Source organism: Trichosurus vulpecula, chromosome 3 (assembly GCF_011100635.1).
Source record: "Trichosurus vulpecula isolate mTriVul1 chromosome 3, mTriVul1.pri, whole genome shotgun sequence".
Classification (NCBI taxonomy): domain Eukaryota; kingdom Metazoa; phylum Chordata; class Mammalia; order Diprotodontia; family Phalangeridae; genus Trichosurus; species Trichosurus vulpecula.
In genome coordinates, this window is record NC_050575.1 from 93,065,449 (window position 1) to 93,137,537 (window position 72,089).

The window sequence follows — 72,089 nt, forward strand, 5'->3', positions numbered from 1 at the left end:
AAAAATAGGATTCAGAGGAATATAGTTAGTAATCATAATTTTGAAAAAAATTATAGCAAATTTCTTGATAAAAGCCTCATTTGTCAAATATATTAAGATATAATTGGATAATTTGATTATGTTAAATTAAAAAGGGTTTGCATAAAACAAAACCATTGCAGCCAAGATTAGAAGGAGAACAGCAAGTTGAGTAAAAATTTTTACATGAACTTTCTCTGATAAAGGCCTCATTTCTCAAATACGCAGTGAACAGAGTCAAATTTATAAGAATATAAATCAGAATATAAATCAGAAAGTGTCTATTGTTGCTCTTACAGGACCCGAAATGGCTGAGTAAGCAGTAAGTCACTATTGCTCTGCCGTTTTGATGTCTTAATAACTCAGAAATTAATTTCCCAGGAAAAACCCTGGAAAAGTGGAACCATCAGAAAGATGGGGTGGGGCAGTCTCTTATCCTGGGAAACTTAGAGGATCAGCAAGAAAGGTCTGTTTTACTAAGGTAAAAGGGGAGGGCATTCCAGGACAGGAAGTGTCCTACAAGCAGGCAGCAAGCCCCACCACAATAAACCAGCAAGAGATCCTGGGCCCCAGAGTAGTGAAGCAAGCAAACACCAACACCAGGTCTCTCCACATAACGTACCATAGCCAGGGGAACCAGCAGACACCAGCTCGAACCATGATGTGTGCCACTGCAGCCTCATTCAGCACACCTTCACATGATTCAGTGCAGCCCAGAGCAAGAAGGCATCTTCCAGAAACAGATGTCCTCCTGCTTCAGCACAACCCCAAGCAGGCAGGCATTCTCCAGCAGCAGATGTTCACACAATTCAGAACAGCCCAGAGCAGACAGGCATCCTCCAGGAACAGACCTCCCCCAGCTTCAGTGCAGCCCTGGTGTAGTGGTGTTTCAACAATCTGTCTAGCAGCTGCTGTGGGGGTGAAAGACCAACACAAGCCCAACAACAAGCACGCTACCAGCACACTGCAAAAGCCCAGGTTCTTTTGATCTGCTTTACTAAGGAAAGCAACATTAAGGGGTTAACAAGCTTACTTTAATTCAGCATACAAATACCATTCACTTAGTTCAGGGGAAAAAGTCAGCACCCTGAACTTCAGAGCAAAATATAAACAAATTATAAACATCGACAGACAGAGCAAATACAATTCATAGTTACCCACATCTAGGTTCAGCCCAGGAGCTCATAAGTGAATGATATATGTATGTTGAATTAAACTGAGATTGTTAACACCTTAAAATTGCTTTCCTTAGAAAAGCAGATCAAAGGACCTGTGTTAGCAGCCTTTCTGTGTGCTGGTTGTTGTTGGTCTTACACAGCCACAGTAGCTGCTAGACACATTGTTGTTACACCTGAGTAGGCAGGCATCCTCCAGAAGCTGGATGTCCCCATGCTTCAGTGAAGCCCAAGGGAAACAGAGAAAAACCCCACCTGGCCTCAGCACATGGTAGACACCACCAGTAAAACTCCAACACCAGATAAGCTCCCTGACCCCTACATGCCCCAGCACACAAAGTCAGTGACCAGGCCCCTGGCCTCCAGAACAAAAAGATTGGAACAGTTTACCTTGTGCTCCAGCAAGGCAACTCAACTTTAAAAGCCAGGATATAAGCAAACATCATGAGCAAGAAGGAGAAAAGAACACTGACCTTAGAGAATTATTATAGGAAGATCTAAACACAAACTCAGAAGAGGACAACATCATCAATATACCTGTATCTGAAACCTCAAAGGGAAATATGAATTGGTCCCAAATACCAAAAGCCTTCTTTGAAGAGCTGAAGAAGGATTTTAAAAGTCAAATAAGAGAGGTAGAAGAAAAATTGGAAAAAGAAATAAGAGGTATGCAAGAGAGAGCAACATCTTGGAAAAGGAAGGACAAAAATTGACTGAAGTAAAGAGCTCCTTAAAAAATAATATCGACCAAATGGAAAAGGAGGTACAAAAATGCACTGAAGAGAAAAACTCTTTAAAAAGTAGAATTAGCCAAATGGAAATGGAGATACAAAAGCTAACTGAAGGTAATAATTTGTTACAAATTAGAATTGGACAGGCTAATGACTCTATGAGACATCAAGAATCAGTCAAACAAAAACCAAATAATGAAAAAAATAGAAGAAAATTTTTAAAAACAACATACCAGGAAAATAGATCTAGGAGAAATAATTTAAGAATTATTGGATTACCCGAAAGCCATGATTTAAAAAAAGGAGCCTGGACAGCATCTTTCAAGAAATTATCAAAGAAAAGTGCCATGAGGTCCTAGAACCTAAGAGTAAAATAGCCACTGAAAGAATCTATGTATCACCTTCAGAAACATATTCTAAAATAAAAACACCAAGCAACATTACATTCAAATTCTAGAATTATCAGGTCAAGGAGAAAATACAGCAAGCAGTCAGAAAGAAATGCTTTAACTGTCATTAAACCACAGTCAGGCTTACACAGGCCCTAGCAGCTTCTATGTTAAAAGATCAGGGGACTTGGAATATGATATTCTGGAAGGCAAAGGAGCTTGGATTACAACCAAAGATCAGCTACCCAGCAAAACTGAGCATAACCTTTCAGGGTGGGAGAGGGGCATCCATTGAAGTAGGGGACTTTCAAATGTTCCTGATGAAAAGACCAGAACCCAGCAGAAAATTCAATCTTCCAGTACAAGATTCAAGAGAGGCATAAAAAGTGAAACAGGAAACATATTTTTAAAAAATATGTTATTCAGTAAGGGCAAACTTTTTACACCAATACATGGCAAGATGATACTTATAACTCTTGAGAACTGTATTTGTGTTACAACATTTAGAAGTGTTACACATAGAAAGAGGGGATGGCTATAATTTGACTTTGATGTGATGATAACAAAAATTTATTAAGGGGTGAAAAATGATTGTCTTGGGAAGAGAGTAAAGGAGCAGAGAGGGAAGAAAAAATTATAGCACATGAAGAGGCACAAATAATCATTACAATGGAGGGAAAGAAGAGAGGGAGGTGAGTATTGTTTTAACCTTGTTCTTACAGAATTTGGTTTAAAGAGGGAATAACACACACACTCACCAGGGATTACAAATCTATCTTTCCCTATAGGAAGTAGGAATGGAAAGGGGAAAGAAAAGGGAGAGGGGCTGATAAAGAACGGAGGGCATATTTAGGGAGGCAGTGATCAGAAGCAAAACACTAATGAGGAAGGAAAAAGAAAAAGCAGTAATGGAGGGGGGATAGGATGAAGAGAAAGACAAAGTTAGTAATCATGACTGTGAATGTGAATGGGATGAATTTTCCCATAAAACAGAAGCAGAGAGCAGAATGTATTAAAAACCATAATTCTACAATATGATTTTTACGAGAAACACATTTAAAGCAAAGAGATGCACACAGAGTAAAGGTAAAAGGCAAGAACAAAATATATTATGCTTCAACTGAAGTAAAAAAAAAAAGCAGGAGTAGCAATGCTGATCTCAGACAAAGACAAAACAATAATAGACCTAATTAAAAGAGATAAGGACGGAAATTATATCCTGTTAAAAGGTACCATAGACAATGAGGTAATATTAATACTAAACACATACGCACCAATTGGTACAGCACCCATATTCTTAAGGGAGTATTTAAAGGAGTTACAGGAAGAAATAGAAAGCAAAACTATATTAGTGAGAGACCTCAACCTCCCCTCTCTAAACTAGATAAATCTAACCACAAAATAAACAAGAAAGAAGTTAAAGAGGTGAATGGATATTTACAAAAGTTAGATATAGTAGACATTTGGAGAAAATTGAATGGGTATAGAAAGGAATATACATTTTTCCATCAGTATATGGCACCTACACAAAACTTGAGCATGTACTAGGGCGTAAAAACCTCATAATCCAATGCAGCAAGGAAGAAATATTAAGTGTATCCTGTTCAGATCATGGTGCAATAAAAATTATATGTAATAAAGGTCCATGGAAAGACAGACTAAAAATTAATTGGAAACTAAATAATCTAACCCTAAAGAATGAGTAGGTCAAACAACAAATCATCATATATGATAAATCATGATATATGAACAGGCAGTTTTTTTGATGATGAAATTAAAGCTATCAATAATCATATGAAGAAATGCTCTAAATCACCATTGATTAGAGAAATGCAAATTAAAACAACTCTGAGGTACCTCTGAGGCATTAGACTGAATATCTATGGTAACTGTTTCTCTTTGGAACAGCAACCCTTAGGTCTTCCCCACATGGCTTGATTTTTTCTTTTTTTCTAATTAAAGGCACCATCCCTTTACTCACTTCTTAAAGAGGCCTATTCACTGAATGGGCATTACCTCACTCTAAGTGAGTACGTGAAAAAGTCTTAGCCTAAAAGGCCAGGGTCTCCCATTGCATTCTGGATCATCTTCAGTCATCCTAATGAATATCTAGTCACTGGATCCAGATGCCTGTGGAGTAGAATGTGAGGCTGGTGACCTTGCACAACCCTCTCTCACTCAAATCAAAGTCAACTGTGAGTCATGCTATTATTTCCCTGATACCATGGTCCTCTTTGAAAATGAAAAACAAACACAACAACAATCAGATTGACTAATATGACAGAAAAGGAAAATCACAAATGTTGTAGGGGATGGGTAAATTGGAACACTAAAACATTGTTGGTGAATGTATGAACTGATCCAGTCATTCTGGAGAGCAATTTTGAATTATACTCAATGGGAAGTAAAAGTATATATACCCTTTGACCCAGCACCACCACTACTAGGTCTGTATGCCAAGGAGGTTGTAATGAAAATGGAAAAAAAAACATAGGTAGATAGAAAGATAGATAGATAGATAGATCTATATGTATATGTATATTTATATCTACACACATATATACATATACATATATACACATACATACATACATACGTGCACAAATATTTATAGTAGCTCTTTTTATTGTGGTAAAGAATTGGAAATTGGGGGGATTCCTAGTAATCAGGGAATGGCTCAACAAGCTGTGGTATATAATTATGATCGAATACTGTTGTGATATAAAAATGATGAAATGATGAAAATGTTTTTTCTTTCAGAAAAAAACAGAAGAGACCCATATGAACTGATGCTGAGTAAAATGAGCAGAACTAGGAGAATATTGTACACAGTAACAGCAATATTATACAAGGATCAGCTGTGAATGACTCAGCTTTTCTAAGCAATACAGTGATCTGAGGGAATTCAGAGGGACCTATGATGAAAAATGTTATCCACTTTCAGGGAAAGAACTGATGAAGTCTGAATGTAGTTAAAAGTATACCTTTAAAAAAATTCTTTACTCTTCTTGTTTTTTTTTTTGCTTTTTTTTTTTTTAAAAAAAACCAACCTTACTAGAATGGAAATATGTTTTACATTACTGAACATGTATAACCTATATCAAACTGCTTGCCATTTCAAGGAGAGCTCGGGGAGGGAAGGAGGAAGAAAATTTGGAACTTAAAAAAATTAATTAATGATAAAAATTGTTTTTACATGTACCTGGACTTTTTTGAAATGAAAAAGAGCTATTTATGTATATTCTAATAATACCATAGCCAGCATAAGTCATCTTCAGAATTTCCAAAGTGCTTTTCCATTGTTGTCTTATTTAATTCTCATAAAAGCCCTCTCAGGAAAGGGTTCTGAATATACTCACCTCACAGATGAAGAAATTGAAGCAGAGAAAATGTAAATTATTTCCTAGGGTCACATAGTAACTGCCTGAGGCATAACTAGAACTACATGCTCCTTGATTCCTCACACAGCATTCTTTTCCCTCTGGCTCTAGGGAAGGGTGTTATCAGAATCCCAGCTGGTCAGCCATGCAATAGGTTTCCTCATGAGGTAGTGTCATCTTTCAACAATAGTAGCCTAGTGTCAAAAGGAAAGTGCAACATTAAATATCTCCACCATTGTCTTAACCAATAAAATTTTACCTTCTCTAAGATAAAATAATAAGAAATCTAAGAGCATTCAATGCAATGAGAAAAAGGAAAAACTTTAGCTGGGTTAAATAGATCAATAATGGTTTAATTTTAGGGTGTTGAGAATCTGAGTTGTAAATAAGTGTATATTTCACTGGTTGGCAGCTTCTGGAATTCCAGATATTGACACTTGTTCTAGGTCCACTTAGGTCTTTCACTATGACCTTTTTCCCTTAGGACTTTCTCCTTCACTTTTACCTATTGTTTTTGTTTATTTGAAGCTAAATTCATCTATACTTCCTTTTTCGAAAAGGGAAAATATAGCCGACTCTCCATAAAAAGCAATATGGTGATGAGAATGATGCTTGGCCTTAGAGTCAGGAGAGACACAACTAAAGCCTTTATTAAACCTAAGTCTATATCAAGCACTGTGCTTAGTACTGGGGATTTAAATATGAACAATGTGGTATCTTTTCTGAAGGAATTCATGTTTTAATGGTAGAAAGCAATAGAAGGCAAGGAAAAGAAGGAGAAGAATGTTTGGAGATTGAGTCTAGGCAGAACTGAGATTAAGCATGCCTGGTCTCCTTCCTAAAATGTCAGTGCCTGGGACAGAGTCACTAATTAGGAGATTAGGGCTTCAGGGTAGAGTTTTCTGTCAGCTGGAAAGGTGTTAGGTGAGGAGAAAGAGAAGTCTTCAGAGCATAGTCTCTAACAGGATCTCTGAAATGATGCTTACTTTCCCGTATATGTCTAGGGGTATACTATTAAATGTAACCTGGGAATAGTATCACTTATATTGTTTACCTAATGGGGTTTTAAGTAAAGTGTTATATGTACAGTAGAATAATATAAAAATGAACCATGGCCTAACATCAGAGGCCATATCATAAATAAGTTAGAGGAGGAAAGAAGGAGAAAGGAAATATCTTTCACAACTATTTATTGGCAAAAAGTTCTTGGTATATAAATATCAAGTACATGGTATAAAAAACAGCACAAAAAGTACTATGTGCAATTCTGATGATAAAAAATATTTTTAAAAAAATCTTTCATAAACAAAATCAAGGCACTTAAATTAAGAAAACTGGGGGAAGGGGAAATCCTTGAAGCAAGTTCCTCTGAAAATCATCAGATGTTTTAACATATGGAGGAAACCAATTCAAATATGAAAGGATAGACACCACTTGTCAGTAGAGACATGATCAGTATGCATGAAAATTCATTTCTCATAAGTATAAAGGTAACCTCTAAACCACCAAGTAATCAATAGACATTATTAAACACCTAATATGTGCTAGACACTAGAGTAATTACTGATTATCCAAGTTTAAAGATATAGAAAAATCCTAATAATATATTAGTTATTTATATAAATTAATTCTAAGGAGCCTACATTCTAATGCTACAGAAAAATATCCATCAATACATAGAATAAATATTAAGTGAATACAAAATGTTTCAGTACAAAGTATTTTCCAGGGAAAGCACTAGCAGTTGTGTAAACATAGAACATTGTATTTTATGAACAGGGCAATCCAGTTTGGCTAGAGAGTGGTATATATATGGGTTGATGTCAAAGGAAGTTGAGAAGAAAGGTGAGTGGCTAGTTTTAAAAGTAATTATTAGAGGATTCTGGGAAGATGGCAGAGTAGGGCAGAAAATTACAAGCTTTTGAGAATTTCCCCCACAAAACAGATAAAATAACATCTCAGGGTGAAAAAAGTGAGTATAAAAATAAATAATAATAGGTGCATAACAGGGGTCTTCCTGGGAGAATTTGAGAAGATCAGAAGAAAAATCCTGGTTTGGTCCCTGTGAAAAGTAAACACCTCCAGGCAAGGGTCTGCTTTGATAAAAAGTTTAAAGTCACTTAAACAACAAGCAGTAATCCCTGGGGTTAGTTGGTTTGAGAGGCTGCCTCAGCCTCAGCCATAGGAACTTTTACCCCTGGGATAGTGAGAAGAGTTGGGTATCTGAGCCCAGGAAGCTCGCGGGAACCTTTGCTGACAAGGACACCAGGCCTAGCTGTGCTGTGGGGCAAGAAATAACCAACACACGCTGCAGAAGCAGTGGGGCAGAAAGCCCCTCATTGTGGACACTGATAGGAGGTTTAAGGTTTGGCTTTGCTTCCAGGGTAAAGGGGAGAACTGAAGATCTAGGGCAAGAGGCACCATCCCCCATACCCCAGAGCTAGAGGTGATTACAAAAAAATAAGCTATTACCACAAAAAAAATGTTCAGGGAAAGGAGAAAGAATCCAACCATAAGAAGGTATTATGGGAATAGAGAAGACTGGGGTTCATCTTCCAAGAGGATATTGAGGTAAAGAAACCCCCAAAAGTAATGTCAAATGGACACTTCCCGAAAAAAATTCATAGATCTTAAATATATTTTTAAAATCAAATGACAAAGGTAGAGGAAAAACTAAAAACTAACTAAATAATAATCCAAGAAAAACAAGAGGATTATGAAAGGAAAGTCACCAATTTAAAAAACAATCTGAAATCTTAGGGAATTTAGTGACACCTTGAAAATTAGATTTTGGCAAGGGGAAGTCAGTGAGATTATAAGAGATCAAGAAATAATTAAACAAAATATGAACAATGAAAAATAGAAGAGAAAGTGAAATATCTTATAAGAAAAAGAATAGATTTGGAGAACAGATCAAGAAGAGAAAGAATAAAACTAATTGGACTAACTGAAACTTATGATCAAGAAAGAATCTTGATACAATAACACAAGAAATGATTAAGGAAAATTGTCCTGAAGCATTAGAACAAGAGGGGAAAGTAGAAATGTAAAAAATCCATCAATCACCACTTAAAAGAGATTCTATGAAGAAAACTCATAGGAATATCATGGTCAAATTTCTGAATCCCTCAGCTCAAGGATAAAATATTAAAAGCAAAAAGAATAAAACAATTTAAATACTATAATACCATAATTAGAATCATACAAGACCTAGCAGCACAGAAATTAAAGGACTGCAGGTCTCAGAATACTATATATTAAAGAGCAAAAGAACTGGGGTTCTGGCTAAAAGTATCATACCCAGTAAAGTTAAGCATAATCCTGAATGAAAAAAGAAAGAAAAGGACATTTGATTAACTGTCAGACTTTCAAGACCTTGTTAAAAAAAACCTGAACTTAATAAAAGATATGACATACAAGAGCCAAGAGAAATATAAGGTACATATCAAACATTAATTATAAAGGAATTCAATGACAGACCATTTACCTCATATATAATATATATACATATATATATATATATATATATTATATATGTATTTATATATATATTACATATATATAAATGTAAACATGTATGTCTGAGATTCTTATTAATAATTCTTAATAAATTAATAATACCCTTAACTCTAACTCATAAGAAAGATTGGGGTAAACCTGAATATGATATGAATTTGAAAAGTAAAATAATTTAGAAACAGCTAAAAAGTATAATCATTTTATACAAATGAGGTGCAAGAGGTAGAATTGATACAGAGGAATTAAATGGGGAAGAAAATTGGTAGTTCTGGTAACCTACTTTCACTGGGAATGGGTTTAAGAGGGAATAATACACATACTGGGGGTCCATAAGTCTGTGTGCAATTTAAAATAGTTGTAACTTTGTAACTGTATGTGACAGAAAGAATCTGTAACAAAGATTAGAAAGCATGATGTATCTGGTTTATTTTTGTCTTTAGAAATTTTATGTTAATTTTATTTTAATTTTAGAAATTCAACTTAAAAATTACTTATTTTTTCAGGATTATTGTTGACCCATGGCTTCACTAGAAGAGAAAGTAAACTGTGCTCTTTGGTTGGCTGAAATAAAATGTACCACTGTGTTTTAGCAATCCAGCTAGCAGTTGCTATGGGGGTGTAAAAATAATAACAACCAGCTCACAGAATGCACAGGTTCTTTTGATCTGCTTTACTAAGGAAAGTAATGTTAAGGGTAAACAATCTTACTTTAATCCAGCATACAAATATCATTCACTTAGTTCAGGAGGAAAAGCCAGCACCCTGAACTTCAGAGAAAATACAAACAAATTACAAACATCAACAGAGAGACCTTGTCTGATTCAAATCCCAATACCTAGTTACCAGAGTTTAACAAAGTCCCAACATCTAGTTTACCAGCTGGAGGGCTCTTAGCTACAGCTGCCCGCAGTCTCCATATGAGTGTGCCACCAAGAGTGAGAGCCTTAAGCAAATCGCTCTGTCTTCTCTTTTTATACAGTTTCAGACATCATCAAACATCATCTGAGCAAGCAAAACATTTTGCTCTGGTGTTAGCATCTCCCTTCATCGGCCCTACCTGGAGCCCCACCTTAGTTACCAATTCACACCCACATAGGCTTAGCATCTAATAGATAGGGATTTGGGCCTGGGTCTTAGCACCTAGTAAGACTTAATCAGGGGGCAGAGCCAAGATGGCCGCATGAAGGCAGCATCTTACCGGAGCTCTCTCACAAGGTCTGTCAGATTCCCATAAAAAAGTGAATTTGAGCAGATTTGAGAGAGTCAGAAACCGGGAGCAGTGTGCGTGAGGCAAATTTCCGAGCCGGGAGAGTTTGAAAGGCCAGAGGAACGAACCTGCAGGCTCGGAGAGTGCTCGGTGGGAGCTGCTCCAGACCAAGGCGGAAGCGGCCGGTCGGGAAATCCACGTGGGAGATGGGCTGGGAGAAAGCTGGGCGCCCGACGGCAGAGATCCCCAGGCCTCCCAACACAGAACGGCAGTCTGTGGGAGCGACGAGAGGCAGCGCAACGCCACTGGCCTTGAAAACACCCAGTCCTGACCCTTGCAAAACCCAGGAACTCGGCTTCTTGAACTTCCAGAAGACTCAATGGCCAGGTAAAAGGCTCTAATCCCTCCCCCCCTCACCCAGAGAATTCCTCGGGGGAAAAAAAAAAAGAGAACTGAAACAGAGGAGAGAGTAGCGGGGCCTCACAGGACAAATACTAGAAGCTCATTAGTCCCAGAGGGGAAGAGTCGGCAGGGGTCAACGCCAGGAGCCCAGATGTAATCTTGCTCCCCCAGGGGAAGCGCCAGTCATCAGCTCAAACAACAAACAGCTGAGACCATTGCTGAAAAGCAAGTGGTGGAGAGCACCCACAGGGAGTGAGACACCAGGGAGCCAGACCCCTCCCCCACACCTCAGGAAACTGAAGGTTATAATTCTAGACTCACAACCCCCAGAATAAGTAAGCTGGGACAGAAAGCCCTGAGACCCACAGATAGAAATTCGTTCTAACACCAGGAAAAGGGAAAACAACAAACATGAAGAAGAATACCAAAAAACCGAGGACAATAGATTCTTTTTATGGAGACAGGCAGGATGAAAATATCAATATGGTGGAGGACGGCAATGACACGGTAGATACATCAGATACCTCAAAAGCTAATATGAACTGGTCTCCAGCCCAAAAAGCACTGCTGGAAGAGCTAAAGGAGGATTTTAAAAACCAAATTAGGGAGCTAAAAGAAGATATGGAAAAAATGGAGAAAAAATCCACTGATGAAATCAAGTCCCTAAAGAATAAGATTGGCAAAATGGCTACGGAGATTCAGAATCTAGAGAGAGAAAAGGACACCCTGAGAGGTGAAATCAACCAATTGAAAATGGAGGCTCAAAAGCAAAATGTAAACACTAACTCATTTAAAATTAGACTTGAGCAAGTGGAAGCTAATGAATCTATGAGGCATCAAGAAGTAATAAAACAAAACGTAAAGAATGAAAAAACAGAAAAAAATGTGAAATATCTGATTGGCAAAACAACTGACCTGGAAAATAGATCCAGGAGAGACAATTTGAGAGTTATTGGTCTAGCGGAAATCCACGATGAAAAAAGGAGCCTTGACAGTATCTTCGAAGAAATTATCAAAGAAAACTGCCCAGAGGTCCTAGAACCAGAGGGCAAAATAGTCATTGAAAGAATTCACCGATCACCCCCTGAAAGAGATCCCAAACGGAAAACACCAAGAAATATTATAGCCAAATTTCAGAGCTATAAACTCAAGGGGAAAATACTACAAGCAGCCAAAAGGAAGCAATTCAAATATTGTGGAACTACAATCAAGATCACGCAGGATCTCTCAGCTTCCACATTAAAAGACAGGAGAAATTGGAATATGATATTCTGAAGGGCAAAGGAGCTGGGACTACAACCAAGGATCAACTACCCAGCAAAACTAAGCATAATTTTCCAAGCAAGGCGATGGACATTCAATGAAATAAGGGAATTCCAGACCTTCCTGATGAAAAGGCCAGAACTCAATGGAAAATTTGATCTCCAAATACAAAACTCAAGAGAGACATAAAAAGGTAACTGGGGGGAAAAACCCCACAAACCTCATTAACCAATAAGGTTAGGTTGTTTACATCTTTATGTGGGATTATATCATCTTATGTATGTTTTTTATGTATATATATATATATATATATATATATATATATATATATACATATACATACATAAGTCATTCTTGTGAATGGTACAACTATTATGACAAATGAAAGGGATATACATAGGTTGTGAATGCCTGTATAAATTAACTGATGTAAAGATATAAAATATAAATTAGAGATATAAAGGGAGGGCTATGAGGGAAGTGGTAAGGAGGTAGTAGAAAAGGGTAAATTACACCAAAGGAAGTGGCAAAAAAAACATATTATAGTAGAGGGAAAGAAGGGAGGGAGAAGAGCAGTATTTAAGCTTTACTGTCATCTGATCTAGTTCAAGAAGGGAATAACATACTCTGATAAGTTTAGAAATCTAACTTGTCCTACAGGAAGTGGGAGGGAAAGGGGGGAAAAAGGGAGGGGGGAGGGCAGAAGGAAGAGGAGAAGTAGCAAGTGGGTAACGGTAAGATAAGGGAGGGGAATAAAGAGGGAGGGTTAACTGAGGAAAGCGGCAGTCAAAAGCAAAACTTTGTTGGGGAGGGGAAGGGGAAAGGGAGAAATAAAAGCATAAACAGGGGGAATTAGGATGGAGAAAAAGACACAGATAGAAATCATAACCCTGAACGTGCAGGGGATGAACATTCTCACAATACAGAAGCAGATAGCAGAATGGATTAAAAACCATAATCCTACAATATGCTGTTTACAAGAAACGCATCTGAAACAGGGGGATACACATAGGGTTAAGGTAAAAGGCTGGAGTAAAATATATTGCGCCTCAGCTAAAGTAAAAAAAGCAGGTGTAGCAATCCTAATCTCAGACAAAGCAAAAGTAAAGATAGATCTAATTAAAAGAGATAAGGAAGGACATTTTATCCTGCTAAAAGGCACCATAAACAATGAAGCAATATCATTGCTTAACATATATGCACCAAGTGGTAAGGCATACAAATTCTTAGAGGAGAGGTTAAGGGAGTTACAGGAAGAAATAGACAGCAAAACTATAATATTGGGAGACCTCAACCTCCCCCTTTCTGAACTTGATAAATCTAACCTCAAAATAAATAAGAAAAAAGTTAAGGAGGTAAACAGAATTTTAGAAAAGGCACATATGATAGACCTCTGGAGAAAACCGAATGGGGATAAAAAGGAATATACTTTCTTCTCAAAAGTACATGGCACATACTCAAAAATTGACCATGTACTAGGGCATAAAAACCTCACAATCCAGTGCAGAAAAGCAGAAGTAGTCAAAGCATCCTTTTCAGATCATGATGCAATAAGAATCATTTTTAATAAAGTACCATGGAAAAATAAGCTAAAAACTAATTGGAAACTAAATAATTTAATTCTAAAGAGTGAGTGGGGCAAAGAACAAATCAGAGAAACAATTAATAATTTCATTCAAGAGAATGACAATAATGAAACAACATACCAAAACTTATGGGATGCAGCAAAAGCAGTTCTTAGGGGAAGTTTCATATCTCTAAATGCCTACATGAATAAAATAGGGAAAGAGGAGATCAATGATCTGGGCATACAGCTGAAAAAGCTAGAAAAAGAGCAAATTGAAAACCCCCAATTAAATACCAAATAAGAAATACTGAAAATCAAAGGAGAGATTAATAAAATTGAAACCAAGAAAACTATTGAATTAATAAATAAAACAAAGAGCTGGTTTTATGAGAAAAACCAATAAAATTGACAAACCTTTGGCCAATTTGATTAAAAAAAAGAAAGAAGAAAATCAAATTACCAGTATCAAAAATGAAAAGGGTGAGGTCACCTCTAATGAAGAGGAAATCAAAACAATAATTAGGAATTATTTTGCCCAACTGTATGCCCATAAATTTGACAACCTTAGAGATATGGATGAATATCTACAAAAACATAAACTGCCCAGACTAACAGAGAAGGAAGTGAAATTTCTTAATGACCCCATATCAGAAAAAGAATTTGAGCAGGCCATCAACGAACTCCCTAGGAAAAAATCTCCAGGGCCAGATGGTTTTCCATGTGAATTCTATCAAACATTTAAAGAACAACTAATTCCAATACTTTGTAGACTATTTGGGAAAACAGGTGAAGAAGGAGTCCTACCAAATTCTTTTTATGACACAAATATGGTACTAATACCCAAACCAGGTAGAGCTAAAACAGAGAAAGAAAATTATAGACCAATTTCTCTAATGAATATGGATGCAAAAATTTTAAATAAAATATTAGCAAAAAGATTGCAGCAACTCATTATGAGAATAATACACTATGACCAGGTAGGATTTATTCCAGGAATGCAAGGCTGGTTCAATATTAGGAAAACTATTAGCATAATTGACCATATCAACAACAAAACTAGCAGAAACCATATGATCATCTCAATAGATGCAGAAAAAGCCTTTGACAAAGTACAACACCCATTCCTATTAAAAACACTAGAAAGCATAGGAATAAGGGGAACCTTCCTCAAAATTATAAATAGCATCTACCTAAAACCATCAACAAGCATTATTTGTAGTGGGGATAAACTAGATGCATTTCCAGTAAGATCAGGGGTGAAACAAGGATGTCCATTATCACCCCTATTATTCAATTTGGTACTAGAAACATTAGCTGTAGCAATAAGAGAAGAAAAAGAAATTGAAGGAATTAGAATAGGAAAAGAAGAAACTAAATTATCACTTTTTGCAGATGATATGTTGATTTATCTAGAGAATCCTAGAGAATCAAGTAAAAAACTACTTGAAATAATAAACAACTTTAGCAAAGTTGCAGGATATAAAATAAACCCACATAAATCCTCAGCATTCCTATACATTACTGACAAAGCCCAACAGCAAGAGATAGAAAGAGAAATTCCATTCAAAGTTACTGAAGGCACTATAAAATATTTGGGCGTCTATTTGCCAAGACAAACCCAGGGCCTATATGAACATAACTATGAAACACTTTTCACACGAATAAAATCAGATCTAAATAAATGGAGAAATATCAGTTGCTCATGGTTAGGCCGAGCTAATATAATAAAAATGACAATTCTACCTAAATTAATCTATCTATTCAGTGCCATACCAATCAAACTACCAAAATTTTTTTTTTACTGAGCTGGACAAAATAATAACAAAATTCATTTGAAAAAACAAGAGGTCTAGAGTATCTAGGATATTAATGAAAAGACATGCTAGAGATGGTGGTTTAGCCACACCAGATATTAAACTGTACTACACAGCCGCAGTCATCAAAACTGCCTGGTACTGGTTAAGAAACAGGGGTGTGGATCAGTGGAATAGGATAGGTACACAAGTAGGTGAAATCAACAAGTTTAGCAATCTACTCTTTGATAAACCCAAAGAGGCCAGTTTCTGGGCTAATAATTCACTATTTCACAAAAACTGTTGGGAAAATTGGAAAATGGTAGGGCAAAAACTGGGCATAGACCAATATCTTACACCATATACCAAAATAAAGTCAAAATGGGTTCATGATTTAGGAGTAAAAGTTGATACTCTAAGTAATTTGGGAAAGCAAGGAATAGTTTACTTATCAGATTTGTGGAAAAGTAAAGAATTCATGACCCAACAAGAGATAGAGAGCATTACAAAATGCAAAATGGATAATTTTGATTATGTCAAATTGAAATGTTTTTGTACAAAAAAAGCCAATGCAACAAGAATTAGGAGGGAAGCAGAAAATTGGGAGAAAATCTTTGCAACTAGTATCTCTGATAAAGGCCTCATCTCTAAAATATACAGGGAGCTGAGCCAAATATATAGGAATACAAGCCATTCCCCAATTGAGAAATGGTCAAAGGATATGAACAGGCAGTTTTCAGAGGAAGAAATTAAAGCTATCTACAGGCATATGGAAAAATGCTCTGGATCGCTGCTGATTAGAGAAATGCAAATCAAAACAACTCTTAGATACCACATCTCTCCTGTCAGATTGGCTAAAATAACAAATCAGGAGAATGATAAATGCTGGAAAGGATGTGGGGAAATTGGAACATTGTTGCATTGCTGGTGGAGTTGTGAGCTGATCCAGCCATTTTGGAGGGTGGTGTGGAACTATGCCCAAAGGGCTATAGAAATGTTCATACCCTTTGACCCAGCAATACCATTTCTAGGGTTGTATCCCAAAGAAATCACGCAAGCGGGAAAAGGACCCATATGTACAAGAATATTTATAGCAGCTCTCTTTGTGGTAGCCAAGAATTGGAAAGCAAAGGGATGCCTATCAATTGGGGAATGGCTGAACAAGCTGTGGTATATCAAGGTGATGGAATACTATTGTGCCACAAGAAATGGGGATGATGCAGACTTCATGACGACCTGGAAAAACCTACATGACATAATGCTGAGTGAGCGGAGCAGAGCCAGGAGAACGTTGTGCACAATCACAGATATGTGGATTCCATGAGGACCAAACCTGACATACTGCGCTTTTCTCAGCAACCTAAGGGGCAAGGACAACTCCAGGGGACTCACGATGGAGAATGCTATCTTCATCCAGACAAAGAACTGCGAAGTTTGAATACAGACTGAGGCACACTACATGCTCGCCTTTTCTGCTTCTCTTTTGTTTTTGTTTTTGGGGTTTTTTTTTTTTTGGTTCTGTTTCTTCTTTCTCATGATTCATTCCATTGGTCAAAATTCTTCTCCACGACTTGACTAGTGCATAAATTAATTCAATGCAAAGTCATACATGACAGTTATATGAGACTCCATGCCGTCTTGGGGAGGGAGGGGGGAGGGAGGGGAGAAAAACTGGAACTCAAAACTATGTAGAACTGTGTGTGGTAAACTAAAAATAAATAAAGAAATTTATAAAAAAAAAAAAGTAAGACAAAAAAAAAAAGACTTAATCAAAGACACTCAATTAATCAAAGGAAACAAAGGCCAAACTCTTCAAGGATCCCCAATACACACCACTGTCCAAAGTCTACTATTTTCCTGGCCTGCACATTCACCAGATTTGACTCCGTTGGATTTCTTTTTATGGGGACATGTGAAAACTAATGTTTATTCAACCAAACCTTGACCTAAAGAAGGCTTGCAAGCTAGGATAACTGATGTGATTGCTGGCATTACTGAAAATCAGCAAATGTTTTCCATGAAGTACAGAATTCTATTACCCTTTGTATTAATAATGATGGTGGACATGTTGAAAATTAACAAGAACAATAAAAAACTGTGTTCCCTCTTTCTTTTTACAGATTCTATCACATATAGTTACAAAGTTACAACTATTTAAATTGCACACAGACTTCATGGACACCCTGTATGTTTAGAAAAAATGTAAAAGTCATCTAAATTTAGAAGAAATAAAATGGTAGGGGCATAAGGAGAGGGATAGAGGACAAGGGAGGGATCTTTAGAGGGGATGATGAGGGAATAGGTGAAAGGGGATATAGAAATGTCTTTAGATTTATTGGAATGGGAGAATAGGGGAGGGATACTTGGGGCGGGGTAGCAAAGTAATAGGAGGGCAAGGTAGTGGGTAGAAGTAAAGTAGAGGAAGAAGAAGGGATAGGAAATGAGAGATGTGCACAAAAATAAAAACAAAGATAAGGAGTAGAAATTGTTTAGGAAAGTATATGTCTATATATGTGTGTATGCAAATATACATTATATATATACATGTTTATGTATATGTGTATATGTGTATGTATTTATCTGTAGCCATACAGAAACATATCCAAGCTTAATTGTAGCCTTTTGGGTGGTAGGGGGTGTTTCAACAATCCGGCCAGCGGCTTCTGTGGGGGGTGTAAGATCCACCCACAGCCAGCACCCAGAAAGCTGCCAACAGCACAGGTTCTTTTGATCTGCTTTAATAAGGAAAGCAAGGTTAAAGGGGTTGACAAGTTTACTTAATCCAGCACACAGACAGCATTCACTTAGTTCAGGGGAAAAAGCTAGCACACTGAACTTCAGAGCAAAATACAAACAAATTACAAACATCAACAGACAGACCCAATACAATTCATAGTTACCAACATCTAGGTTCAGCCCAGGAGCTCAGAACAAGGGTTGGCCCAGAGTCACGCAGGCCACAACTGCTGTGGCAATGAACTCCAAGGAACAGACAGCCAACCCCTGGTTTTTGTATCTTTTTCAGTGTCAGGGCTGAGTCACACCTTCGACTCACCCACGTGACCTAGAATCATCACAAAGAGGCGGACTTAAACCCACGTGGTCTAAAAGTCTCTTCTCTCCCAGACATGTAAACTAGGCCCTCCCTGGAGTTAGCCCCATCTTGGGCCCCACCTTAGTTGCCAATCCACACCCACTAAGGTTTTACACCTAATAAGGGTTTGGGCCTGGGGCTTAGCACCTAGTAAGGCTCAATGAATTACTCAAAGGAAATAAAAGCCAAACTATTCAAGGGCACTTGTTGAACTAAGTGCTAAGGAGCCCATTTTGATTACCAGCACACTCCACCCATTGTTCTAGGATACATAATCTAATCAGTCATATATCCTAGAACATACATTGTGATCCAATTACAAAGGAAACTAAAACATATCATTCACAATAAAGCAAAACATATCATTCAATGACATTCCCAAATATTGGTTTACAATTCAAATGTGACCCATCCCTAGGTCCCAGCAAGATAATCTCTTCAATCATTCCAACTCCAGCTGGCCTCACCTGGCTTCTTCTGGAATGTAAGCAATTCTCCACCATTTCAATCCTCTCTCCGAAGTCAGTTCCAAGGCAGCTCAGCACTTTCAGCTTTCCAAAGTTCCCATGCAGGCAGTCTTCTGGATCAATATTTCGGCAGCCACTGTCTGCTTCTTCTTTCTCCTCACCAGTCCCTCCTGCCAAATCTATAGGAAGGCCATTCTCCAAGTCTCCAAGGCCACTCTCCACTCCTGTTGGAACCCAGGAGCTTGGAATTCAGCCCTGGGGCAAGATGGAAACTTTGTAGCAAGGAGCTAAGTGTATCTCTGTGTTGCCTCCCCCAGGGCCTGTTCAGGACCCAGGAGGGAGGGGTAGATTTGTTTATGGTGGGGTGGGGGAAGTGCCTTGGACCCCCAGGGACCTCGTCCTAAGTGAATGCAGTCTGTATGCTGGATTAAGTAAACTTGTCAACCCCTTTAACCTTCCTTTCCTTATTAAGGCAGATCAAAAGAACCTGTGCTGCTGGTAGCTTTCTGGGTGCTTGTGTTGGTAACCAAAAATGGGCTCCTTAGCACTTAGTCAACAAGTGCCCTTGACTAGTTTAGCTTTTTCCTCTGAACTGAATGCTGTTTGTATGTTGGGTTGGAGTAAGCTTGTTGGCCCCTTCACCTTGCTTCCCTTGCTTAAGCTGATCGAAAGAACCTGTGCTTTCCCAGTCAACCCCTTCACCTTGCTCAAGCAGATCAAAAGAACCTGTGCTTTCCCCGGTGTACCTTATATTTCTCTTGGATCTTGTATGTCAACTCTTCTACTAAGTTCATTTTTTTTTTTTGTTTTTAACAAAGGCTCGATAGTCTGACAGTTGATCAAAAGTCCATTTTTTTTTCATTCAGGATTATACTTAACTTTGCCAGGTATGATATTTTTGGACAGAGCCCCTGTTCTTTTGCTCTTCGATATATAGTGTCCCAAGACCTGCAGTCCTTTAATGTCTCCACTGCTAGGTCTTGTATGATTCTAATGATGGCAACATCATTTAAACTGTTTTATTCTTGTTGGTTTTAATATTTTATCCTGGAGCTCAGGGTTTCAGAATTTGACTATGATGACAGATGGTGGCTTGAAAGCAGGGACTTGAATGAGCTCCCTGCCAGGTCCCTCCAAAAACCTATAAAAAATGGCTCTCCACAAATTCTAGAACTGCAGAACTCACGAAGTAGCAGAGGGAAGCAGGGCTGCAGCCCAGGACAGCCTGGATGGTTGCTGGGTGAAGTCTATCACACATGGAGCTGGAAGGGGCATGGATGGCAGCTGGACCAACCAGACCAAGAGCTGGGTGGAACAGGCCCTAGCACCCTGAATCAGTGAGCTGTGGCAGTTATCAGACTTCTCAACCTACAAACACCAAAGAAAACAAAGAAGGTTAGTGGGAAAAGCTGCGGGGGACAGAGTGAAACTAGTTCATGGCCACTGCCCTGGGGGCGGCAGAGGAGGTGCAACTACAGAACTACAGCTGCAATTGCTTCAGGCCCCAGGCCCAGCTGGTGGGAGGAATTAAGTGGCAGATCAGAGCAGGAGTGCAGAGCCTGCTTAAGATTTGAGTCCATTCCAGGTTGGCAGTTCTTGGGGAAGGAGTAGTGTGGTGTGGCAGAGCTGGCTGTACAGAAATAGCTCTGAAAACAAGAGTGCATCCCCTCAAGCTTGGAACAAAGTACTCTTTACAAGCACTCATACCCTGAAGAAAAACTCAAGGGTCAAGTAAGTTGGCTGGGAACATGGCCAGGCCACAAAAACAGATTCATATTCAGACTCAGACTTTGGAATCTTTCTTTGGTGACAAAGAAGACCAAAACATACAGCCAGAAGAAGTCAACAAAGTCAGAGAGCCTGCATCAAAAGCCTCCAAGAAAAACATGAATTGGTCTCAGGCCATGGAAGAGCTCAAAAAGGATTTGGAAAAGCAAGTTAGAGAAGTAGAGGAAAAATTGGGAAGAGAAATGAGAAGGATGTGAGAAAACCATGGGAAACAAGTCAAGGACTTGCTAAAGGAAACACAAAAAAATACTGAAAAAAATACTAAAGAAAACAACACCTTAAAAACTAGACTAACTCAAATGGCAAAAGAGTTCCAAAAAGCCAATGAGGAGAAGAATGCCATGAAAGGCAGAATTAGCCAAATGGAAAAGGAGGTCCAAAAGACCACTGAAGGAAATACTACCTTAAAAATGAGATTGGAGCAAGTGGAACCTAGTGACTTTATGAGAAATCAAGATATTATAAAATAGAACCAAAGGAATAAAAAAGTGGAAGACAACGTGAAATATCTCATTGGAAAAACCACTGACCTGGAAAATAGATCCAGGAAAGATAATTTAAAAATTATGGTACTACCTGAAAGCCATGATCAAAAAAAGAGCCTAGATGTCATCTTTCAAGAAATTATCAAGTAAAATTGCCCTGATATTCTAGAGCCAGAGGGTAAAATAGAAATTGAAAGAATCCACAGATCACCTCCTCAAAAAGATCCCAAAAAGAAAACTCCTAGGAATATTGTTGCCAAATTCCAGAGCTCCCAGGTCAAGGAGAAAATACTGCAAGCAGCCAGAAAGAAACAATTTGAGTATTGTGGAAACACATTCAGAATAATACAAGATCTAGCAGCTTCTACATTAAGGGATTGAAGGGCTTGGAATATGATATTCTGGAGGTCAATGGAGCTAGGATTAAAACCAAGAATCACCTACCCAGCAAAACTGCATACTATACTCCAAGGCAAAATATGGACTTTCAATAAAATGGAGGACTTTCAAGCTTTCTCAGTGAAAAGACCAGAGCTGAATAGAAAATTTGACTTTCAAACACAAGAATCACTGGAAGCATGAAAAGGTATCAGCACCGTATTTGTTTCATAAAAGGAATTTGATGAATGAAATGAAGCTGAGAGAGGTTGGGTGACTTAGCCCAAGGTCACTGAGTTGACAGGTAGCAGAGAGTCTACAAAATGATTGACATTCAAACCATTTCTACTGTTCATGGATAAATGAAGGTCCTTTAACCGTTGTTGTATCTACACAATGCCAAATATTTGGATGGAAAGTGAAAAATTATGAGCTACTGATTATTTGGAAAGTGAACATCTGGAAAACTGAATTTTTCACTTTTCTTTTTTTTCATGTAGATATATGGTATTGTGTTCATATGCACTATGATTTTTTTTACTACAATTTAATGTATGAATTAATAAATTTTTATTGGGACCTGTAATTTCATCAATATGGGTTACTCCCTTCACTGATGGTGATCAGCAATTCCTCTAAAATTACAGGTTTAGGGCATTGTCTGACATGTTGAGAAGCTAAGTGGCTTGTCTGGGGTCAAATTTCAATGGGCTTCAATCCAATTGAATAAGGATTTATTAAACCACTATCATTTTGCTAGTCACTGTGCTAGATTCCCAGGATACAAAGACAAAAGTGAAAATAGTTTTTGCCTTTCAAAAGCTTACATTCCACTGTTGAAAACAACAGTACACACATTACTGTGTGAGTGTGTATTTAAATATCATTTTATTAGGCCAGGCCTAATAATGTGTGTGTGTGTGTGTGTGTGTGTACACATACTTATACATATATACAGATGCATATACACATATATAGATATATATTAATCTGTGTACTCATTTTATGTTTTATGTAGTACTGTGTACTATAGTATATGTAGTATACACTATACATGCACTAATTTACATACTCTTTGTTTTCCATGTATGTAAGTGCATGTGTATACCTATAGACACTATATATAGACATACAAGTACCATGTCAGAGGTTGAGTTGGACTCATCTATTCCTGTCTCTAAGGAAAACCAGGAAAAACCTCTTATCCGTTATGTCAAGCTGTCTTTTAGCAATTACAATCAAACATTAACACATTAACAATATAAAAATGAATAAACATGTTAATAATATCAATGAACAATTTTAAAGTTTATGTGATGTATTGAACGTTAGAACCAATGAACTTAAAAAGTCCAAGAAGAAAAATTCTATAGACCAACAGAATAAAAATGTATATTAATATATAATATTTTAGAAATTTGGCCCAGATATGTAGGATAAAAGAAAAATTGGAATTTGTAAAAGTGAAACTCTCACATTGCAGTGTTACGATGATTAAATATATAATGTTTATAAAATACTTAGCAGTAATAACCATAGTAAAATCCTTACTAAAATAAGCAAAACATGTTTTCTCCCCAAATTAAAACAGACTATATCTGTGTCACAAGTTTACAAATATCAAAGACTCAACATGACCTAAGTACAATTAAATAACCATCAACAATTCAGTGGGAAACACTTCAAAATACATGGCTTGTTGACGATAGTATACTGTCATTAGAGACTGTTACCTTTTTTTTAAAGAAATCTTTTCTTTAGGAATTAGCTTAATATAAAATAGCCAGTAAATTAATAATCAAAAGACAAAAAGACATGGCTTTGATACATGAGGCCTACCTTTTATAATTAGCTAAAAACAAACATTTTAGAAATGAATGATCAAGGGACTGAATCTGACCCATGGGAAAAAATCCACTGGATCACAGATAACAATTAAAATAAGAGCTCATGCTGTTAATCTTTTAAATAATTTAATTTTTCTTATACCAAAAGAAGATATTTAAGGGAAAAATGCACTAAATACATGTTTTAGGCAATTATGGCTGATTGGCTGATGGTATTCTACCCCCTCACTGTGAAAGAATTCGCTTTGACATTAGGTTCCATCAATTCATTTGCGATTTCTAAATGTATATGGAATGAAACCACAACTTACATGAAGATTCTGCTGAGTGTCTGGATGCCTTATTATTTTTTTCTCTGTTCTGAGCCAAAGCACTCCCACTGTTCATGGAAACAAGGTCTACATCCATGTCTTCTCTCCTTACAAGTCTTGCCGGGAAGCAATGGGAGAGAATGTACACAATCGTGAAACAAAATATGGCGTTTTCTGAATGCAGCTCACATTACCCCAAAGAAACAAACAGGCTCTGTCAAACAACCATCTTCCAAATGACAGAATCCTTTATTGCTGCCCAGGCAGAACAAATGTGCTATGTCAAAGCATTTTTTTTTTTTTGCAAATAAGAGCTGATTTCAAAATTGTAGCTTGCTATTTGAGTCTGTACAACAAAAGAAAACATTTTAGTACTGTAATTTTGAAGAAAATCAGTCCTCCAGACAGCTGATGAAACCTTAAACAGCTTAAGATCATTTATTTACCAGTGTATAATTTAATTCTTAATTGAATGTCAGAGATGTCAGAACCAGTTATTTTAGGCAATGTTTAAGTTTTATCCAATACAAGTATCAGTCCCACTAATAAATGTAAAATTTTTATCTTCTAACAGTTTATTAAAAAGTCATGTTAAAAAAAAGAATTTGACTATGATATTCCTATGAGTTTTCTTCATTGGAACTCTTTTAAGTGGTGATTGATGGATTTTTTTCTATTTCTACTTTCCCCCTTGTTCTGACACTTCAAGGACAATTTTCTTTAATTATTTCTTGTATTGTTATATCAAGAATTTTTTTTATCATAAGTTTCAGTTGGCCTGATTATTTTTGTTTTCTTTTCTTCATCTTTTCTCCAAATCTGTTGTTTTTCTTATATTTCACTTTTTCTTCAATTTTTTCATTATTCATATTTTGTTTAATTTTTTTTAATCCCTTATAATTTAGCTGGCTTCAACTTGCCAAATTCTAATTTTCAAGGTGTCATTTTGTTCCTATATTTTTTTTCTGGGTGAGTAGCTAGGTTTATTGTGTGCATTCTTGGTTTCGGCCTTGGTGCTGCCTGCCCAAGCTGCTCCCCCTAGTCATGCTTCAGGCTCAGCCTCTCGAACAGGTACTCCCACAGCCCATACTCAGGGTCCGCCTGAACGTGGCACAGGGTGGTCAGGTGGTTGCCCAGGCGCATCAGCAGCTTCACCTTCTCGCCCAGGTAGTGGCTCTCCAGGAAGTTACAGAGGTGTGGATCCCCTTGGCTCTGAACCCAGGGCGTGCAGCTTCAGGAAGGCCTGGTTCAGGTCCTTCTCCAGATTCAGGGCAGCCTGCATGGCATCCAAGCTGCGGGGCCCCATTCATGTTGGGCAGGTTTCTGCACAGCCAGGAGGAGGACACGGCCCCCACTCTGGTTATGGAGCCTCATGAGGCGCTCGGTGCCCTCGTGTTTGTCCTTTGCTAGCTCACGGAAAGAACGCGACACCCTAGGTACGGCGCGATCTAAATGGAAAGTCAGGGAGGGGTAGGAGTAGGAGGCCTGCAGGTACAGGTTGGCCAGGCGGTTGACGGCGGCCTGGGCCTTAGAGGAGAAGTTTTGGCAGATGTGGGAGCTAGAGCTCATGGCACCGAGGGCAAAGGGAAGAGGCGGATGGTGCAGGAAGCAGGGGTCGGCTAGTTCCGGAGTGTGGGGGGGAGGGGCGGGGGCGGAGGAGGTCCGGAGGGGTGGCTGTTCCTGGAAGTGAGAGGCAGCTGGTCCCGGGGTCTGAGGGGCTGCAGAAAGGTGAAATTCTAAACCAAGGGGAGCTGGGGGGCCCCAGATCTGTTCCATCCAAACGCTGTTGAAGCAAGAGATGTGGTGCCCATTTTCTTCCTCAAGATTCTGTATCTCCATTTCTAATTGCTTGACATTCCTATCATAATCTTATTTTTTTTTTTATTATTCTTTTTTTTAAGTTTTTCTTCCATCTCTGTCATTTGTTTTTTTTTTTTGTTTGTTTCTTTTTTTGCAGGGGGAAAGGCCAGCAATTGGGGTTAAGTGACTTGCCCAAGATCACACAGCTAGTAAGTGTGTCAAGTGTCTGAGGCCAGATTTGAACTCAGGTACTCCTGACTCAGGGCCAGTGCTCTATTCACTGCACCACCTAGCTGCCCCCATTTGATTTTTAAAGTCTTTTTAAAGATCTTCTATGAATTCTTTTTGGGCAGGTGACCATTTGAGATTACTTTTTGGGGGTTTCTTTACTTCAAAGCCCTGGTCTTCTCTATTCCTATGATAGTTTTCTATGGTGAGATTCTTTCTCTTTTAAATGTACATTTTTAGTAGTAATAGTTTAATTTTTGTAATCATCTAAAGCCCTGGGGTATGGTGGATGGACCTCTTGCCTCAGATCTTCAATTCTCCCTTCTAGCCTGGAGCCAAAGCCAAACCTCCAACCTCTTGTAAGTGTCCATAGCCAGGGGCTTTCTGCCCCTGTCCACTCTCCACAGCACACCTGGGTCTGGCATTCCTTGTCAGCAGAGGTTCTCTTGATCTTCCCAGGATCAGACTCTCACTATCCCAGGGGTAAAAGTTCCTGTTGCTGGGGCTAAGGCAGCCTCTCAAACCAACTATCCCCAGGGCTTGCTGCATGTTGCTAAAGCAGACCTTAGCCTGGAGGTATTTACTCTTCAGGTGGAGGAAACCTCATCTTGGTATTGTTCTTCTGATCTTCTCAAATACTCCAGAGAAGACCCCTATTGTGCCCCTGTTCTTATTTATTTTTATCTGCACTTTGTTTTCCCTAAGGTGCTGTTTTATCTCTTTTGTGGGGGAAAATCTTGAGAGCTTGGAATTTTCTGCCCTACTCTGCCTCCTCCCTAGAATCCTCTCCATTGATTCTTTTATCATGATTTTCTATCATCACTCTCATTTCTCTCCCCAATTTTTCCTCTACTTCTCTTACTTGATTTTCAAAATCTTTTTTGAACTCTTCTATTGCCTGAGACCAATTCATATTTTTCTTGGATGCTTTGTATGTAGGAGCTTTGACTTTGTTGTTTTCTTCTAAGCGTGTGTTTTTATCTTCCTGTCGCCAAAGTAAGTTTCTATAGGCAGGATTTTGTCCTTTTTGCTCATTTTCCCCATCCTGTTGTTTGACTTCTAAACTCTTTGTCAAGATTGGTCTCTGCTTCCGTTGTGGAGAGCAGACCCTCTCAAGCTTCAGGGGTTTTGTGAAGATGTTTTCAGAGATACTTCAAGGGATCTGCAAATTTTCAGTTCTTCCAAGTTTGTATGATCTAAGAAGATGTGTTTATTCCTCTCCTGGCCTGTGCTCTGGTCTGTGAGCAATCAGAAGCACTCTTTTCTGCCCTGGAACTGTGAGGAGGGTTCCCTCTCCACTGCTGCCACAAACTCTGCTATGCTAGTGCTCTTCCTTAGCATGGGACTGCCACCCAGTACTATCACCCAGATCCAAGTATGGACAAAGCAACAGAGTCCATACCCCAGTTCTAGCAAAAAAAAGCCCTGTAATCTCCTTCTCATCAGTTATTCAGTCCCCTTACTGTCTGTGGGCTGACAGCTCCAGAAGCAGCTGCTGACACTGCCACTGCTGATTCTGTACTCCCAAGTCCTGCTCCTTGTTTGCTGTGGCTGGGGCTGTGCTGGCACAACCTGTGCTGGACTGTGCTCCTCTCTCAATCAGGTCCAGCAGAACTTTCCTGCTGACCTTCTAAGCTGCCTTTTGCTGTAAGCTAAGAATTCTAGAAACTGTCATTGCTGCCAGTGATTCAATCCTCTGAGGGCTGCTCTGGGTCTGCGTGGGCTCAGCCTGCACTGGACTGCACTCCTCTCTCAGCCTGGAGCAACAGACTTTTCCTGTTTACCTTCCAGGTTGTCTTGCATTGGAAATTTGTTTCACTCTGTTTTTGTTTGTTCTTGTTGTTGTTGTTGCTTGTTTGTTTGGTTTTTTGTGGGATGGGGTGTTTCTGCTGCTCTAGAATTTATTTAGTCATTTTTTAAAGGAGAGGTTTGGTGAAGAGCTCAGGCGAGTCCCTGCCTTTATTCTGCCATCTTGACTTTGCCCTCAACACTCTTTTATAGATGAGTAAATTGAGAATAAAATTGAGGGCAAAGGACTTGGATAAGGTCACACAACTAGTAGGTTTTAGAGAAAGGCATAAACTTTGATCTTCTCCCACCTAATTCCCTACTCCTGCAACTAAATCATGCTGCTTCCTATAATTGAAGTGATTCTGCTTATCCAGTGCTAGTAATCTTTCACTGTAGGACTTGTGTACTCTTACTCATTGAATCATTAATTTCTGACCTTGCAAATATAACTAGATTCTCTGGTGAGGTCTAAGTGTTGTCGTGGCCTGGAACAAACATGGATCATTTGATGAGACAGAGTTATTAAATGACTGAAAGATGCCACCTTTCTTTTTTTTTGGCACTAGAGAGAGTTTGCAAACAATTACATAGTTATAGTATACTGAAAAAAAGTCATGAATTTTGAGACAGAGGACCATGGGTCTATTCTTCCCCAAGACTCTAAAACAGAGATGCACACAACCATTCCAAAGAAGGATATGGCAAGATCACAGATTTAGAGCTGTAAGACACCTTCAAGGTCATCTAGTCCAACCCTCCTTATTTTGTAGAAGAGGAAGTTGTGGTTCCAGGAGGTTAAATGCTTTTCCCAGTGTTACATAGTGAATGACAGCACCAGGATTTAAACAAAGGTGTCCTCACTCTAAATTCAGTGACTTTTCCAGTATACCACATTTCTGCTGTGCTCTCCTACCTTCTGGTGGTATTTATATATAGAGGAGGTGCTGGTTTTGAGATTGTAGCAGATAACTGGTTTCATTTACATTTTTTTTGGGTGAGAAGGAAGCAGCCTGGTAGAGTGAAATGAATACTGCCTTGCAGATCAGGAGAAATTGGTCCTGTTCTCAGTTCTGCTGTTAAATTATCATGTGGCACCTCAGGTTTGTCTTTTGTAAAATGAAAGTGTTGGATTCAAAGCTCTCAACATTTACTTGAACATTGTATGTTCTAGCTCCTCTCCAGTTTTGATATTCTATGTTCTGCTTTCAATAATTTCAGGTTATCTAGGTTGCTGGGGAACTGAGCATGGGGTAAGCAGATTGATCATGTATTTATGATATGGGATAAAAGATAAATGACTTGAATTCTGCACTAGGATGTGAAAATTTTGTATAAGTTCATACATTTAGAGTTGGAAGCCATCCCAAAAACTTTCTAGTCCACCCTGCATTTTACAGATGTGGAACTAAGTCCTAGAGAGTTTAAATGACTTGCCTAATGTCACGCAATACATAGAAGAGCTAAATTTGAATTCAAATATGTTGATTCCAGAAGGCCTAGACTCTAGGCGCTAGAAGAAGGCTACCAGGAAATTGGGTGGATAATATATGGAGCACTTCTAGGAGGAAATGACTAAGAATTACAGCAGCTAAGATGGCATGGGTAGTTATGAAATTCACAGTAGAAGGAATGGAGAGGTAGCATTGAGTTCCCAGATTTATTGATTAGTCACAGTTAGTAACTTTTATATTGAGAGTCTTCTGGAGGGGCAAGTGCCTTGGTAGAAGCTCAGATTTAGAAGGTAACACAGATGTTTGGATTGCAAATTAGTTCTAGATGGATTTTCCAAGCTCAGAAGTTCCCAGTAAAGAAAAGAATAAAGGCAAGTGTAGAGCTGACTTTATTGTCCATTGAAATCAGGGAATTCCCCAAACCCCTCAAACTGAGCACAAAAGAAGACACTAGGAAGCACTGAGCTAAAGGAAAATGTTGATAATGGTTCATCCAATATTTGGCCACCTCAGAGGGTCAGCACTTTCCTTTGTGTTTCACGCTTAGTTTTCCATTACTTTTCCTGAAAAATAAAGGCAATGATAATGACAATGATTAATAGTATAAATGACAGTATATATATATATTTATTTATTTATACACACACACACACACACACACACACACACACACATATATATATATATATATATATATATATATATATTTATTTTCCATGTACCAATGTCAGGCTCCCATGAACCTTAGTTTATCCATGGCGTGGTCATGACTCTAGCTGCTGCTACCTTTTCCTAGCAGGCTGTAGGACACAGACACTTTTTGACTTTTTCTATAACCCTAAAATTAGTAAGATGCCAAGTTAGTGCTTACTTGATACTTATGTATAATTTAGTAAAGAGAGACCTGAAGTTGGCATCAGAAGACCTGAATTCAATGTCTAGCCCAGCCATAAACCAGGAGTATCCCCTTGGGCAAGTCACTTAACCTGTCTGAGCCTCAGCTTTCCCCTTTGTAAAATAGGGGTGGGTAGACTTGCACTACCTGAAACATCATGGATATTATATAGAATGTGTTTTGTAAACTCTAAATCACTATAGAAATGTGTGCTATTGTTCGATGAAAGGTAGTATAGCATAATGTCTACAAGGTTGGTTTGGTCAGTAAGACTTGGGTTCAAATCCTGCCTTTCTCATATAATGGCTATGTCACCCGAGATAAACTCCTCAGTGATCCCAGATGACTCTTTCAGGTAAAGTTATAAATGAGTTACTGATGTCCATTGGTAGAAGACATTTCCATCTTTAGAGTTCAATATACTCATGAAATCATAGATCTGCATTCAATGAAAAGGTAGATCCTGCTAGTCTTCAATGTAGCTACCTATTTCTTGAAGGTTAAGTTGACTCTTCCTAGACTCTTTTTCTCACTAGGACCAGTCAGAAATTGAGAGACTCCAAGTCTAGTGCTAAGGGCCATTGTCTATTCTGACAGTTAAAGGATCAATAGTTCATCTCCCAGAAGGAATCAGTCTTTACTTACTTATTTGCTTCTCCAAAGAAACACATGTTACTATAGGTTTTTCCATCAGAGCCACAGACAGGGTCAGAAAGTTCTGGGCAGTTGGTTTGTTCATCTGATGCCTTCTTGTTGCCATTCTGGAAAGAGAAGTATGATGAGGCTAACCTAGAATAATTGTTTTAGAGCCATATTTAAACAGTCAAAAGGTTGGGAAAGAGGCAATCACAGAGAAGGTGGTAAACATAGTGCCTTAACTAAGGTTGGAAAACTTCATCTTTTTAGGACTGTTTCAGTTTCCTCTAGTGCAAAAGGAGAGGCTTATAATAGGTCATCTGTAAGTGTTCTTCCAGCTCTACTGGTGAGTTCTTCTAGACTGGATCTTACCAGGCACTAAGCACAGCAACTGCTTACCTGTTCTCAAAGCTTATTGGTATGGGAGCCTTAACTTGGTCTATTTTTCTTCAAACCTGGGCCAATTTGATCTGCCTCAGGGAGCTTGATTAACCTAAGTCCTGGAGATTCATTTCTCCTAAGGCAGAAGTGGCTCACCACATCAGTTCAGACCTCAGTCTGAACACAATTTCTTTTTGCCCTACTGTAACACAGAACATTTGAACTTAAATGATTTACTGGCCTCAACCTCCCCTAGTTGTAGGATTACAAGAGTGCACCACCAAGTCAAGTTTGCCATGCTATGTACTAAGAACTATTCCAATTCTGAAATATGTTGTTCTATATTATATGGTTCCTTCCAATTTTGACATTCTGTGTTGCGTTAGAGATTCATTTATTAAATAGGGATTTGGACTCTTGAGTTTTCTGCCCTTCTATTGCTATGTTAGTCTAAGTTGTTTCTGTATCTGTACTCTGAGAATTTTTTCCCTTTTTTCTGTTTAAAGTCATGACCCTGCCAGATCCTCACTGGGTATTTCCTTTAGTGACATCAATGAAACAAACAAACAAAAAACGGTGGTACTCACTTGGACCTCCACTATGTTGCCAGCTGGAGATTTACCCATATTTTTCTCCTCTTCTTGATCAGCAGTAGCCCCTGGTCTCACTTTCTGGTTTGAGGTACCTGGCTTCTGATTTTTACTGGATCCACCTGCCTTCCCCAGTTGGCTAGCAGCATCTGAAGATAAACCATAGATGCAAAAGTTAAGCTAAAACTATCTTCTGAAATATTTAATCTAACCCTCCCCTCACTAATTTATTATAATAGTAACTCATGTTCCCTCTAGAAACTTGATTCTTACTTGTGTTTGATAACATTGAGCTATGCAGACTTTTTTTTCCTAAATTCCTGTTTGTTCTTCCTCTGTCTCTCTTTAGACCTACCACCTATTACAGGAATAGTTCCTTAGTGTTCTTCCAGGATTACCTAGTGTACATTACTGGCCAGCCTTTAGCACAATGCCTGGAATATAGTAGGCACTTAAATGCTTGTTGACTGACCTCACAGAATCAGAATATCATAATTTTAGTACTAAAAGGGATCTCAGAAATCCTCTAAGGTCAAAGATCTAGAGCTGTACACTTTTTTATTTTACAGATGAGGAAACTGAAAAGGGAGACTTTAAATGACTTCCTCAATGTCACAAAGTAACACAGATAGCTCTTGCATTCTGGTCTTCTGAGTTCAAATCCAGTGTTCTTCCTACCATACTGTATGTTAGCAGGAAATCCCTCCACAGCAAACACTATATATGTTCTCCTTTGTTGGATCCATTCATTCCAGTCCCAACTGTCTTCACCGTTTTCAGACCCAAATTCCAACTTCCTATAGGATACTTTCATCTCTATCGTACCAGTAGCTTTAATTCAACATATCCAAGACCAAATCGCATTTGAGTTAATAGATAGAGCTCAAGGATCAGGAAGGGGTACTTAGTCCAAATACTGACCTTACATTGTGTTTTCTCTATTTTATTCTCTATTTTATCTATTTTATTATCTATTATCTATTTTATCAATTTTATTATTATTTTATTGTATTTCTTTTTAATTAAACTAAATTAATTTTATTTTTGTGTTTGTTCATGGATAAAATATATCTAGACTTTGGACAACTTAGTGGAAATAACAGAAACTTGCAAGTAGTTGTGATGGAAGAGAGAGAGAGAGAAAGCGAGCAAACTTGAGCGCTGAACTTTGTCAAAAGACTTAATAGGTTCAAGTCTTGCCTTGTCTTTTGTTAGCTCTGTGAACTTGAGAGAGTTACTTCACTCCTATGAGGTATTTGAACTAGCCTCTTATTAAATTCCTTTCCAGCTTTGTGATTCTGTAGGAAAGATGCTTTGTCTATGTTTAGATAGATGAATCTTCCTTTTTACAGTCAGAATGCTTTGGGAAAAGTAATTTAATACAGGGGTTTTGAGTTAAACACATACACAAACAAAAAATGCCTCTCCCTCTCCCTCTCCCTCTCCTTGTCATTGGTTTACTGCTCCAACTGGTAAAGTGGCATGTATGACTTGATCTTTCAAAGAGATGTGAGTCCTTGCCTGCCTGAAGGCAGAGGAGTAACCTGTCTGATCTTACTCATAAGACTTTAGAAGTGAAAGGAATCTTAGAAGTCACACTTGTAGTAAGTAGAAGAGCCAAGATACAAATACAGGAATCCTGTGTTGAATAGAATTGATTTCTAGTAAGGATTGTACTAAGTGACCACTGACATCCCCTCCATTTCTGAAATTGTGGCATTCTCTAACTTTAAATACAGCAGAACTCTTTTAGAGTCCTTTCCCTTCTAAGATCCCACTGATTCCCCAAATGGCTTTTGGCCAATCAAGTCTTTAAGAGTCCCACTGTTCCCATTTGTAAAACAAAGTTTGAATAGTTGATTTCTCAAGGGCCCCTCCAGTGACAATAATCTATGGTTCTCTGGGAAGAGCACTATACTTGACATTAAAAGGCACAGCTTCAGATTTTAGATCCATCATTTTCTGATGCAATCAATCATTTCCTCTCTTTATGGATCTCAGTTTTTTCATCTCTAAAGTGATGATAAGACTTAATATCAAAGAATATGAAAGTTGAAAGTAACTTCAGTGGCCATTTTATACAAACCATACCTTCCATAATAACATGACAAGTAGTTATTCAGCCTCTGCTTGAAGACCTCCAGGGAGCAGGACTTCCTTCTACTCCCACCTCTCAATTCAGCCCATTCCACTTTTAGGGTACCCTATTCTTAGGACATTTTTCCTAGCGTCAAGTCTAACTTTGCCTCATAGTAAGTTTCACGGGTTACTTCTGGCTCTACCTACTCAGGCTAAATAGAAGAAATCTAATACTTCTCATGTGACAACCTTTCAAATAGGTGAACACAGTTCTACTACCTGGCCCTCCCCATCTCCTCCCAGATAAACATTCCAAGCACCTTCAACCAGTCTTTATATGACATGGACTCAAGGCCCTTTACCATCTTATTCTCTTCTACTACAACTTACAATGATCTACACTGAACACCTCATAGTATGATGGGAAGACCAAAGGAGATAATGGATATAAAGAATCATTTAAATAATAGTGATCTGCAGTGGAATGATCCTAGGTCTTGAAAATAATGCCCAGGTATTCAATACCAAGTTCTGCTTCCTGACTATATGAGCATATTCACCTCTCTGTCCCTCAGTCTCCAAATTTGTTAAGTGTGGATAAAAAATATTTTCAATTCCTATCTTACAATTTGTCTTATTTTTTAGTTTAGTTTTGTTTTTTGCAAGGGAAGTAAATTATAAACAGTCAAGTGCTATAGACATATGTGCTATCACTACTAGAGTTCAACAGATCTTTAGATATAATGTTCTATGGGTCTATGTGTTCCTTTGAATGAGCATTGAATTGTTTTTTTTTAACTCATTCATTCAGTTGATAAGCATCTATTAAGTGCCTACTATGTGCCAGGTATCATTCTAAGTTCTAGGGATAGAAATAAAGGTGAAAGACAGTCTATGTTCTTAAGGGAACTCAAAATATAATCTAACTGTTTCCAATAAATTATATAGATGAAATGCTACAAAATTGTAGGATTTACTCTTTGGGGTTTTATCAATATAGAGAAATCACAGTTTGAAAACTTCCTATACTGGAACATATTGACAAATCATCTGTAACTTGGTCTTTTTATGTTCTAATTAATTAATTTTTAGTTTTCAACATTCACTTTTATAAGATTCTGAGTTCAGAATTCCCCCCCCCCATCCGACCCCTTCTCTTTACCCAAGATAGCTTGCAATATGATATGGGCTATGCATGTACAATTATATTACACATATTTCTACATTAGTCATGTGTAATTTAGTCTTAAAGTTGCCTGGGAGTCCTAACTTGGTTAATGCAATTAATGTGTGTGAGAGGTGGGGACTTGAATCCAGGTCTCCTTAACACTGAAGCTAGCCTGCTTTACCATGTTGCCTCTCAAGTTATTATTGGGAATGATGATAAAAATAATAGGACATTTTGCATAGTGGACAGAGAGCAGGCTTCAGCATCAGAACAACCTAGGATCAAGGCCTGCCTTTGACATATGCTGCCTGTTTAACCTTATGTGAATTGCTTAATCTTTCAGTGTCTCAGGCAATACTCTAAGATGACAAATTGAAAAACAAGCAAAACAAAACTTGCTGATCTCCATGTATAAAAGGATTTCCAAATAAGGATTTCCTTGCATAGGTAAAGTCACATTCTTATTACATTTTAACTATCAAAAATTGCTCTAAATGATATTAGATATTAGATAGTAAGCTTTCTATAGCTTACATCCTTCTTAACAATAAAATTATAGGTCATCAGAATTATATAATCTTAAAGATGGAAGGGATAACAGAAACTATTAAGTTTAGTTTCCTTCTTTTATAAAAGAGGAAAGTGTGGGACAGAGAGATTAAGTGTTTTGTCCACACATCTATTGACAGTAAGAGCCAGGACTTGTCAGTCCTCCTGACTCCTATGCCATAGTAGCACACATAGTTTCTTAGAATTGGACAGGATATTGGGTATTATCCATTCCAACTATCTTACCTGTGAAGATGGCACCCAGCACTAAGGAGAAGAGTATGCATGCAATTGCTATCTTCATCATGGGCCTGGCCATAGCTCTTGTACCTTCTCGAGGGAGTGATGCTTTCAGTGACACTCTCTGTAGGAGAAAGACAGAATGAATAACCTGAGTACTGTGTGTGCTATATATTGGAAAATATCCTCCACCCAAATTTTGCAAAATTGCTATTACTTCAAAACAACGCCACCTCCCCACTCCCATTTTCTGAAACCTGCAATGAAGTTCATTTTATGAAGATGCTTTCACAGTTAGGAAGGAGCATTCCTGACTGCGATGCCATGTTTAAAACATTTCACACCCAGAGCCCCATAAAATAGAGACATTTACAATGGATGGCCTTAGAGTAGAGTACCCTGATACCTCAATTAAATGTTGAAACAAAGCTAAATGATAGCCAGCTCTGGTATGCCCTGAGGCCAGTACTCTCCTTGACATATTGGCTCAATGTTTTCACTACATAGGCTCTTAAGGCATTGTTTCTTCTCTAAAGAATGATTCACTAAAAACTCTAGAGACACAAGGGAACATTTATATAAACTAATGCAGAGTTAAATAAAAAGACAACTAAATCAATGATCCTATGAACCAGAAAAAATAACATGCACAGTGACTATAACAGGGCACATGAAAAGATCTCTAAAAGGGAATCCAATTCTGAGTAGCTGAAAAACCAGTGATGGTCACCAAAAACAAATAGTGAAATACACCTCCTTCAATTCATTAGAAAGGGGGGCTATGAGGTTAGAAAATTGTATATATTGTCAGATGTGGTCAAGGTGTTGGTTGTTTTCCTAAACTGTATTTCTTTGTTATGAAAAAAACAGAAATGAATTATATAAAAACAAAAGGCATCAATAAAACTTATAAAATCTATTACTCAGTAACAAAAATGCTGTGGCTTCTGCTCAAATAATTCTCAGAATTATGAACTTCAAGAGTTTTGAAAGAGACCTTAGAGATAATCTGATATAATCAACTACTAGCAGCTGAATTGTGTGCTCCTGAGAACATATGGTTTTAGAATTGAAAGTGAGCTTATGGTTCATTGATTCCAACATCATACTCACTGGTTAAATCCTCTCTAAGTTCCTATAAAAATTTTTATTCAACAGTTTTTATGATGGAATTAAGGAGAAAGGACTATACTATTAGGTATAGGAGGGAGGTATGTTAAATGAGAGCAATGATGCTGATTTAATGATGTAACTTTTGTTATATGCATAAAACCAAATTGTAATAATGGCATTGTTCTCTCCAACCAATGCACTAAATAGAAATTTATGTGAAAAAGACCTGGAGGGTTTCATTGACTACAAACTCAGTTTAATTCAATGGTATGTTGTCTCCAAAGAAGATAATTTGAACTTATGCTTCATTGATATTCACAGAATGTATAGCATGAGGACAGCACTATACTATAGTGTGGTGGTCCTGCTTTTATCTGCTTTAATCAGAACATATTCTGAATATTTTGTTTGGCTCTAGATGCTGTCTTTTGTGAACCATGTAGACAAGATGGAATAACTCCATGGAAAAGTGACCAGAAGGGGAATACAGGTGGGTAGATTTAAACCTAGCCCAAGAGAACATCAGTTAAAAAGAAATATTTGGCTTGGAAAAGACAGCATTTAAGTCCTTTCTTGGTCCAAATCTTTGATCTTATGAAATATGGTCACTAAACTGAAGAATTCAAAAGCTTTCTGATGGAATATCACAAGATCATAAATTAAGAACTGAACAGGATATAAGAGGCCATCAAGTTCAACCCCCTCATTTTACAGATGAGGAAACTAAGAAGACAGAGGTAAAATTACATCCACAGGGTCACACAATTGTAATAAAAACTCAACCTTGAATTGAGGTCCTCTGAATCTAAATTGACTGTTCTTTTCACCATAGTACTTTAGAACAGGAAGCATCTCTGGATTCATTCATTTCAACTCAGACTAACCTTTCTTGAAGAAGATATTATCTATCCCTTCCATTCTCCTCCCTTCCAATTGAACAAATAAAAAAGAGCAAACTCTTTCCAAAAGCCTTCAATAGATAGCTACATAGTCTGGCAAAAAAAAATCACATTGGTCATTTTGAAAAAGCATCACTCTAGCAGAAGGTGAGTGGCATGTTTCATCTTCAACCTTTAGGACATAATATTTATGGACAAAAGTCAACAGTTCTTAAAATCTTTCTAAGTTGTTTCGCCCCTACCATTGTAAGAATTTTTCTCCTAGTTCTCACTTTTCTCCACATCAGCTCTGAAACTATTTCATCATTCCTTATGATACAATAATATCCTATTGCTTTGAAATATCACATTTTGGTTAGCCATTCACCAATAGGACAGCCCCTTAGTTTGCAATGTTTCACTACAACAACAACAACAACTTTAATACTCTTCTAAATATATATATATATATATATGTATGTGTATATGTATGTATGTGTATATATACATACACACACATATATACACATATATACATATAAATATATACATATATATATAAATATATATTTCCCTCTTAAACCCATTCCCAACAAAGATATGTTACCAGAACTACCAGTCCTCCTTCCCCATTTAATTGCTCTGTATCCATTCTTCCTCTTGTACCTCATTTGTATAAAATAATTACTCTTTTAGCTGCTCCTAAATGGTTTTAGTTTTTAAATTCATATCAGTCAGGTTTCCCTCAATTGTTTTTATGAGTTACCCAGTTATTAATAAGAATCTTAGAAATACATTTTGTACATATATAAAAGGCAAACAGTTTGTCTTTATGAATCCCTTATAAACAGTGTTTGGTATGTACCTTATATTTCTCTTGGTTCTTTTATGTTGAATCTTCTACTAGGTTCAGGATTTTTTTTAACAAAGTCTTGAAAGTCTGAGAGTTTACGAAATCTCCATTTTTTTAAAATTCAAGATAATACTTACCTTTTCAGAGTATGATATTTTTGGCCACAGACCTGGTTCTTTTGCTTTTCAAAATACTATGTTCCAAGACCTGTGCTCTTTTATGTCTCTGCTGCTAGATCTTGTGTAATTCTAATTACAGCAATTTCATGTTTAAATTCTTTTGATTTTGATATTTTATCCTTGAAATCGGGGTTTCTGAGTTTGAATATAATATTCCTATGAGTTTTCCTGATAGGATCTTTTTAAAGTGCTGATAGGTGGATTTTTTTTTCTATTTCTACTCCCTCTGCTCCTCCCAGTTCTAATGCTTCAGGACAATTTTCTTAAGTATTTTTGGCATTATTGTATCAAGATTCTTTTTTTGATTATAACTTCAGTTGGTTTGATTATTTTTATATTTTATCTTCTTGATTGATTCTCCAAATCTGTTGCTTTACTTATAAGATGTATCACTTTCTCTTCTATTTTTTCATTATTCATATTTTGTTTAATTATTTCTTGATCGCTTATAATTTCACTGGCTTCACTTTGCTCAATTCTAATTTTCAATGTATCGTATTCTTCCTTGAGATTCTGGATCTCCTTTTCTAATTAGTTGACTTTCCTTTCATAATCTTCTTGCTTTTCTTGGATTATTCTTATTTGTTTTTAGTTTTTCCTGTATCTCTGTCATTGGATTTTTAAAGTCTTTTTAAAGATCTATGAATTTTTTGGGGGAAAGAAACCCTTTGATGTTTCTATATGGGATTTTTTTTACTTCAATATCCTCCTCTGAAGATGAACCCAGGTCATCTCTATTTCCATAATAGCTGTCTATGGTTGGATTCTTTCTCTTTTTCCTATGCATTTTTGTGGTATTAGCTTGATTTTTAAATCACTTTTAGCTCTGGGGTATGGGAAGTGGTGCCTCTTGCCCCAGATCTTCAGTTCTCACCAAAGCCAAACCACCAACCTCCTATAAGTATCCACAGCCAGAGGCTTTCTGCCCCACTGCTTTGCCACTCACCAGGTGTGTTGGTTCTTTCTTGCCCACTCATGGTTCCCTCAATCTTCAAGGGCTCAAACACCCAAGTCACATCACTATTCCCCAATGAAATGTTCCTGTGACTGTGGCTGGGGCAGCCTCTCAAACCAACCCACCCCAAGACTTGCTGCCTGTTGTTTAAGTTGCTTGCAGCTTGTGGTTAAAACAGAACACAGCCTGGAGGTCTTTGCTCTTTCCAGGGATCAAACCTCCTCCTGGGATTTTTCTTATGACCTTCTCAAATTGTCCCAGGAAGACCCCAGTTGTGCCCCTATTCTTTTTTTTTTCCTCCACCTACATTTTGTTTGCCCGAAGGTGTTATTTTAACTCTTTTGTGGAAGAAAATCTTGAGAGCTTGGAGTTTTCTTACCTACTCTGCCATCTTTACAGAATCCTCCCAGAAGTGTTTGCTTCTGATTACTCCCTCCACCCTTTTGCCTTTGTTTCTCTTATGAACCTCCTATCTTATCCCCTTCCCCCTTGCTTTCCTATAGGGTGTTGTAGATTTCCATAGCCAATTGAGGTTGTACCTTATTCCCTCCTTAAGCTAAATCTGATGAGATTAAGGTTCACTCATTTCCTCTCACCTCTTCCCTTCCATTGTAAAAGATAGTTCTTTTTTTAATTAGATTTTTTTTTTATTTTTAGTTTACAACACTCAGTTCTATAATTTCTTGAGTTACAAATTTTCTTCCCTTCCCCCAAGACAGCATGCAGTTTGATAGAGATTCTATATAAACCCCTACATTAAACTTATTTCCACAATAGTCAAGTTATAAAGAAGAATTATGACCAATTCAATGAATCATGAGAGAGAAGAAACAAAACCAAAAAAGAAGAGAAAAAAAGAGAGACAGAGAAAATAGTTTGCTTCAATCTGCATTCAGACTCCACAGTTCTTTCTCTGGATGTAGATAACTTTTTACCATCATGAGTCCTTTGGAGCTGTCTTTGAACCTTGTATTGCTGAGAAGAGCCAGGTCTATCAAAGCTGGTCATCACAGAACCAATATGTTATGTACAATTGTGTACAGTGTTCTTCTGGTTCTGCTCCTCTCACTCAGCATCATATCATGTAGGTCTTTCCAGGTTATTATGAAGTTTGTATCTTCCCCATTTCTTAAAGCACAATAATATTCCATTACACTCATATACCACAACTTGTTCAGCCATTACCCAATTGATGGGCATTCCCTTCATTTCCAATTCTTTGGTACCACAAAAAGGGGTGCTATAAATATTTTTGTACATACAGGTCACTTTCCCACTTGTGTGATCCCTTTGGGATATAGCCCTAGGAGTGGTATCACTGGGTCAAAGGGTATGCACATTTTTATAGCCCTTTAGGAATAGTTCCAAAGTGTTCTCCAAAATGGCTGGATCTGTTCACACCTCCACCAATAATGTATTAATGTTCCAATTCTCCCACATCCTCTCCACCATTTATTGTTTTCCTGTATTGTCATGTTAGCCAATATGACAAGAGGGATGTGGCACATAAGAGGTATTTTGATTTGCATTTCTCTAATCAATAGTGATTTAAAGCATTTTTTCATATACCTATAGATAACTTTAATTTCTTCTTCTAAAAACTGCCTGTTCATATCCTTTGACCATTTCTCAATTGAGAAATTACTTGCATTCCTATGCATTTGGCTCAGTTCTTTGTTAATTTTAGAAATGAAGCCTTAATCACAGATACTGCTTGTAAAGACTTTCTCCTAATTTTCTGCTTCCCTCCTAATCTTTGTTGCATTGTCTTTGTTTATACAAAAAGTTTTCAGTTTAACATAATTGAAATTATCCATTTTGCATTTTATAATACCCTCTATCTCTTATTGGATCATGAATTCTTCCCTTTCCCATGGATCTGATGTGTAAAATATTCCATGCTCTCCCAAATTGTTTAGAGTATCAGCCTTTATTTCTAAATCATGCACCCATTTTGACTTCATTTTGGTATACAGTGTAAGATATTGTTCTATGTCCGGTTTCTGCCATACCATTTTCCAATTTCCCCAGCAGTTTTTGTGGAATAGTGAAATCTTAGCCCAGAAAATGGATTCTTTGTGTTTATCGAAGAGTAGATTGCTATAGTTGTTGACTTCTGCATCTTGTGTACCTTACTTATTTCACTGATCCAACACTCTGTTTCCTAGAAAGTACCAGATAGTTTTTATGACTGCTGCTTTACGGTACAGTTTAATATCTGGCATGGGTAAGCCACCTTCCCTACCATTTCTTTTCATTAACTCCCTTGATATTCTGGACCTTTTGTTCTTCCAGATGAATACTGTTATTATTTTATCCAGTTCTGTAAAATAATTTTTGGTAGTTCAGTTGTATGGCACTGAATAAATAAATTAATTTAGGTAAAATTGTCATTTTTGTTATATTAGCTTGGCCTAACCATGAGCAACTGATGTTATTCCATTTATGTATATCTGACTTTATTTGTTTGAGAAGTGTTTTGCAATGGTGTTCATATAGGCCCTGGGTTTGTCTTGGCAGGTAGACTCCCAAATATTTTATAGTGTCTATAGAAACTTTAAATGGAATTTCTCTTTCTATCTCTTGCTGTTGGGCTTTGTTAGTAATGTATAGGAATGCTGAGGATTTATGTGGGTTTATTTTATATTGTGAAACTTCAGTAAAATTTTTTTTATTATTTTGAGTAGTTTTTTACTTGATTCTCTAAGTAAATCATCATAGCATCTGCAAAAAGGGATAATTTAGTTTCTGCTTTGCCTATTCTAATTCCTTCAATTTCTTTTTCTTCTCTTAATGCTAAAGCTAACATTTCTAGTACCATATTGAATAATAGGGTTGATAATGGACATCCTTGTTGCACCTCTGATCTTATTGGGAATGCATCTAGCTTATACCCATTACATATAATCTTTGCTGATGGTTTTCCATAGATGCTATTTATAATTTTAAGGAAAGCTCCATTTATTCCTATGCTTTCTAGTGTTTGTAATAGGAATGGGTGTTGTATTTTGTCAAAAGCATTTTCTGCACCTACTGAGATAATCATACGGTTTCTGCCAGTTTTGTTATTGATATGATCAATTATGCTGATAGTTTTCCTAATATTGAACCAGCCTTGCATTCCTGGATTAAATCCTACTTGGTCTTGTGTATTAGTCTCCTGATAAGTTGCTGAAATCTTTTTGGTAATATTTTATTTAAAATTTTTGCATCAGTGCCCATTAGGGAAATTGGTCTATAATTTCCTTTCTCTGTTTTGACTCTTCCTGGTTTAGTTATGAGTACCATATTTGCGTCATAAAAATAATTTTGTAGGACTCCTTCTTTGCCTATTTTCCCTAATAGTCTGTAAAGTATGGGAATTAATTGTTCTGTAAATGTTTGATAGAATTCACATGTAAAACCATCTGTCCCTGGAGATTTATTCCTAGGGCGTTCATTGATGGCTTACTCAATTTCTTTTCATGTGATGGGGTTATTTAGGTATTTTATTTCCTCTTCTGTTAAACTGGGCAATTTGTATTTTTGTAAATATTCATCCATTTCCCTAAGGTTATCAAATTTATGGGCCTACAGTTGAGCAAAATAATTCCTGATTATTGTTTTAATTTCCTCTTCATTGAAGGTGAATTCACCCTTTTCATTTTTGATACTGGTAATTTGATTTTTTTCTTTTTTAAATCAAATTGACCAAGGGTTTATCAATTTTGATGTTTTTTTTTTCATAAAACCAGCTCTTAAGTTTATCTATTAGTTCAACAGTTTTCTTGATTTCAATTCTATTAATCTCTCCTTTGATTTTCAGTATTTCTAATTTGGCATCTAATTGGGGATTTTCAATTTGTTCTTTTCCTAACATTTTCAGTTGCATTCCCAATTCATTGATCTCCTTTTTGTTTATTTTATTCATGTAAGCATTTAGAGACATAAAACTTCCCCTAAGAACTGTTTTTGCTGCATCCCATACGTTTTAGCATAATGTCTCATTATTGCCATTCTCTTCAATGAAGTTATTAATTGTTTCTATGATTTGTTCTTTTGCCCACTCATTCTTTAAGATTAGATTATTTAGTTTCCAATTAATTTTTTTGTTTTGATTTAATTTAATTTATTTAACATATTTGGTTTTCAACATTGATTTTCACAACAGTTTGGATTACAAATTTTCTCCCCATTTCTACCCTCCCCCCCACTCCAAGATGGCATATATTCCGGTTGCCCTGTTCCCCAGTCAGTCCTCCTCTCTATCACCTCCCTCCCCTCTCATCCCCTTTTCCCTTCCTTTCTTGTAGGGCAAGATAAATTTCTACGCCCCATTGCCTGTGTATCTTATTTTTTAGTTGCATGCAAAAAGTTATTTTTTTTGAACATCTATTTTTAAAACTTTGAGTTCCAAATTCTCTCCCCTCTTCCCTTCCCACCCACCCTCCTTAAGAAGTCGAGCAATTCAACCAAGGCCACACGTGTATCATTATGTATAACCCTTCCACAATACTCATGTTGTGAAAGGCTAACTACATTTTGCTCCTTCCCAACCCATTCCGCTATATTGAATTTTCTCCCTTGACCCTGTCCCCTTTCCAAAGTGTTTGTTTTGATTACCTCCACCCCCATCTGCCCTCCCCTCCATCATCCCCCACTTTTATTTTTTTTTTATCTTCCTCCCTCTTCTTTCCTGTGGGGTAAGATACCCAACTGAGTATGTATGGTATTCCCTCTTCAGGTCAAATCTGATGAGAGCAAGGTTCACTAGCTTCCACTTGCTCCAATCTAATTTTTAAAGTTGTATTTTCTTCAGTGGTCTTTTGGAGCTCCTTTTCCATTTGGCTAATTCTGCCTTTCAAGGCATTCTTCTCCTCATTGGCTTTTTGGAGCTCTTTTGCCATTTGAGTTAGTCTGTTTTTTTAAGGTGTTGTTTTCTTCAGTGTATTTTTCAGTATTTTTTTGGGTCTCCTTTAGCAAGTCATTGACTTGTTTTTCATGGTTTTCTTGCATCATTCTCATTTCTCTTCCCAATTTTTCCTCTACTACTCTAACTTGCTTTTCCAAATCCTTTTTGAACTCTTCCATGGCCTGGGACCAGTTCATGTTTTTCTTGGAGGCTTTTGGTGTAGGCTCTTGCACTTTATTGACTTCTTTAGGCTGTATGTTTTGGTCTTCTTTGCCAGCAAAGAAAGAATGCAAAGTGTGAGACTGAATCTGGGTGCGTTTTCGCTGCCTGGCCATATTCCCAGCCAACTAACTTGACCCTTGAGTTTTTCAGTGGGGTACGACTGCTTGTAGACTACAGAGTTCTATGTTCCACGTTTGGGGAGGAGGTGCCAGCTCTGCCACACCAGCACTGCTCCTTCCCCGAGAACCCCCAACTCGGACTGGGCTTAGATCTTCAGCAGGCTGTGCACTCCTGCTCTGATCCGCCACTTAATTCCTCCCACCAGGTGGGCCTGGAGCCAGAAGTAACAACAGCTGTAGCTGCCCCACCTCCGCTGCCCCTGGGGCTGGAAGCCGAACTGCGAACTCCTTCTCCTCCCGCAGCTTTTCCCACTAACCTTCTCCGCATTCTTTGGTGTTTGTGGGTCAAGGGATCTGGTAACTGCCGCAGCTCACTGATCCAGGGCGCTAGGGCCCCCTCTGCCCAGCTTCTGGTCTGGATGTTCCACGCCGCTCAGGCTGGGCTCTGCTCCACTCCGTTCCCAGCTCCCAGCTCCGTGTGGGATAGACCCCACCCAGAGACCATCCAGGCTGTCCTGGGCTGGAGCCCTGCTTCCCTCTGCTGTTCTGTGGGTTCTGCCATTCTAGAATTGGTTCAGAGCCATTTTTTATAGGTTTTTGGAGGGGCTCGGTAGGGAGCTTACTCCAGTCCCTGCTTACCAGCTGCCATCTTGGCTCCACCCCCTTCCAATTAATTTTTAGTTTTTCTTTCCATGGTCCTTTATTACAAATAACTTTTATTGCATCATGATCTGAGAAGGGTGCCTTGATTATTTCTGCCTTTCTGCACTGGATTGTAAGGTTTTTATGCCCTAGTATGTGATCAGTTTTTGAGTATGTGCCATGTACCACTGGAAAAAAAAGTATATTCCTTTTTATCTCCAGTCATTTTTCTCAAGAGGTCTATCATATCTGCCTTTTCTAAAATTCTATTCACATCTTTAACTTCTTTCTTGTTTATTTTGAGGTTAGATTAATCAAGTTCAGAGAGGGGGAGGTTGAAGTACCCCATTATTATAATTTTGCTCTCTATTTCTTCCTGTAACTTCCTTGACTTCTCCTCTAAGAATCTGCATGCTACACCATTTGGTGCACGTATGTTAAATAATGATATTGCTTCATTGTTTATGGTGCCTTTTAGCAGGATATAGTGTCCTTCCTTATCTCTCTTAATTAGATCTATCTTTGGTTTTTGCTTTGTCTGAGATAGGATTGCTACTCCTACTTTTTTTTTTTATTTTAGCTGAAGCACAATATATTCTACTACAGCCTTTTACTTTTACCCTGTGTGTGTCCCCCTGTTTCAAATGTGTTTCAAATGTTGTAAACAGCATATTTTAGGATTATGGCTTTTAATCCATTCTACTCTCTGTCTCAATTCTATGGGAGAGTTCACCCCATTCACAATCACAGTTATAATTAAAAACTGTATCTTTTTCTCCATCCTGTCCCTGCACCTTTTATGCTTTTATTTCTCCCTTCTTTCTTCCACTCCTCAAAAGAGTTTTGCTTTTGTCCCTGCCTTCCTCAATTTACCCTCTCTCTTGATTCCTCTCCCTTATGTTACCTTGCTACTTCTTCCCTACCTCCTGAACACCCTCCCTTTCCTTTCTCCTTTCCCCTCCTACTGCCTGTAGGAAAAGTTTGATTTCTATACTTTTCAGCGTATGTTATTCTCTTCTTTCTGGTAGACCAATAATTCTTAAATTTTCTCTCCTGGATCTATTTTCCAGGTCAGTTGTTTATCCTATCAGATTCATGTTTTCTTCTATTTTTTTCATTCTTTACATTTTGTTTGACTACTTGTTGATGCCTCAGAGTCATTAGCTTCCACTTACTCAATTCTAATTTTTAATGAATTGCTGTCTTCATTTTACTTTGAAGTATTCTTTTCCAGTTGGTTGATTTTACCTTCCAGGGTGTCATTTTCTCTAATTAGATTCTGAATCTCCTTAACCATTTCACCAAATTTGTTTTTTAAAATTTGTTTTAATCAGTGATTTTTTTTTCCATTTTTCTTTTACCTCCCTAATTTGGTTTTTAATACTGTCCTTTAGCTTTCTGGGAATGCTTTTTGGTCTTCGGACTCGTTCACATTCTGTTTTGAGGTATCAGATGTGGATATAGTGTCAATGCTGTCCTCTTCTGAATTGGTATTTTGATCTTCCCTGTCTCCATAAAAAGAATCAGTGGTTTTGATTCATGTTTTTTCATGTTTTTCTTCATGTTGGTTAGCTTTTTCCTTGCTTTAAAGTGGATTTCTTCTACTGGGGCATAGGCAGCTCTGTCCCAGGTTTCTTGTTCTAGGAATCATGAGCCTAGTTATTGGCTTTGTGTACTATGCCTCTGGTTTCCTGAGGTGTGGGGGTGGGGTCCTCTGGCTGCTGGAAGTCTACTCTTCCCCTTGGGTGACTCTCTAGCACAAGTGGTCTCAGCCATTGTCTGTGCTGGTGTCTGTCACTTCCTCTGGCTGTGCAAAGGCATGTCTGGGTTTCTGGTGTTGACCCTTGCTGGCTCCACTCTCCTGGAACTCAGGAACTCCCACTGTTTGGCTACTGAAGCCCCACTTCTATCTCCTCTATTCCAGGGTTTTTCTTGTGATATTCTCTGGGTCAGGGAGTGAGGGATGAGAGCAGTTTACTTGGCCATTATGACTCCCAGAAGTTCAAGATGGCAAGTTCAAACCTTTGGGCTACCAGCCTCAGGAGTAGTTTTTGTTTTATAATTTCTTGATTTCTCATAAAGTCATTAACTTCCATTTCCTCCATTCTAATTTTTAAAGAATTATTTTCTTCAGTAAGCTATTGGACCTCTTTTTTCCACTTCACTAATTCTTCTTTTTAAGGCATTCTTCTTCTCACTCACTTTTTGAGCCTCTTTTACCATTTGGGTTAGTCTATTTTAAGGTGTTATTTTGTTCAATATTTTCCGGGGTCTCCTTTAGCAAGCTGTTGACTTGTTTTTAATGATTTTCTTGCATCACTGTCATTTCTCTTCCCAATTTTTCCTCTCCTTTTCTTACTTGATTTTCAAAATCCTTTTTGAACTCCTCCATGTCCTGTGACGACTTCATAATTTTCTTGAAGGCTTTGGATGTAGAAGCTTTGACTTTCTTGTCTTCTGGTTATATGTTTTAACCTTCTTTGTCACCAAAGTAAGTTTCTATAGTCTGATTTTTTTCCCACTGTTTGCTAATTTTCCAAAACATTTTCTTGACTTTTTAGCTCTTTGTTAAGGTAGCACTCTGCTTCCAGTGTGGACAGTGTACTGTCCCAAGCTTCAGGGGTTTTGTGCAGCTGTTTTCAGATGTATTTCTAGGGACTTGTAAATATTCAGTTCTTCCAAGGTGGTATGATCAAAGTAGAGCCATTTACTTCTCTCCTGTCCTGTGCTCTGGTCTGTGAGTGACCACAAGCACTCTCCTGCCTTGGAACTGTGAGGAAGATTCCCTCTCCATAGCCACCACAAGCCCTGCCAAGTCAGTGCTCCTCCTATCCCCAGGAATACCATCTAGGACTGTAACCCAGATGCAAGTGTGGGCAAAGTAAGAAAGTCCTTCCTCAATGCCAGCAATGAGATCCCTGCCATCCCCCTCTGATCAGCCACTCAATCCCCTTATTGTCTGTTTCATTTTATGGGTTCTGTTGTTCTAGATTTCTTTTACCATCATTTTTAGAGTTATTTGGAGGAATTTGTGGGAGAGTTCAAAGGAACTCCCTGCTTTTATTCCACCATCTTTGCTCTGCCCCTGACATTTTTTTAAAATAGATCCAAAACCAAAAACAAGCATTTTATGGAGTGGCAATATACTATGCCCTTACACAATAAATATAGGAGTAAAACAAAGTTGCCTACTCTCTCTTTATTATTTGATATAGCTCTAGAAATGCTAGCAATAAGAAAAGAGAAAGAAAGTAAAGGAATAGAAACAAGGAAAGAAAAATTAAAAGAAAACTATCTCTACTTGGAGATGATATGATGGTTGAATTAGAAAATCTTAGGAAACTAGCAAAGATACCAATTGAAACAATTATTTTAGCAATGTTGCAAGCTATGAAATAATTCCTCAACAATAAACAGCATTTTTATATTAGAAAAAAGTCTAAGAAAGGAAGATAGCAAGAAAAATCCCATTCCAAATAACTACAATGTGGAAAAAGTATCAGAAGATCAATCTACCAAAGCAAATACAAGACTTATATGGATTCAATTACATAAAATTTCTTAAAGAAATATAAAACAACCACCACCACAACAACAACTCAAATAATTCTAAGACTATCCTACGGTCATGACAGGACTGTGCGTATATTATAAAATTTATAATGCTACCTAAGTTAGTTTATACTTTTAATGTTGTATCAATCAAATTATCAAAGGTATATTTTACAGAACTTGATAAAATAATTAAAAATCTTTTGAAAAATAAAGTATCTGAAATATCAAGATAAATGACAAAAAGAGATATGGATAGAGGGAGAATGACACTATAAGGCCTTAAACTATATTGCAAAGCAGGAATCATCTATATCATTTGGTATTGATTAAAAAGTAAAGGATAAGATCATTGAAATGGACAAGGAAACGTATGATTAGAAAAAATGGAACTTAATAACCTAATATTCAATAAACCAGGAAGCATAAATTACTTTGGTAAGAAACTTCCCATTGATTTAAAAGAAACTTTTGGGAAAACAGGAAAGCAATCTGGCAGAAATTAATCTTAGACCAACACCTCAACCACATCCCAAAATTCATTGTAATTCATGGGTCAGATTTTTCAGTAAGGCTTTTAATAGTATTCTTGGCTTGAAAGCTGTACAAAAACAAGTAGTAGGCCAGATTTGGCCTGTAAGCTCTAGTTGACTGAACCTTGTTCTAAATGGATATATGACCTTAATATATAATATAAAATGATAATAGAAGCAGATCATATTCTTATTATAATTAAAGATATGAGATATATCCTTACACAAAAAAGGAATGGAAGTGATTATAAAAGATGAAGCTTTGATTTCATGAAACTAAAAAGCTTCTGCACAATCAAAATTGATATACCTAGGATAAGAAGGAAACTAGACCAATGGGGGAGGGAATCGTTTTGGTTTTAATCAAATCTTTTGGTAATGGGTGTGTATCCAAGATATATAGTTACACAGAGACTTTTCAGATATACATACATAGATATGTAAACACCCATCATGCTCTAATAGATAAGTAATAAGAAAAATTGAACAGTTTTTACAAAAAGAATTGTAAACTTTTAACCGCATGAAACAATGTCCCAAACCACTAAAAATAAAAAAAAGGCAAATCAAAACAACCCCAGAGTTTCACCACACACCCTGAAAATGGGCAAAGATGACAAAAGATGGTAACATTCAATTATGGAGGTGTTTTGGGTAGAGAGACACAATAGTGCATTGCTGGTGGTGTTGTCAAGCAATACAGCCATTTTGGAAAACAATTTGGAATTTTGCAAATAAAATGACTAAAATGTTCATATCCTTTTACCCAGAATTTCCATTACTAGGTTTATACCCCAAGGAGGGCATTGATAGGAAGAAAGTTCTCCTGACCACCAAAATATTTATATCAATACTTTTTGCAAAACAAAGAATTGGAAACATAGTAGATTCTCTTCAAAAGGGGAAATGGCTAAATAAATTGTGGTACGTGAATATAATGGAATATTACTGTGCCATAAAAAAATAAACAATATGTTGAAAGTTGTATTGAAAAATGTACATGAACTGATGCAGAGTGAAATAAATAAAGCCAAGAAAAAGAGATATAGATAGAAATTCCTATATCTACAGATATAGAAAGATAGAAAAATATAAAGATGTCTGTAACTATACATAAATAGACATACACATAATGACTACAATAATGTAAAGAAAAAGATCCATAAAAATACGAGTGTTGTGGAAAAAATGAAGAACAAGCATGGCTTGAAAGAAGAGCTTTGAGAAGACACCCCAGCCTATCAATTTGGACTAGATATAGATGCATGAGTGTTGCCTATTGCAAATATTTTCAATTCTTTTGGATGAATGTATCAGTTATGATGATTTTAACCCCTTTTCTTTTTTTCTTAAAATGTCATTTGATGTATAGGAGGGTTTTCAGGGAGGGGAAGACATATGAAGGAAACTAAGGTGATGTAAGAAATACACCAATGAAATATTTCAAAATAGATAGTAAAAGCTCTTTCATAACTTGGAAGATACTATTTTCGGTTAAGTATTTGGTAGGATCTAGTGAATGTTTTTGCTTTTGTTTGTTTTATTAATTTTGTTTTTGGATGGAGAAGATTTGGACATGTTTTCAGACAATAGTTTGGAATGCAGTAGATAGGGAGTTGTTTCAGATTTAACCCAGAGAAGGGGTTGTTAAGGTTTCAATATGCTGGCAAAAATAAGAAAGAATGGGATTGAATACAATTTGAGGGAGCAGAGCCAAGATGACACAGTAAAGCAGGAACTTGCTTGAACTCTCCCCCAACCACTCCAAATATTTGTAAAAATGACTCTAAACAAATTGTAGAGCAGCAGAACCCACAAAATGACAGAGTGAAGCAAATCTCCAGCCCACGACAACCTGGAAGGTTGATGGGAAGGGTCTATGCACCAGTCTGGGAGCAGAGCAGGGCTGGAGAAGGCCTCATGGGACTGAATCACAGGCACTTCTGATAATTTCCAGACTTCTTAACCCACAAATTCCAGGGACAATGTAGAAAGAGGTCAGCGGGAAAACTCTGTTGCACCTGAGTGAGAGAAGAACACAGTCCAGGCCCCAGCCCTGGGACAGTAAAAGTGGCAGTGGCAGCAGCAGCAATGGTGGATTCTAGAGCTCCATGCCCACAGATGGTGGGGGGATCAAGCAGATGATCAGAGGTGGATTGCAGGGATCTCATTACTGGCAGGATCCTCTTGCTTTGCCCTGCTTGGATCTGGGTTGCAGTCCTGGGTGGTGGTACTGGGGTGAAGAGGAGCACTGGAGTGGCAGAACTGTTGCAGCTGTGGAGAGGGAATCCTTTTCACAGTTACAAGGCAGAAAATAGTGCTTGAGGACATTCACAGACCAGAGCACATGCCAGGAGAGGAGTAAAGATCTGTCCTTGCATCATACCACCTTAACAGAACAGCAAATTTACAGGTGCCAAGAGGTATCCTGAAAACAGCTATGTAAAACCCCTGAAGCTTGGGACAGAGCAATCTCCACTCTGGAAACAAAGTCCTACCTTGACTAAGAGCTCAAAAGTCAAGTAATTGGCTGAGAAAATGAAGACACAGCATAAAATCTCAGAGTATAAAATCTTACTTTGGTAACAAATAAGATCAAAACATACAACCAAAAGAAGAAAATAAAGTCAAAGCTCCTCCATCCAAAGCCTCTAAAAATATGAATTGGTCTCAGGCCATGGAAGACATCAAAAAGGATTTTGAAAATCAAGTAATAGAAGTAGAAGAAAAATTGGGGATGGAAATAAGAGTGAAGCAAGAAAATCATGAAAAACAACTCAACAGCTTGCTACAGGAGACCCTCTCAAAATACTGAAGAAACTAATACCTTTAAAAATAGACTCATTCAAATGGCAAAAGAGGTTCAAAAAGCTAATGAGAAGAATAATGTCTTAAAAAACAGAACTGGTGGGGGCAGGGGGTAAAGACAAGATGGCGGCTGGAAAGCAGGGACTTGCCTAAAGCTCTCCACCTGGACCCTCCAAACACCTAAAAAATGGCTCTGAAAAAATTCCAGAACTGCATAAACCTCAAAATAGCAGAGGGAAGCAGAGCTCCAGCCTAGGACAGCCTGGATGGATGTTGGGTAAGGTCTATTGCACATAGCTGGGAGTGGACCAGAGCAGAACCCAGCATGGGCTGTGCCCATTCCAACCAGACTGGGAGCCAGGCAGAACAGGCCCTAGCACCCTGACTCAGTGAGCTGTGGCAGTTACCAGACTTCTCAACCCACAAACACCAAAGACAACAGAGAGGGTAAGTGGGAAAAACTACAGGAACAGAGTGAAAGGAGTTCATGGTTTGGCCACCAACCATGGGGGCAGTGGAGGTGGTGCAGCTCTAAGCACAGAACTACAGCTGTAGTTAGTTCTGGCCCCAGGTGGTAATAATGAAGTGGCAAATCACAGCAGGAGTGCAGAGCCTGCTTAAATCTGAGTCACAGTCCGGGTTGTCAGTTCTTGGGGGAAGAGGAGCTGTGTACAAATAGCTCTGAAGAAAACAGTGCAGCTTGGGACAAAGTACTCTCTGCTCTATAAGCACTCATACCCCGATGAAAAGCTCAAGCGTCAAGTAGTTGGCTGGGAACATGGCCAGGCAGGAAAAACAGACTCAGATTCAGACTCAGATTTTGGAATCTTTTTTGATGACAAAGAAAACCAAAATATACAGCCAGACGAAGTCAACAAAGTGAAAGAGCCTACATCAAAAGCCTCCAAGAAAAACATGAACTGGGCTCAGGCCATGGAAGAGCTCAAAAAGGATTTGGAAAAGTAAGTTAGGGAAGTAGAAGAAAAATTGGAAGAGAAATGAGAGTGATGCAAGAAAACCATGAAAAACAAGTCGAAGACTCGCTGAAGGAGACCCAAAAAATACTGAAGAAAATAACACTTAAAAACAGACTAACTCAAATGGCAAAGCAGCTCCAAAAAGCCAATGAGCCAATGAATGCCTTGAAAGGCAGAATTAGCCAAATGGAAAAGGAGGTTGAAAAGACCACCGAAGAAAATACTACCTTAAAAATTAGATTGGAGCAAGTGGAAGCTAGTGACTTGATGAGAAATCAAGATATTATAAAATAGAACCAAAGGAATGAAAAAATGGAAGACAATGTGAAATATCTCATTGGAAAAACCACTGACCCGGAAAATAGATCTAGTAGAGATAATTTAAAAATTATTGGGCTACATGAAAGCCAAGATTAACAAAGAGCTTAGATATCATCTTTCAAGAAATTATCAAGGAAAACTGCCCTATTATTCTAGAGCCAGAGGGCAAAATAGAAATTGAAAGAATCCACCTATTGCCTTCTGAAAAAGATCCCCAAAAGAAAACTCCTAGGAATATTGTCGACAAATTCCAGAGCTCCCAGATCAAGGAGAAAATACTACAAGCAGGCAGAAAGAAACAATTTGAGTGTTGTGGAAATACAATCAGAATAATACAAGATCTAGTAGCTTCTACATTAAGGGATCAAACGGCTTAGAATATGATATTCTGGAGGTCAATGGAGCTAGAATTCAAACCAAGAATCACCTACCCAGCAAAACTGAGTATCATGCTCCAAGGCAAAATGTGGATTTTCAACAAAATAGAGGACTTTCAAGCTTTCTCAGTGAAAAGACCAGAGCTGAATAGAAAATTCGACTTTCATATACAAGAATCAAGAGAAGCATGAAAAGGTAAACTAGAAATAGAAATCATAAGGGACTTACTAAAGTTGAACTGTTTTGTTTACATTCCTACATGAAAAGATGATGTACATAATTCATGAGACCTCAGTATTAGGGTAGCTGAAAGGAATATATATATGTGTGTGTGTGTGTGTGTGTGTGTGTTGGTAAGCAAAATGGGCTCTTAGCACTCAGTTCAACCAAGTGCCCTTGAAGAGTTTGGCTTTTGTTTCCTTTGACCAATTCAGTGTATTTCATTGAGTTTTACTAGGTGCTAAGCCCTATGCCCAAACCCCTATTAGGTGCTAAGTCTATGTCAGTGTAAAGTTCCCAGGGTACTAAAGGGAGGTGCTAACTCAAGAGCCAATCATAGGAGCCTAAGTTCTGGTCATTCAGATGATGTTTGATGAGTCTGCCGGTATAAGAAGAGAAGCTCAGGGCTCTCACTCTTGGTGGTGCATGCTGATGCAGAGACTCTGTGCAGCTCTAGCTCAGAGCCCTCTAGCTTGTAAACCCGGATATTGGGACTTTGTTAAATTCTGGTAACTATGTAATGGGATTTGAATCAGACAAGGTCTGTCTGTCGATGTTTGTATTTTGTTTGTATTTTACTCTGAAGTTCAGGGTGCTGGCTTTTTCTGCTGAAATAAGTGAGTGATATTTGTATGCTGGATTAAAATAAGCTAGTTAACCCCTTATCATTGCTTTCCTTAGTAAAGCAGATCAAAAGAACCTGGGCTTTTGCAGCATGCTGGCGGCGTTCTTGTTGTTGGGCTTGTGTTGGTCTTTCACCCCCACAACAACTGCTAGCCGGATTGTTGAAAAATATAGCCAGAGGGGACAGGGTGAGTTGAATATGAAGAGATGATATCTAAAAAATAAAATAAAATTAAGGGATGAGAGAGGAATGTATTGAGAGAGGGTGAAAGAGAGAGATGGAATGGGGTAAATTATCTTGCATAAAAGTGGCAAGAAAAAGCAGTTCTGTAGGAAGGGAAGAGGGGGCAGGAGAAGGGGAATGTGTGAAGCTTGCTCTCATCAGATTTGACCTGATAAGGGAATACCATACACATGCAATTGGGTATCTTACCCCACAGGAAAAAGGAGGAAGGACATAAAAAGGGGGGATGATAGAAGGGAGGGCAGAGAGGGGGAGGAGGTAATCAATAGCAAACACTTTCGAAAAGGGACCGGGTAAAGGGAGAAAACTGAATAAAGGGGGATAGGATAGGACGGAGCAAAATATAGTTAGTCTTTCACAACATGAGTATTGTGGAAGGGTTTTACATAATGATACACATGTGGCCTATGTTGAAATGCTTGCCTTGTTAGGGAAGGTGGATGGAGAGGGAAGAGGGGAGAGAATTTGGAACTCAAAGTTTTTAAAGCAGATGTTCGAAAAAAAAGTTTTTGCATGCAACTGGGAAATAAGATATACAGGCAATGGGGGAAAGAAATCTATCTTGTCCTACTAGAAATTAAAGGAAAAGGGGGTGGGGGTGGGGTGACAGAAGGCAGGGCTGACTGCGGAATGGGCCAGTCTGAATATATGCCATCTTTGAATGGGGGGGGGAGGGTATAAATGGGGAGAAAATTTGTAATTCAACTTCCTGTAAAAATCAATGCTGAAAACTAAAAATATTAAATAAATAAGTTGATTAATTTAAAAAAAAACAGAACTGGTAAAATGGAAAAGAAAGCCCAAATGCTCACTGAAGAAAATAATTCTTTAAATTTAGAATGGAGCAAATTGAAACCAATGACTTTATGAGAAATCAAGAAATTATAAAATAGACCCAAAAGAATGAAAAAAATGGAATACAATGAGAAATATATCTTTTGAAATACCACTAACCTGGAGAATAGATCCAGGAGACATAATTTAGAAATCATTGGAGTACCTAAAAGCCATAATCAAAAAAAAACCTAGACATCATCTTTCCAGAAATTATCAAGGAAAACTGCCCTGATATTCTAGAACCAGAGGGTCAAATAGAAATTGAAAGAAATCTCCAATCACCTAGTGAAAGACATCCCCAAAGGAAACTAGGAATATTGTAGCCAAATTCCAGAGTGCCCAGGTGAAAAAGAAAGTATGGAAATCAGCCAGAAAGAAGCACTTTGAGTATTGTGCACACACAATCAGAAAAACATAAGATTTATCACCTTCTACATTAAGGGATCAGAGGGCTTGGAATATAATATTCCAGAGGTCAAAGGACATTAGGTTAAATTCAAAAATCACCTACCCAGAAAAACTGAGTATAATACTTCAGGGGAGGAAATGATTATTTAATGAAATAGAGCACTTTCAAGGATTCTTGATGAAAGGCCAGAGCTGAATAGAAAATTTGACTTTCTAATAAAAGAGTGAAGAGAAGCATGAAAAGATAAACAGGAAAGAGAAAATATAAGGGACTTATTAAAGTTGAACTGTTTATACTCCTATATGGAAAGTTAATATTTGTAACACATGAGACCTTTCTCAGTATTAGGGTAGTTGAAGCAAATATATGGATAGATAGATAGATAGACAGACAGATATGTGTGTATGTATGTATATATGTATATGTGTGTATGTGTGTGTGTGTGTAGACAGAGGACACAGGGTGAGTTGAATATGAAGGGATCATATCTAAAAAATAAAATTAAGGGACTAGAAAGGAATTTATTTGGAGGAGAAAAGGCAATATAGAATGGCATATATTTTCTCACATAAAAGAGGCAAGCAAAAAAACTTTTACAATGGAGGGGAAGAGGGGGCAGGTGAAAGAGAAGGAGTGAACCTTACTCTCATAAGATTTGGCTTAAGGAGGGAATAACATATACTAAATTTGGCATCTTACCCTTCAGGAAAGTGGGAACGAAGGTAATAAGGGGGAGAGGATGATAGAAAAGAGGGTAGATTGGAGGAAGGTGTAGTCAGAAGCAAACACTTTTGTAAAGGGACAGGGTCAAAGAAGAAAGTAGAATAAATTGAGTGTGGGATAGGATGGAGGGAAATATAGTTTGTCTTTCACAACCTGACTATTATGGCCGTGATTTGCATAACTACACATGTATAACCTATAATGAATTTGCTTGCCTTCTCGAAGAGGGTGGGTGGGGAGGGAAGAAGGGATAAGAATTTGGAACTCAAAGTTTTAAAAAAAATGTTAAAATTGTTTTTTACATGCAGCTTGTAAATAATATATACAACAATGGGGTATAGAAATCTATCTTGCTCTACACGAAAGTAAGGGGTTAGGGGATAATGGGGGTGGTGTTGGGTGATAGAAGGGAGGGCTGTCTGCAAGAATGGGTAGTCAGAATGCATGCCATCTTGCAGTGGGGGGAGGGGAGACATAAGGAAAAATTTGGAACTCAAAATCTTATAGAAATGAATGTTGAAAACTAAAAATAAATTATTTTATGTAAAAATCCAATTGCAGAAGCAATTAGCCTTAGCAAGAAGAGAAGGACCCCTTTTTGTCCCATGGGTGTGATACCAAGGTTTTTTTGAGATTAAGGGAATGGGAGAAAAGAGAGCTCACATCAAATGGCCTCATTTATTTCAGTAAAGTAAGAAATAGGGTCCTGAATTGACAGGAGGGGAAAGGAGGAAGAATGGATGTGGAAGGTTTAAGGTGGAAAGATAAAGTTTAAAATAGTTTATGTAAAAAGTAAGATAATGAATCACTAAGGGAGTAGACTAATAGTACTTTGTAGCTTCAGTGAAGGCACAGGTGAATTTGGATAATATAAATTTCCAAGGTACCCAATTATGATGGTTGCGAGTAATACAGATTGGAGGTTTGTCAAGAGATGAATAGTGATAGGACAAAAGTGAAAAATTTAAGAGCAGAGGACAGAAGGATTGGAGTCTCGGGAAAAGGGAAGAAATTTTGGGGAGGGTCGAAGCATATGGAGAGCTAGAATCAGAGGAGGTTATCACCTGAAGAATGTCAGAGCTTCCAATTAATAAGATAGAATGTTTCTTATGAACGGTAAGATCCATTATGTGACCATCTCTATGGGTGACTTAGGTAGAGTGAAGTAATACATCATGTGATTTAAGAGATTGAAGAATTGTAAGGTTAGGAAGTTGAAGGGAATATTAACATGAAAATTGATGTCCCCTAGAATAAGACAAGGCATTTTGGGAGGTGGGGAACATGGCGAGGCAAGTGCTGAGCTCCTTGAGAAAAGAAGAGAGAATACAATAGCCATCATGATTTAGACTGGGTAGAAATTTTTGGCTGAGTGGACTTCAGAGAAGGTGAAGATAGAGAATGATGAAGATAAAAAGCCAGCAGCATTCTGACTCTCCATCTAAGACCAGTGTTGGAGATTGTTTTCATACTTCTAGAGAACATGATCAGAGATTTACATTGTGGTACAGGAACTTCAGAGGACACAGTAGTAGAAAACAAATGAGGCTGTAATGGGACAGGAGTGCAGTAGGGGTAATAAATATTAGGGATGAGAAAATGGGAGATGAGATTGTGGGGTGATGGTAGAGTGAAATTTTTTGGGTTTGATCCAGGTCTATTGGTTAATCCTATAAGTAATCCTTCTCTGGCACATGTGGAGTTAGGAGAGTGTGGCAGATAATATTTTCAACTACAAATAAGAGAAAATAAAATTATTATGAAGTTCCCCTTATGTCTGTGATATATTGACAGATGAAGAAAAAGAGAAAATGACAATTGTTGAAGAGAATTTTGGAGGATGAGCGCACTACTTCATTACTGGTAGAACTGTGATTTGATCCAGCTATTCTGGGTAGGAATTTAAACCCCTCAAAGTCACAGAACTTTTCATATCCTTTGACGCAGTTATGCCATCACTAGCACATACCACAAAGAGATAAAAGAAAGAGGGAAAGACACATGTAAATAAATGTATTTCTAGTAGCCCTTTTTATTGAAGCAAAAGATCAAATTTAAGGCAGTTATCAATTTTTCAGAGTGGGTGAACAAATTATAGCATATTAAGTGTTGGAATATTATTGCACCATAAGAAATGTTGAAAAGGATGGATTCAGATAAACCTGAGAAGACTTCTACAAACTGATGCAGACTAAAGTAAACAGAACAAGGATAAACATTTTATACAACTACAACAATGTAAAGAGACACATCTTTGAAAGACTTAAAAAGTCTAGCCAACCAGTAATTTAAGGTACCAAGGATGATACTTCAAACCTCTTGACTAAGAAGATATAGAATAAAGGCTCACAGAGGCTCATAATGAGGCATATATTTTTGGACATGGTTATAGTGTAGATTTATTTTGCTTGATTATGCTAATTTGTTACAAGGGAAAGTTTATTTATTTGGCAAAGGAGAATTGAGAGGCATATAAGGAGTAGTGATATTATTCTCCCCCTCCAAAAAACAGAAAAAAGAAATAAAATATTATCAATCAAGCATCTAAAATTCATAGAGGAGAACAAAAGAAGGTGCAGAGGAAAGCACAAACAAGTGGGAAAGCTTTGGAACTAATGCATTGAATTTAGCATTATTCTAATAAAATAACATAAGATGTATGGTTTCATATATAATCTTTTTTCTCTTCAAATTTGGAAATGTCCATATTTTTCAGCTATGTCAAATTCTGGATAAGAATACACACAAATATATGTGTGTGTTTGTGTGTGTGTGTGTAAATATATATACACACACATGTGCATACACACACGCATAGATATATAGGTATGAATTGTCATTGCCCATTAATCCTCTTAACTCTAAGATTCTTGATAATAATCATTTGTATATTATCTACCTGTACCAAGCACAGTGCTAAGATTTTTACAAATATTATCTGCTTTGATACTTACAACCACCCAGAGAGGTAGGTGAGGAAACCGAGGTAAACAGAGGTAAATAGAGGCTAAGTAACTTGTCCTAGGTCACAAAGCTAATAAGTCTCCAAGGCTGATTTTGAACTCAGGGCTTCCTGACCCCAGGTCCAGCACTCTGTCCACTGAGCCATGTAGTTTCCATGTTGACTCCACCAATACAATAAAAGCTCTTTGAGGACAAGAACCATTTCATTTATTTTTATCCCCAGACCTTAACACAGGCCCTCCTTGCACTTAAGAAGTGTTTAATAAATCCTTGATAAATGCATTAATAAATGAATGAATGAATTTTGTTTATTGTTTCCATAGACTACACCCTAGACTAGACCCCAGTAAACATGTCTGGGGAGAGGCCAGCAATTTCAGAGGGTGGTGCTTACAATGTCTCCTGTCAGCTATAACAGAACTTGAAATTCAGTGGGTTTAACTCCTATATAACTGAGCCTAGTCTGTCACCTGAATGTTTGAGCTTGGCCTGTGCCTTTTGAAATATAATTATTACTGCCTTATGAGACATAATGCATCTTTAAAAGGTTATTATGTTGCCTATCAAGTCTGAGAGTGATTTGCCAACTGGTTATATAAAGCCTCATTAAAAGTTTTATAGGCCCAGCAGTTCATGGATTATAGGCAGGGTAACAATTACATAACTCTCTAAGCTATGACTATTCCTTACTTTGTCCCAGATTGACATTCTTATCCTGATTTATTACCATTGCTGTAGAAAAGAAAGGGATCTGAGTCCACTTCTCTCGTTTTACATATAAGGAAACTGAGTTCCAAGGAATGGAAGGGACTTGCTCATGTGTAGCAATTTTCTACTCTGGCTTTAGTCTCCTCACCTACCTATGTATTGCCAGATTGGGTTCCCAGAGTGCTGGTGACATCTCCCTATCAAGTATTCTTGTGGTAAGCCAAGGGGTTATTGTTTTTTTTCTAATGCCATCAGATTACCCCTTCCTCACTCTCTTGTGTTATTTCCAGTATCAATTACCGATTACAATTAGTATGTATCTCATAGCATAGATGATGATGTAGCATCTAGTCAATAAATATTAATTAGGTTTTACAACAATGATATTTATTAAGAAGATATAGAAGGAATACAAGTACAAAAATATTTCCCTGAAAACCGTTAGCACACTCCGTCCTCTCCAAACTCAGTCTCTGGGAACAGTGTATTCAAACTTCTAAAAATTATTTTTTGAAAAATTAACGAGCATTTTTTCCTCCACACCTCTTTCTACTTAAAAAATGGAACACCCATTTTACAGATCAGGAAACTGAGGCTAAAAGAGGTTAAATGACATGTACAGAGTCACACAAATTGGGAAGTAATACTACTAGGAATTTGGCAGAATTCAAACTCGAGTCTTCATGACTCTGAGTCAGGTACTCTGTCCTATCCACTCAACCCCACATCTGCCCTCCAATATGCATAATTAAGCAAAACAAATTCTTACATTTGTTGTTAAGTTATTCAGCTATGTCTAACTCTTCATGACCCCATGGACCATAGGCAGGCCCTTATATCTTCTACTATTTCTCAAAGTCTGTCCAAGTTCATGTTTATTATTTCCATGACACTATATATCCCACCTCATCATCTCCCTTTTCTATAGTCTTCAATCATTCCCAAAATCAGGGTCTTTTCCACTGAATCTTGTCTTATCATTATGTGGCCAAAATATTTCAGCTTCAGTTTCAGTATTTGACCTTTCAGTGAATAGCCTGAATTAATTTCTTCAATTATTGACTTATTTGTTCTTCTTGCTGTCCAAGGGACTCTCAAAGGTCTTCTCCAGCACCAGAATTGGAAATCATCTGTTCTTGGCACTCAACTTTCCTTATAGTCCAACTCTTACAACTGTACCTTGCTACTAGAAAAACCATAGCTTTGACTATGTGGACTTTGTCAGGAACATGACCGTTTTTTATTATGCTTTCCTGATTTGCCATAGCTTTCCTTCCAAGGAAATGAACAAAAAATGTGTCTCGTTCTGCATATTCAATATATCAACTATCTATCAAGAGGTGGGAAGAATTCATTTACCAAGAGTACCTGGAAATCATGGGTGGTCATTGAATTGATCAGAGTTCTTAAGAATCATGTGAATTAACAAAGAATGAAATGAGAAGAATCAGAACAGTTTGTATTATACCAATGGTATTGTAAAAATGGGCTGTCCCTTAAAGAAGTTATTATAAATCATCTATTCCCCAGTTTACTTCTGAATTTAGCATAACCTCTGGATGAGTCTTTTCATTTCTCCCAAGGAGATCAGGCCTGAGGTTTCTTGGGATTTCACCAGGTTTAGTTATTAGAAGACTAGTATGACCTATGGTCCTGGACCTCTGGTATGCAGAATTTCTGAACTTTCTAAGTTCATAGTCAGTCTTTAACATTCCTTCACTTAAGAGCAGGAGAAAATAAACACATAAGGATGAAGAACAGAGGTTTTCATGGCCATATATGGCCCTAAGTGGGGAGAATAGGCCCTTAGCACCCAGCTCTACCTCCCTTCCCAACCAGAGGCTTACAGTATTTTGTGCTTCAACCAATACCAACACACAAAAAGTAAGACTGGGTTGTTAAGTCATTGGGTTGATGCAATAAAATTTGACACAGTAACCCTCCTAAAATCCCTTTTTCATACAGCAAGGGGATAGAAAATCATCATAGCTTAGCCATGCATGCTCTGAAGTAGAAAGCAGAGTCCTTCACTTCACCTGCCCAGAAGTAGGCTCATGAAATATCCTTATGCTCTCAGGACTGGCTCCTTATTAGCCAGTTCCCCACTACATAGTATGCAAGGTGGGGTAGGAACATAAGTTCTCAGATTTCATAGCTAGTGCTTTATATTGCACTGCTTCCCTGGTCTGGTAAAGAACCTTAAATTTGGAATTCAGTGACCTAGACTTCAGTCTTAGCTCTGACTGCATGATCTGCTCCTTTCTTGCTCCTACTTTCTCCATATAATAAATTTGATAGTTGTGTGGATGCTTCTAAGTCTGACATTCTAGGTTTTCTGTTTTAAGGACTCTGACTTTCTGTATTCTATGTTCCAGAGTTCCTTGCAGCTCAACATTAAAAAAAAATTCAAAGTGAGAAAAGACAAAGGAGGCCATCTAGTCAAATCTGAATCTAACTACAACATACCTGTCAAGTGGTTACATAGCCTTTGCTCAAAGATCTCCTGTGAGAGAGAACTCCCTATCATCTTCCTGAGTTCAAATCTGACCTCAGGCACTTACTATCTATGTGATCCTGGGCAAGACACTTAATAGTGTTTGCCTCAGTTTCCTCATCTGTAAAATGGACTGGAGAAGCATCTGGCAAACTACTCCAGTATCTTTGCTCAGAAAATCCCAAATGAGACCATGAAGAGTTGGACACAGCTAGACAATAAAGATTTTAAGAATTTTTTTCTCTTCTTGAATTTTCCCCTTTACAACTTCTGTATCCTCATTCTACCATCTGAAGCCAACAAATTTAATTCATCTTACATGTAACAACCACTTAAGCAATTAAAGATAGCTATCCTTCCTCCAGTATTCCCCATGCTAGACGTCTTTTATTCCTTTAGCACTGGGATTTCTAGCCTGGGGTCCATGGACTAGAAAGTGTTCTGTGGCTAGATTTCAGAGGGTCTGTGAATTTGGACAAGAAGAAATACATCTTTATTTTCACTAACCTTTAACTAAAATGTAGTCTTTTCCATAATTGTTTTAAATATGTATTATTTAAAGAAGAGGTCCATAGGCTTCATTAGACTGCATGGGGCATACACAGGCAAATTAAGAACACCTGTTTAACATGTTCTTGTATGGTATAGTCTTAAGACACTAACAGTGGGAGTTTATATGATGCTTTAGGCTTTACAAATCATTTTCCTCACAATAGTACTATGAAGTAGGTAATATACATTATCCACATTTTACAGATGAAGAAACTAAGGCACGATGAAGCCATATGATTTGCTTGTGGACACATAATTAATGTGTCAGAGCTGGAATTAGAGCCCAGATCTCTTAGATTCCAAGTCCTATGCTTTTTCTACTACATCAAAATGCATTCATTAGATGCAATGGAAATGCTTGTTTTATTTCTTAAGTTAAAAATAAAATAAATAAATTTTTAATTAAAACATCCACAGCCCAACTCTTCCCTCCCCACATTCCCAATTGGTTTCCAAGTGCCCTCAGAGACATTAATAACTTTTAATTCCAAGTCTACCCATCTCTCATATCCTAGATGCTCCATGAAGCCATCCTTTATTATTCTAGACTCCTTAATCTCTCCTTTCCTTGAATCCCCATAGCAATTTGCATGACACAGTTTAAGACGCAGTTTCTGCCATTAATCTGCTCTGTGGTTTTGTCTAACTAAGTTGACTCTTCTGAGCTCCAGTATCCTCATCTATAAAATGGGAAGAATAATATTAAATATTACTTATGTAATAAGGATATTGTGAGACTCAAATGAGGTAATAAGTATACAGCAGTCTGAAACCTCAAAGCAATATAGGAATATAAACTTATTACATTTAATAACTCATTAAATAAAACTGTGTCCATTGAATATCAGGTACTATCCTCAGAAATATTTACATGCTAGTCTATTCTCCAAACTGTTGCCACAGTGATTTTACTTCAATGACAGATCTGACCATTTCACTCCCTTACTCAATAAACTACGGTTTGCTTTTGCTCCTAGAATCATAGTAAACTCTTTTGTTTTGATTTTACATTCCTTCACAATCTTGTTACAATTAATCTTTCCAGACTCATCATACATTACTGCCCCTCCACTATTCTGCAATCCAGTGAAATTGGCCTTCTCTGTGTCTTTTAGGGACATTTCAATTTCCATCTCACTGCCTCTGCATTGCCTGCCTCCAGGCCTTGAATATCATCCCCCCCTCACCTGTCTCGTGGAATATCTGACTTCCTTCAAGACTCAGCTAAATAGTCATATAAAAATGCTCTAAATTACTATTGATTAGAGAAATGCAAATTAAAACAACTTTGAAACATCATCTTCTACTTATCAGACTGGCTAAAATGATAGAAAGGGAAAGCAACATATGTTGGAGGGTATGCGAAAAAAATGGGACACTAATTCATGGTTGGTAGAACTGTGAACTGATCTAACCATTTTGGAGAGTAATCTCCAAGGAATTATAAAATGCGTATACCCTTTAATATGGCAATACAACTATTCATACTGTTTCCCAAGGTGGTTAGGGGAAAAGGAAAAAAATCTATACATTCTAATATATTTATAGCATCTCTCTTTGTGATGGCAAAGAACTGGAAATTGAAGGGATGCTTGTCAGTTGGGGAATGGCTAAACAAATCGTGGTATACGATTATGATGGAATACTATTGTGCTATAAGAAATGATTAGCTGGTTGATTTTAGAAAAAACATGGAAAGACTTCCATGACATAATGAAGAGTGAAATGAGCAGAACCAAGAAAACATTGTACACACTAACAGCAATATTGTCCTAAGGACAACCTTGAATGACTAAGTCATTTTGAGTATTACAAATACTCATATCAAATACAAAGGGCCTATGAAGGAAGATGCTATCCACCTCTAGGTAACGTATTGATAATTAGAGGTTTTAAATACGTACACAAACGCACGCATATTATACAAACACATATTTGTTTCTGATATTCGCTTTCCCCAGAATGGGGTGTGGAGAGAGGAAGAAAAATAAAAAGTGCATCGCAAAGAACAAAAGAAAACTTAGAAGGAAGCACAGAAACGCAGAGTAGCTTTGAAAATGATGTGTAGTATTTATTACATAGTTTTGTTGTTTTTTTTAAGTAGGCAGTGTGAAATGGAAATTAATTTTATATTGAAACCTCTTTTTACATTGTGCTGTGTACATGGAAATGTTCTTTTTTGAATTTAAGTTAAAAATAAATATTAAAATAAGTGACTCAGCTAAAGCCTTTCCTGAGCTCCCCAGAACTGTTCACCCTCTCAAACTTCTTTTACATAAGAACTTTGTATTCATCTGTTTACATTGATTCTATATGTTTGGAGAGATATTTCATTGTCGTCTCCCTTATTTAAATCTAAGCTACACATCAGTGAGGATTGTTTCATTGGTTCATGTGCTTGGGTACCTAGCATATAGTGGATGCTTAATAGATTGTTGGTTAATTGATTGATAGAAATCATATACTAATTATTTATTTTACCATAAAAAACATGTGGTTTTCTAAGAGCCAGAAGACTCAGCTAAAGCCTTTCCCATCAGGGAGTTGGATCAGATACTCTCTAAGGTCTCTTCCATTTGTAAATCCTATGATTCAATAACTAAATACAAAGCCCAAAGTATTGTATTTGCCATGATTTTCCCCTCCTTGTCTCTTCAGCAGGGTCTTGTTTGAGATATTCTTCAGCCTCATCAACAGAACAACAATAAACCAAAGAAATAAACAAACTGACCCTAAAATATTGGCCAAGTTATTTTTATTGAAGGTGCATTAGTGAAGGAAAATTGTAGTCACTGAACCACTTGGAGCTTTAGCATTTTCCATCATGTTTGTAGCCAATCTGCCCATTCCCTTCCCTAGAAGAAATAGATACATTACTTAGATACAAAGCCCGTCTCCATCATACTTTAATAGAGCTTGCATAAATTGCCTCTGAATATCAATGGGCCCCAGGTTCCCTAGTCTTTTTCCCTCTGTTATTATTTCTCCTTGTGACTCCCACCCTACAGCCTTCCTTAGTAGGTAGCATACTCTAGCATGAAGAGAATTAAGCTTAATGTGGGTGTGTGGTGCTCCACATTGGAATGGGTTGTCTCCATAGTAGTGAATCTTTAGTAAGCAGAGGAATTTGGATGACCAGTTATTAAAATATGACAGAGAGATATTTTTGAATGAAAACTAATTTTGTGGAGTTCAAAAGAAAGTGGTTTCCCCTACCATTATCTCCCCCTCCTCCCCTCTGTTCCCCACCCCCTGGGATTCAAAAGTGGTCCATACTCATACTCACATAGCTGCCTTGCAGAATTCACAGAGGTTCTTGTAAGTCTGGCCATTTGTGCCACACACTGGTTTATTAGCATTGGGGCATTGAATGTTTTCTCCTGGGGCTGTTGCTTGGAATTGTTTGCACTGGGCCTACAATAGCAATACAATATTTTCAGTTCTGCACCCAAGAAGATACTAGGATTTAGGACTAGAGACATTTTAGGAATAATTTAGTCTTTAACCATTCCATTTACAGAATGGGAAACAAAGATCAACAGAGAAATTGCCCAAGGCCACAGAAGCAGTTTGAAGAACGAGGATTTGAAGCTAAGTATCTAATTAAAAACTCAGAGTTCTTTCCACTGCCCCATTGCTGGCTCTTCACAACAGGATGGAGACCTGGTTTACCCTCTGCTGGCCTAACTCCAAAAGTCCACTTACCCTCAAACCACCACAGGGGACAATTCTTTTTATAGACTCAATAAATTTTCAGTATAATTAGTTACAATTAGTATTTAGGGAGTGTTAGTAGATCTTAGAATTCCCTGGGAAAGTTTCATAGAGTCATAAACTCTTAGAGCTAGAAGAGATGCTAAAAGCCATCTAGTCTAACCAGTGCTGAATAAGAATACCCTCAATAATAGCTCTGAGATGTGCTCTTTCAGCTTCTGACCTCCAAGGAGAGAGAATTCATTACTCTCTGAGGCAGCCCATCCCATTTTTGGAACACTCTCATTGTTAAAAATCCGCCTCTCTGAAACTTCCCTTGCTTTCTCCTCTTTCACAATTATTGTTACTCTTAGCTCTGCTGTCTGGAGTCAAACAGAAAAAGTCCAACTCCTTTTCCTTAGGAGAGTCCTAAAAATAGCTAAAGAAAACAATCAGTCCCTTCCTCTGCAACCCCTAGGTCTTTAGTTCTTCAGGCTAAACACAGACAAGTCTCTTCAACTAATCCTCAAATGATAGTGTTTCTAGACTCCTCACCATTTCTGGTTTCCCTACTCTGACTATGTCCCAGCTCTGTGTTCCTCCTAAAATGTGACACATAGAAACATATGCATAATTATTGAAGTTATCTGGCCCACACAGAGAATGGAAGAAAAAAAAGACAATACTTGAAGCACCAACAAACTAAGGCTCAGAGAAATGAAGTATCTGGCTCAATGTCACACAGGCAATAAATAGTAGTATGCTAACATGAGTTCTGGTCTTCTGAATTTATATCCATATCTCTTTTCAAAACACAATTCAGAGTCCAGGTGAAAGGGTGGGAGTTAAAAAGGAAAAAGAGAGTCAGGAAGGTTGTAAGGAAGTGAGTTGTGTTGTGTGTAGAACTGTGAATCTGAGGAAAAAAGGAGGTTTGGCATACCTGTTGTACTGCTGGCCAAGTAGAGATCCCTCAGCATGAATTTGGGGTAGGTCTTTTCACAATAATGTTTTGTATCCAAGAGCAATAGACACAAGGGGAGGATATTGCAATTTAGTCCTGAGAAGAGCGGATAGTCCTGGACTAGTTTGGAGGTGGGGACTTGGTCAATGACTTCCTATATGTGAAGGACTATCAATGGGAAGGGGAGTTACACTTGTTCAGCCAGGCCTCAGAAGGCAGAACTAGGTGCTGTGGGTGGGTAGTACAGGGAGGCAAATTTAAGTTTATTTGAAGGACAATTCTACTCAACAGTAGTGATACAATTTTATTTCAAATTTAAGACTTTTTCCCATTGGCATAGCTTATAGTCACTTTCAAAAAGACTAAATGCTATTCACATCCAGAGAGAAAAATGTTAGAGTCCGACTGCTGATTGAAGCTCATTATGTTTCATTTTACTTTTGTTTGTTTTTCCTTTTGGTCTGTGTTTTTTTTCACATAACTATTACAGAAATTTGTTTTGCATGATTTTACATGTATAACCTCTGTCAAAATGCATATCATCTCTGGACGGGGAGAGGTAAGGAAGGGAAGGTGAAAATTTGGAACTCAAAAAAAATTTTAAGGAATGTTAAAAATTGTCTTTACATGTAATTGGGGAAAAATATTATTTAAAAATCAAAACATTAATATAGTGTAAGGTTTCAGTAGAGTTCCATGAAAGAATAATTTCCGAAAAGGAGGCACAGAGTATCTTTGGCAAGAACAATGTTTTTATTATTATTCTTGTACCTACAGTAGCATTGGAAGAGTTTGTGTACTGAAATGTTGTGGCTTATGAAGAAGTAGAGTGAGTCTTAAAAAATAGACTATAAAAGCTAGAACAGGCCTTTAGAGCCTGGACTATCACATGTTAGATTTGAAGGGTACTTTAGATCACTGAATGTTAAAACTGGGAGGCACTTAGAACCTAAATTAGAGAATGTTCAAGTTGGGAGAGATCTTAAAACCTAAAAATATGGAATTTTAAAACTGGAAGAGACCTTAGTGTAGAAAACAGAATATTTCATCAGTATGCTCAGACCGTGTAACTGACTGAAATGTCACCTCTTTCTAGTAAGCCTTCCTTGGTATTCTCCAGTCAGAAGGGACCTCTCCCTCACAATATCTTGTTCTTCTAAATTCACTTTCATATTCTCTCTTATCAGTAGGTCTATATGTTCCTGTCTTATTCTCCTATAAGACTATAATTTTCATAGGATAGGAATCTGGCCCCGTGCTTCTCTGTGTCACCCCCAGAATCAATACGTTCATTTAAATAGGCTTGGCTCATCTTAATGACAAACCAACTACAGGACCAGTGGATAATTGGTCATTTTTCTGCTGCCTTGAGAGGAATGGAGTCTCTAATAGAAAGAGTAGCACATACCTGATAGCCGCCTTGACTTACAGCATCTGGAATTAAGGAGATATCAGATATTCATGAGATACTCACTATGGTTTGGAAGAATCACAGAATGTCAAGTTTGGATGAAACTTGACCTAGAATGCAGAATGTCTGATCCAGAAGGGTTCCTATAAAGCAATCTACTCATTTTAGAGATGGACAAAGTGAAATCGAGGGACTTGGGTTTCATCAAGTTCACTTGAATAGAGCTGTGACTGAACCCTTAGACCTGCTCTCTTCTTACTTGCTGGTTAGTTGTTTCAGTCGTGTCTGACTCTCCGTGATGCCATGTGGGGTTTTCTTGGCAAAGACTCTGGAGTGGTTTGCCATTTTGTTCTCCAGCTCACAAGGTTAAGTGATGTACCCACAGTCACACAGCTAGTAAGTATCTGAGGCCAGATTTAAATTTAGGCCCTTGACTTTAGGCCCAGCAATCTATCCACTGTATCACCTAGTTGCTCCATTGCCACCCAAGAAAATAAACTCTTAGAGCAAATGAGGGCAAAATTAGCCATAGAATAAAGAATAAATTTTGGAATATAAGTATATGGAAAATATTCCAATAATTGACTCTTGGAAGAGTCAGAAAAGTTGATAAATAAGGCCACTGTCAGTAAATAACAATAAGTCCTTTACACATGGCTATAAAATGCCTTATGTCCTCAACCCTCACAACAACTCTACTTTGGTAAATAATACAAGTATTATTTTCCTCAATTCATGCAGAATACTAAGACACAGTTTGGAGAAGTGACTTGTGCAGGGTCACAGAATAAGTTAATGGAAGAACAAGACTAGAATAGATCTAAAGTTAAAAGGGATTATTTTTTCCCATCCTCTCATTTTACAAATGAAGAAACTGGGACCAGGGGAGACCAAGCGATTTGTGCAAGGTCACAGTGATAGTAAATGGCAGAGGTGAGCTTTGAACCCAGGCCCTCTGACTCAAGAATATAGTGTTTTCCCATCACACCTCCTTGCCTCTTTGAACTACCAATGAAATGCTCTCCCTATTATGCAGTGCCACACATTATTGTGTTTAGAAAAAAATACTCTTCCAGATATTCTAAGCTTTTGTAAAAGGAGGCTTTTCATATAAATCTACATCTGTCTTCATTTTTTCTTATGTAGCTAAGTGGTAATAATGGATATATTGTTAGTCCTATGCTCATGGGAGTGACAAATCTATAGGCAGTCTTGTAGTGTGGTCTTATAGAGTGAAAGAATCACAAAATTGGTCTGATGTACAGAGCCCGTCATATCACAGAGCTAAAAGGGCCTTCAGGTAGTACTTAATACATCCTTTACTCAAAGGATTATCCCTGATCATGAATCATGCCATTTTGGAGGTCTCTGTATATGATGAGAAGAGACTCCCACTTGCTGGGCAAATAAGATATATTTTTCTCAGAAAAAAGCTTACTTTCTGAGACAGCATGGAACACTGTGCAAAGCCCTGGATATGGGGACTCAGTAGACTCATTGGGGCAGCTAGGTGGCACAGTGGATAGAGTGCTGAGCCTAGAGTCAGAAAAACCTGAGTTCAAATCTGTCCTCAGACAATTACTAGCTCTATGAACCTGGGCAAGTCACTTAATCCTCTTTGCCTCAGTTTCCTCATTTGTAAAAATGAGCTGGAGAAGGAAATGGCAAAGCAAGCTAGTATCTTTGCCAAGAAAACCCTAAATGAGGTCATGAAGAGTCAGGCATGACAGAAAAAACAAAATAATAACTTCCCGTCTGCAGGCCCAATACTTTCAACTTCACCACCTGGTCCTTATCTGTTGCATGCTTTGCTGGTCCATAAGGTCCACAAGCCCATTGATGGTAGACTTGAGAAATAAAAAGATCTTACACTCACCCACAATTAAGAAGGTGCAGGTCAAGCAGAGCAGAATCATTGAGCTACGTGAAGAAGTCATGGCAATGTGGGGTGACTGGTCTGTTCAGAATTCAGTGGTATAGTGCCTGACTGAGGCCCCCAAGTGGCATTTATAAGGGGATCCATGGAGACACAGCCAAATGCTCATCCACAGGGCAGGCAGCCAGATCCTCCACCCTGGTGATGAAATCTACTTTTGCAGTCCTCACAAAGAGAGGCACCAGGAACTAAAAGATGCTTGCTCCAGGGATGTTCTGTGCCGGCAGGTACACTCATTACACTGATACCTCCATTCAAATACATCTCCAAA

The 72,089-nt window shown here is 37.7% G+C and overlaps 2 protein-coding genes and 1 pseudogene across 2 annotated transcripts; all 3 read right to left on the reverse strand.

Annotated features, from left to right (window-relative positions):
- Positions 1–24,369: 24,369 nt before the first annotated feature.
- Positions 24,370–25,383, reverse strand: LOC118844587 (annotated as a pseudogene).
- Positions 25,384–29,601: 4,218 nt separating this feature from the next.
- LOC118841709 (serine protease inhibitor Kazal-type 6-like) lies at positions 29,602–35,686 on the reverse strand. The gene is made up of 4 exons (XM_036749304.1): positions 35,629–35,686; positions 31,584–31,735; positions 30,625–30,740; positions 29,602–29,647 (listed from the first exon to the last, which is right to left on the reverse strand). Exons 1-4 carry the CDS (start codon positions 35,684–35,686, stop codon positions 29,602–29,604), a joined length of 372 nt encoding a protein of 123 aa, XP_036605199.1.
- A 30,940-nt stretch (positions 35,687–66,626) lies between these two features.
- LOC118841708 (serine protease inhibitor Kazal-type 12-like) lies at positions 66,627–71,819 on the reverse strand. The gene is made up of 4 exons (XM_036749303.1): positions 71,759–71,819; positions 69,880–69,905; positions 67,104–67,231; positions 66,627–66,672 (listed from the first exon to the last, which is right to left on the reverse strand). Exons 1-4 carry the CDS (start codon positions 71,817–71,819, stop codon positions 66,627–66,629), a joined length of 261 nt encoding a protein of 86 aa, XP_036605198.1.
- Positions 71,820–72,089: the final 270 nt, after the last annotated feature.

Bases quoted from the DNA above. Each gene is read 5' to 3' on its own strand.
- LOC118841709 (XM_036749304.1), bottom strand. From the start codon at position 35,686: ATGAAGATAGCAATTGCATGCATACTCTTCTCCTTAGTGCTGGGTGCC. The intron at 31,736-35,628 runs GTAAGATAGTTG...GTTTATCTTCAG, and splicing joins GCTGGGTGCCATCTTCACAG to ATGCTGCTAGCCAACTGGGG. The intron at 30,741-31,583 runs GTGAGTACCACC...TTCTCTTTCCAG, and splicing joins GCAACATAGTGGAGGTCCAA to AATGGCAACAAGAAGGCATC.
- LOC118841708 (XM_036749303.1), bottom strand. From the start codon at position 71,819: ATGACTTCTTCACGTAGCTCAATGATTCTGCTCTGCTTGACCTGCACC. The intron at 69,906-71,758 runs GTGAGTGTAAGA...CCTTAATTCCAG, and splicing joins CTGCACCTTCTTAATTGTGG to ATGCTGTAAGTCAAGGCGGC. The intron at 66,673-67,103 runs GTGAGTATGAGT...TATTTCTTCTAG, and splicing joins GAATTCTGCAAGGCAGCTAT to GGAAGGGAATGGGCAGATTG.